The 72,089-nt window shown below is 40.7% G+C and overlaps 1 protein-coding gene across 2 annotated transcripts; it reads left to right on the plus strand.

The window, feature by feature from the left end:
- Positions 1-9,108: 9,108 nt before the first annotated feature.
- CYLD (CYLD lysine 63 deubiquitinase) lies at positions 9,109-37,006 on the plus strand. 2 transcript variants are annotated; one of them, XM_042437860.1, is made up of 17 exons: positions 9,109-9,234; positions 13,578-14,244; positions 14,561-14,863; positions 16,115-16,220; positions 20,208-20,303; positions 21,183-21,299; positions 23,750-24,129; positions 25,241-25,406; positions 26,039-26,180; positions 27,697-27,819; positions 28,887-28,978; positions 29,421-29,487; positions 30,292-30,424; positions 30,563-30,671; positions 31,296-31,414; positions 31,581-31,797; positions 32,206-37,006. In XM_042437860.1, the coding sequence occupies exons 2-17, from the start codon at positions 13,741-13,743 to the stop codon at positions 32,388-32,390; spliced, it is 2,859 nt and encodes a 952-aa protein (XP_042293794.1). In that variant the 5' UTR covers positions 9,109-9,234; positions 13,578-13,740; the 3' UTR covers positions 32,391-37,006. The 2 variants fall into 2 exon arrangements, with proteins under 2 accessions (XP_042293794.1, XP_042293795.1); XM_042437861.1 differs by having other exon boundaries at positions 14,561-14,728.
- The last annotated feature ends 35,083 nt before the right edge of the window (positions 37,007-72,089 follow it).

Raw genomic sequence — 72,089 nt, forward strand, 5'->3', positions numbered from 1 at the left:
TGATAGCCCTGTTTAAATATTTGAAGGGATGTCATATTGAGGAGGGAGCAAGATTGTGTTCTGCTGCTCCAGAGGCTAGAACCCGGAACAATGGATGCAAGCCACAAGAAAAGAGATTCCACCTCAACGTTGGGAGGGACTTCCTGACAGTAAGGGCTGTTTGACAGTGGAACAAACTCCCTCGGAGTGTAGTGGAGTCTCCTTCCTTAGAGGTCTTCAAACAGAGGCTGGATGGCTATCTGTCTGGGATGTTTTGATTCAGATTTCCTGCATGGCAGGGGGTTGGATTGGATGGCCCTTATGGTCTCTTCCAACTCTACGATTCTATTATTCTAGGATTTTGTAAGATATATTGGAATGGCTATGTACCTTCGTTACATAAGATCAATTAAATGGAAACATCATATTGTTGGACTTCATCTCTCACCATTCTTAGCCAACACAGCCAAAAGTGAGAAATCCTGGGGCTGGAATCCTGTTGGGGTCATATGTACTGTATGTATAACCTACTGTAAGAAAAATATAACAAAACCCAAATCCACAACCAGCAATACTGGGTTTTTGCATCAACTCCAAAGCACAAACTACATCATGCCAGGTTTCAAAGCTTCATTGGCTTCTTCACCAGGCAAAGATGCTGAAAATTATCTAGGAGAAAAATATTGATGATATTAGAGTCACAGGCCTACATCCTGTCTGAGATGTTGCCCAGTATGATAATATTGAGGGATTTTAACCATTGGACATGTGAGGACTACAGACAAAGAGCAATAAAAGACAGATGATACAATTTCAACTCTCATTAGCAGCAGAAAAGTAACTTCTCTAGAAATGCAGGTGTACCTGTCCTGTGAAAATTGGTTTCCTCTGTTTTACAAAGCTTGGAGCCTTGTCTGTGTTGATGTCATTGACTTCGCTCAGCTCTGCTTTGTTTAGGTATTTTCACTGTCTTTGCTGTTTCTTTTTATTGTGTTTTAAAATGTTTTTCTACTTTTCCCGCATATTGATGATGAGGCAGCACAGAAATGCCATAAAGACAAAAGAAAAACTTGAACCACAAATACCACTTCATTAAACATTTCTACACTGGGATCCCAGCTTGTGCATTTTCCCTGAGATGAAAGCTTCACTTGGTTCAATGGGCCTTCCATTACAATATTTATGCATAGCACTGCAGGCCAAGACTACCTAAATCCAGACAGAAGCCCAAATTGAAACTGGGATTTATTTGTTGTTCTTTCCTTTGACTTTGTTGTCAGAGATTTGCGTTTGATTATGCTTTCTGTTAGCCACTCGAAGAAAGCACCAATGGCACCCCATGTGAAGCTTATCCTCAATCTGCCAATGGATTCGTAACCAAGGAGGGATATTTCTTGGCTGTAATTCCCAAGGAACAAAGCCCCCTTGATGGTGCCAAAGTAAAAGGAAATGAAGTAGTAAAGAATCTTCTCCCTTCTGCTTTTCACTGTGCTCAGCAATTTGAAGGCTCAATAGCTCACTTATTGCCTGATAAGCAGGTCACCGTTGAAATAAGCTCTACGGCTCCGTGAGCAGCTGGTTCTTCAACTATAAATAACATTTTCAAACTGCTTCCTATCAAGACCCATAAAAAACTGCAGCAGAAAACGTCCCGACGATCACATCTGCAATGGAGCCAATCGGTTAAAGAAAAACTGGCTTAAAATACGGACCAGTGTAATAGTGGAATGATGATAAAAGGAGGACAGATGTACTGACTGAATTCCTGAAGATTCTCCTTCTTTGATGGGTTTTCAACACATTCAGATTGCACTAAAAACTACATGTGAATGTGTCTGTTTTCCTCAGTCATTAGACTTAATGTTTTTTATTTGAGCAACATTACTATGCAGTTGTGACTGATGCTTAATGTATCATGCTTTATAACATTACCAGGGGCTGCCTATTGAAACATCATCTTTGTACCACCACCAGGCCACACCAGTTGTGACCTTACAAAGAACTTTCCCTTGGTCTCAAGTTTTGACCCTGAACTCCTGGACTCTGTGATAATTCTGATCTAGCAACCTTAGCCGGTGGTGCTGGTGATGGTGAAAGGATTATAAGTTAACAGTAGGGTGGCCAAATATGTAGCATGCCATTCCCTGAAATTTCATGGACCAAACTGGAGACTTATAAGATATTACAGGAAACGTCCTTCTGATGTCACAGTAGCAAGGCAGGCAAGGGTTCAGGAGGAGGACAGAGCTCGTAAAACCTAGCTAACCAGGTAACATGCCATTCCAAGCCTGGTTTTTGGATGGCTAGCCAAGTGGCACAATGCAGCCACTGTCAAGAAATTAGTCATGTCAGTCTATTTCATCATGAGATGATGGTAGAGTGCCCACATGTCAGGGTTTGGCCCCTTTTTTCCAATCCTCTGGGTGGCTGGTGGGAGGAATTTCAGGGTGAGAGAACTAGCTTGAAAAGTGTGTGTGTGTATTCCTCATTTATTGAGCTTGGTGTTTTTAATTTGAATACCATAGCATACCATGCAGTTATGGTTGATGCTTAATGTATCATACCTAATGACATCACCAGGAACTACCCCTTGCAATATCACTAGATCTGGCTTCCTGTGACATCATAACGGAGAAACACATTCCTAGGCCTTAGATTTTGGTCCTGGGTTCTCAGGGCCTGAGTTTGTCCTGATCTAGAAACCCCAGCACAGTGTGGGGATGAATCACTCAGCAGTGATAGTGTCAGGACTTACGTAATAACAAAGTTCACATAACACTGGTCCTCTATTCCATGCCTTGCTCCAAATGCACAATGGACCTACATGTATACATCCACTGGCTCACCTGCCAGCTGTGTGTGTGTGTGTGGGGGGGGCTTTTGCCTCCCAGTAGGTGGTTTCTGGACTAATTACCAGCATCACAGCATCCTCATACCAAACAGAGGCAAATCTCTCTGTCTTTCTGTCTCACAAACTTCTGGTTTAGCTGCACAAACATGATCTTGCTATTCTAGAGAAGGATGCTGGGCTGGGGTTTGGCCAGGAGTACCAGCATTTCTTAATGCTCTTGAGATTGTTCTAACACTGCTTCCTGATTAGCTCATCAAATCTCACAAGAGCTGGACAGAAGACAAATACACACACAGGGCGGAAGGAAGGGGAATAAGAACATCCTGATGTTATAAGTTAGACTTACCTGACAGGTGCATCCACACTGTAGAAATAATGCAGTTTGATACCACTTTAAGTGCTGTAGCTCCATCCTATGGAATCCTGGGATGTGTAGTTTTACAAGATCTTTAACCTTCTCTGCCACAGAGTGCTGGTGCCTCACAAAACTACAGCTCTCAGGATTCTGTAGGATAGAGCCATGGCAGTTATGGTGGTGTCTAACTGCATTATTTCTATAGCGTAGATGCACCCTTAGGACATTGTAAGTGCTTCATATTCTCATTTGCATGTGGCACTATTGTGACAACTGCATATGATCCTGCAAGCCACCTTAAAGGTCCATGAGCCATCTGGAGCAACAGAAGTCTGTTCTGTTGGCAAGTGGGACAGTGCAGGATGACACAACAAACTTCTTTCTGCCAGTGAATGAGGCTGTGATGAAGAGCTGCAACAGGTCCTCATAGGGGTTTGTGCCTCTGATCACAGCATTATTCACTGCACTGTGAATAATGATGCACCTGTAGGGGGCTGGCCATGTCACACTGAAGTGTTATATTTGCTAGCAGAATACATCTCCACTAATCCAAAGAGCTGAATGGTTTTTAAGATGAGTTTCAGGGGTTGGATGGGGAGTTAAAGCATAGCTATGACACCATGACTATGTGTCTCAGGTAGGATCTTGGCTAATTTCTGTAATTATTATTCTGCCTAATCTACAGCAGAAGTGAGAACTGTGCAACTCTCCAGATGTTGTTATGCTGCAACACCTAGCAGCCCCAGTCAACATAGCCAATGGTGAGGAATCTTGGGAGTTGCAGTTCAAAAGCCATCTGGACCAATTAAACCAGTTCTGTTCTCATCCTTGATATATCGTTTATTTTTTATTTCCCCCTCAAAATAACCAGGATCACAGTTTGGGCAAGGTTCTTTCAGGCTTCCATGCCCCAGTAGCATGTGCCACTCCACTGTCCCAGTCTTTAACTCCCATCCCACATTAGATGAAGTAAGCTACCTTCACAAACAGCCACAGATAAGTAGATACCTGAACTATCTATGAAAAATGTGACTTGCCAATAAACAATGCTGAAATGCATTTAATAAAAGATGCTGCATTCTTTCTTAATTACAGGGAGAGAGAAAATATGGCATTGTGGTGCTACCTTGAACTATCCTTACATGAAGGCTGCTTTTAGCTGCAGCAAATAAAGCACATAAAAGGGAATAACACCAGATCAACAGATGGATTAGAGAGCATATTTTGACAAGGTTTGCATGACTTCTCATATGGTCCATCTTGGATCTCTGGCTCAGATATACTATATAATTGAAGTTCTTCCTTCAATACCATTGGCTGGCTAGTGATGGGAGCTATAGTCCAACCATTCTGGTTGCACCCCAACCCACCTGGAAGCCACTAGGTCAAGGAAGCCTGAGCTGAGTCTTTTAACAAAGGCAGATATCACAGCTATGGAAGTCTCCTTTGTCATATCTTGACTTGCAACTTTCTGTAGCATAGGTTTTATTTCTTTGAGAAGCTCCCTCCTTTTATTTTTCTCCTAGTGGCTCAGAATTACTCTCTTTTTTCTTCTACTGCTGCATCTTCTTGAGCCTCTTTCTTCTCAATATCCCGGCCATTTGAATTCTTTACTGCCCCACATGTTTCTTCTTTATTACTTGGTAATATGCCATAGGCTTTCCACTCATCCACACAGTCCTGGAGCTGTACTGGTGTATCACCCAGATCTGCATCATCTTCTAGACACAGTTGGGAAGTGGTGTCCAGACGGTCCCCGTCATCCTTTGTGGCATGTATTATGGCTGTGACTTCAATGCTATCACTGTCCCTGACATCTGGAATGTCGTTGGATAAGATGTCATGTACCATTACCTGTTCTAGACCTTGAGCATTCCATTTGGTTCCAGAAAAGTGCAGTATGTTTTCCATAGAACTGCTGAGAAAACAAATTCATAATTAGGCCAAGACTGGCATAAAAACTGTTGCCTGAGGCAAAAGACAAGGTGGCATCCTCCTCCCTCCCTCATTATACTTTCATATGGATTGACAACTCTACCATATTTAAACACTGGCAGTGGGATAGGGTCCAAAACACACTGCAGAAATAATCCAGGGGCTTAGCGCACAGCAAAATAAAGCAACTCACCGCTCCTGAATTCAAGCCAAATTCAGGCTTTCCCCTGGCGTTATTGTGTGGCTTTTGACCCCAAAACTGCCATCCGGGTACAGTCTGGCTCCAATACTAGTCCCTGAACTCGCTTCAATGACCATTTTTCAAAGTCGGGAGCTTTCTGACTTTGAAAAATGGCTGCCGAAGCAAGTTCAAGGACCAGTATTGGAGCCAGGTTGTACCTGGATGGCAGTTTTGAGAGCATTGGGGCCACAGCATGTGGTTGCCACAACCCCGATCCAGCGCACAAAGGGGCAACGTGATGCCACCCCTTTAGGGCCATCCGTTTCCGGCCACAGTCCAACACTCAAACACTATGCCATGCTGGATCTATGAAGACTGTATAGCCTCCAACATTTCACAGATGCAAACTGAGTCACGTGTGGCCATGTAATTTCATAGTGTGGGCAAGATGGCAACAGGGCTTAAAGAGGAACAGAGAGAAGATACCTCCTTGTCCTAAAACAGCAAACGCAGCAGAAGAACATATCCTGAAACCATCTCCAGCACTTAGATGCTGACCTTTTTTCTGAGCTTTTCAGGCTGTATCCAGCATCTCGTGGGAATGACATCCGAGTCCTTGGTTCCAGCATTTTGCAGTCAAGTCAACAAGCCACAATTTTTCATACAAACTTTTCTGAAGTCAAGAAACCCCCAACTTCCCTTCTGGTTTGGATGGAGATTCTTGCCAGCATCAAGGCTCTATGATTCCATGCTCATCAAGGCTCTGTGACCAATGATTAGACAAGCCCAGTCATTGAGCGTTGCCATTGTGACACCCGTCAGCCAATCCTTCTCCCCCATCCTTCCAAATAATTTGCATACTAGCACCACATTGGTTGAGAGAGGCAAGCAAGAGAAGTGGAACAAACCTATTAATGTACCATATTGGAAGTAACAATGGTCCAAAACACATTGATGGATGGCCATCTGACAGGGATGTTTTGATTGTGATTTCCTGCAGGGCAGGGGGTTGGACTGGATGGCCCTTGGGGTCTCTTCCAACTTTATAAGTCTATGAAATAATCCAGTATGAAACCACTTTAACTGCCCTAATTCAGGGCTCACTACTCCATTATATTTAATGTGACTTGAGCATCCATGGATTTTAGTATTTGTTATTTGGGCTCACCATGGTCCAAAACACACTGCAGAAATCATCCAGTTTGAGACCGCTTTAACTGCCATGGCTCAGTGCTTGGGAATCCTGTTGGAACTGTAGCTTTGTGAGACATTTAGCCTTCTCACACATAGCTCTGGTGCCACAATAAACTACAATTCCCAGGATTCCCTAGCACTGAGCCAGGGCAGGTAAAGCGGTCTCAAACTGGATTATTTCTGCAGTGTGTTTTGGACCATTGTTACCTCTAGCCATGGGGTACAATTTCTCCACATCTGGTGTAAATTGTAATGAGTAGTGTTTTAGCATTAGGCTCTGTGCACACTGGCCTTAAAAGCCAGGCTGAGGGCAAAGTTGGGGCACAGCGTGCACAAGATGCACGCCCCGGCTCCGACCCCAGGGTGGCGTGACACCGCATGTCGCACCATACAGCGCATAGTGCCACAGCGCTCATCCGACACTGCGTCCACATGACACAGGGCCAAAGTGTGCTGCCATGGATACTGTGCCCTTTGCAGGGCACAAAAAGGACCCACTTTTTGCGCAACCTGCAAAGGCCAGATTGTGGCTGTGGCGTGCGGTGATCTGGCCACCCCTTCAAGGCTGTCTGCACTATGGCCCCATGTTTTTAAGGGCATTTTAAGAGACCCCCCATTTAAAAAGGAGAATTCTCTCAAAGTTTTATGCTATTCTCTTATCAGTGCTAAGGCTTTTCCCTTCAACAAACTGCAAAGAGAAAACAGGTAAGGAGAAAAAGTGAGGAATAATAAAGCAATGTAATGTAGCAAGAGCCAGCGCGGGATAATGATTTGAGCAACAGATCAGGGTTCGAATTCACATCCATAAATAAATATCAGGGGAAGTTCATTTCCTAATTGTAACCACAGCAAAGCAAAGCTTGCTGTTCCACTATATATATATATATATATATATATATATGAACATAAATTAAAATCTACTTTAATAAACTATACAGTGAAGACCATTCTTTTTTTAATGCATTAAATTTAATTAAATTAAACTATTCATGGTCAGATCTTGCATAGATGTTTAAATTCAGTAAAAAAGTCATATATATATATATATATATATATATATATATATATATTTTTATATTATTATTTTTAATATTGTCATGGCCAGCCAAGAGCAGGTCTCGGAGGAGGAGGATGGGGTTCCTCCGCCAGCCCTGATCTCCCAGCCTCAGAAGAGGCTCAGCCAGGGCCTCAATCTGCCAATTGGTGCAACAGCCTAGTGGTGACTCTGGGGAGGCACAAGGCTGAAAGTGCTGGCAGACACAGATCCCAGAGAATTGCTGCGAGGCAATTAGCTAACCAGCCTCACCTGGTACAGGGGAGGGCGTCCCCTGTTTAGGAAGCAGAGAGATGCCAACTCAATGCCAGAGTTTATTGCATGATCTTTTAGTGTGATTGCTACTGACACTGGCTTTGTGTATCCTGACTCTTTGTTGCCTTGACTTTGGAACGGACTGGACTCTCATTACTTTCTGGCTGCCCTGACCCTGGACTGGATTGACTACGGTGATCTCTGTGTTTCTGACATCGGCTTTTGGCTTGTTCTCTCTCTCACTCCTGGCAAGGTTTGTGGACTGTTTCAGCTGCTTGCTTTGCTAATTACCATCCTTATCAGCAGTGTTTGTGTGTGCTGGCTGCAGTCCAGGACAAATACACACACACACACACACATATATTGAAGACTATTTTTAATATATATATGACTATATATATATATATATATGGCTATTTTTAATATATATGTATATATATATAAGACTATTTTAACATATATATGACTATTTTTAACATTAATATATATATATATATGTATGTATATTGAAGGCTGTATATATATATATATATATATATGACTATTTTTAATATATATATATATATATATATGACTATTTTTATATAGAAAATTTATATATTGAAGGCTATTTTTAATATATATATATATATATATATGGCTATTTTAACACACACACAACAACAATATATATAGATATATATATTAGAATATAAATTAAATCTTTTTTAATAAGCAAACTATACAGTGAAGACTACTCTTTTTAATGCATTTTATCTTGTGGAGAATCTGACCATGACAGCTATTCAAATCAGATTCTATTGGCAGCTATTCCCCCACAATCAGCCCAGACAGTTCTCTATTCCAAGCGACAACGAAATGTTTATCAACACAACTGTCATAGCCCTTCCACCAATCGCTAACAGGGGCCTGGGACAAATCGACCAATCATAATCCAGAATCCGCTTTATTCCCCGCCCTTTCCATAACAACTAATGGGGGAAATAAAGCTCACTCAACGAATCACCTTCCAGTTTCGGGAGAAAAGCCCGCCTTTTTCGTTATCCTCTGACCAATCAGAAGCCAGCACCGTCAGCCAATGGGATACCTTGGTTGCTTTCCCCCTCTTCTTCTTCTTCTGCGGAGAGCTGCTGCAACCAAGCTTGGTTGTGTGTGTGGAAATTCCCTTCAGCTTCGAAAGGGAGGGGGGAAAGGGCGGGGATATTGGGGAGCAACCAATGGGAAAGAAGAATGAGTATCACGGCGTCGCGCTATTGGGTACGTGGGTGATCAAGGGGCGGTGCGGAGGGAGATTGGCGTGCGGAGCAAGGTAGGATGCGTGCCTCTCAGAGAGGCTGCCTCGGAGGAGATGAAGCGTCGTCGTCGTCGTCGGAGCGGGGCTTCGGCGGCCGAAGGAGGGGATGGCGACCCCTGAGGCGACGCTGGTCCCGGTGAGTGGCGGTTGCAGCCGCTGCGGAGCCCTTTTCCTCCCTCTATAAGGCTGCGTTCGCGCTGCAGAGATAATAACCCATCTTGAGACCGCTTTGACTGCCTTTGCCTCAATGCTAGGGAATGATGGGAAATGTAGTTCCGCGAGACATTCAGCCTCCTCTGCCATAGCGCCACAATGAACTACAACTCCCACAGTTCCCAGGGCAGTTAAAGCGATCTCAAAGCGGATTATTTCTGCAGTGTGTCACCTTTTGCTTTTTACTCCCAAACCCCCCAGTTTTGTCCTTCCTTCAGATCAAATCCAAGGATTGAATGTAATCTGCATTTACTACCTTTAGAGGAAGAGCAATATGGAAGCATTGGGGAAGGAAGAAGAATCAATGCATAGATTAGAGATACATTATTATTAATGTTGTTGTTGTTATTATTTATTAGCCCTAATGGTTATCAGTATCATTACAGTGTTATAATATTATAATATTATAATTCCTTTGTGGAATTACGATGACAATATGAAAGGAAAACAGCAAGAAGAGGAAAGACATCGATAATAATTGTATGTGTTTTCCTTTTAAATGGCTGGTTTAGTTCACATCAAACGGTTCGATGTGAATCAGACTTAGACAAAGTAGTAAAGAACGAGTAACGGATGTGATTTTATTACATGTTGAACGTGGGATATCATGTCTACAAGAAGCTTTTAAATACCGTTCTACGTAGGTGATAATATTAATTACGATCTAATTAAAACACTATGCATTATAACGGCCCATTCGTTTCCAGTGACTTCAGCAGGGTCTGCGGTGGCTTATTGGCTGATTTAATTAATTAACGGGAATATTAAGAACCTAATAAGAACGCTTGAGCTAATATTAAAAGCACTTCGATGTTGTAGAAGTACAATAAGGAGGAGGAGGAGGAGGATGGAAGAGTTGCATATACTCTAGGTAAAGGTTTATGGATACAACTCAGTTGGAGAGTCACTAGGATTTAATGAGTGCAAACTATTGAAGGTAGGAAGTCAGTGTTGATGTAAGGATATATTCAAAATACCATAATCTGAATAATAATAATAATTATTATTATTATATGGTTTATTTATATTTCCCACCTCTCCCAACGGATCGAGGCAGGATCACAGTATGAATAAAAGGACAAACGCAGTAAAACACAGCATAAATGACATCAAAACACAATGGAATACGTCAATCCCTGACCCTCCCACCAGATGATTAAAATGCAACAATTAAGATAATAACATCAGTGGCTTAGTATAGTGATTTTAATGATAACAAAAATAATAAAGATGTAAAGATATAGTAAATTAATGAGTGTTTTGAAAACACAGCTTTTTTCTGGGGGGGAGGGAGGATCACAATTTCACAAATGAGATAGTATTCTAGAATAGTCGGCCCTCCGCATTTGTGGCTTTGACTTTAGCGGATTTGGTTATTTGCGGTTTCGATCAATATGTTCTCTCTAGGAATCTCTAGGTCCTCCGGCGCAACTCTGTGATCAACTCCTGGCAGATTTTGACCATAGAGGAGCTGGAGATTCCTAGAGAGGTCTTCTCTCAGGTAAAAATAATAGTGTTTTTTTTTAATTTGTAGTATTTCCACATCCACAGAGCTCCTTCACCCCTAACCCCAGAGTATTGTTTGGAGGCGTTTACTATAGTTGTTAACTTTTCCAAAATATGCCAATATCCTCTCACATTAAGAAGGAAGAGAAAGAGAGAAGAGCAGCCCAACATACTAGGTCAGCCCTCCCTCCTTTTGTAACATTGACCACATCTCCTCAAAGCAAGAAAAGACCAAAAAATGGGGGGGGGGATCCATAGTTGAGTGATAGAACCCATGTTTTCTGTGCAGAAGGCAGTCCAATCCTTGGTATCTCTATGTTCAATCCATGGCTAGAGCCACTGGTAGTTTATAGGTAAAAGTGAGCTAGATGGACCAATGATCTAACATGATAAAAGATGGCTTTCTTTGTTTTGAGTGAGACAAAAGAAAGGTGTAAAGGTATATACATAACATGGGTACCATTTGCTTTCAGATCTTTCTCTTCCTTTTGCCTCAAGAACTGAAGGGCTACTTTGTTTCTTGGAAGCTAATAAGCAGAACTTAGAAGTGATGGTTTTTCCTCTTGTTTTGTGCCCATAATCCATTTTTCGGTGTTGTACTTCCATTGTATCCTTATCGACCATGAGAAGTACATGTTGATGGATTTATCTACCTTTGCTTTTTAAGAGTTGTCTGAGTAAAGTGTTATTATTGAATGCTGTTGTGTGCTTCTAGGACAGAGATGGGCAGCTTCTAACAGTTAGGAGAGGGGCAAGTTTTTATGACCAACTGTGGGCTGTATCAGGCCTGGAAGGATGGTGGGGGGGGGGGGGGGGTAAAATGAAACAGGTTTTGGGGAGTGAGTTTTATGGAGATTGAAGGGACCTTGCATCCTGTTCTTGGTGCAAACTATTGCTCCTGGAGGCCCGGTTTTCCATTAAAAATTATCGTTATTGGTAGGTTGTGGGTTGCGAAAATTGTGTCCAGAAATCACTATGGCTGCTCCTTATCTAGGACAGGCATGAGCAACATACAGCCCAGGGGACGCATGCGGCCCGCCAAAGGATTTTGGGTGGCCTGCAAGTGTGTGGAACAACTTCAAGGCTCCTCTGCTGCCCGGCCATCTCCTGAAGAGAAGGCCAGGTAGTAGAGGAGGAGGATGGGCAAATGCTTGCCAAGCAAGGCCCCTCTACTGCTTGGCTTTCTCCTGAGGATGGGTGAACACTTTCAATGCTCCTCCGCTGCTCAGCGGAAAGTGCCAGGCAGAGGAGGAGGAGGATGAATATTTAATTAAAACCTATTTGCAGCCTGAATAAATTAACGTATTTAATTGGCCCCTTCCTGCTGCCAAGTTGTACAGGTCTGATCTAGGAGGAAGAGCAATTGAATCACCTCTTTCATATATCAGCTGATTTAGTAGTTGTTTTTGTACAAAATAGTCGCTTGAAGACCTCCAGTTTTGGAAGAAGCAAGTTATAAAAATTGACTTTCTGGATCAGACAGAAAAATCTTGTAACATTGAGTTTCCAAAGATGCCTCCAGAACACCATGTTAAAGGCATAAGAAGAAGAACCAGTCACTCTTCTTTGTCCTTCATGTCTAGCACTAAGGCCAATACTACCCACCATGTGACAAATGGTTTATATTTGACAAGTCATCCTGTCAGTGTTGGCATTCTGATGTGTGTACCTGTGTGATGCCTGTTTCTAAGCATGTGTTTGCCTCAGGCGCATGATACATTTTACAGCGTAAACCTCTGAACATGTATAAAACCTCTTGGTAGATCTGTTACCTTTGAATTCATTATTTGACAGTTCTTACTCCACAAATCCTGCCCAACTATGGGGAAATTGTTTTACTACTGCTTCCAGAATCCTCTGCTGGGCAAAGCCATTTGCCATGCCCAAATGTTTCCAAGAAAACGCAAAACCACACAAGTGTCTTCCCTTTTGCAGCAGATAGCTGCATAGACAGTTTTATGGAGTCCTAAATCTTCATTCAGTGGCCTTTTGCACTGCAGAAGAAAGATTTAACAGGCAATAAAAAGTGCTCAAGGAAGGCCGCTTTGGAAAGTCTCCCAGTATTTAGAAGTAAGTGGTGGAGTGCCAGAAGCAGGGAGGCTGAAAATGCCTCACAGATATCTGGCCCTTTATCTACCTATGGTTAAAGCCATCTGCCAAATGAGGACCTTGTAGCTACTCCACCGCCTGATACCTTTTAAACTACCAGTGAATTTGCCTTTCACTTAGACCTCATTACAAGTCTTACTGAGTTACTGATGAAAGGCAGAAGACTAGCAATTTAAGAAAAACGCAGTCCATCTCATCTTTGCCATTCCTTCTGCCTTCTTGTATCTTTGACCTTCCATATACATTGAACCACACTGTTTGGAGATGGGCTGAGTAACTTGCACAAGAAGACCAGGTTTTGTTTCTTTTGTATAAGGAAGGAGAGCTGTTCTGTTCTACAGTAACAGATCAAAAATAGCTGTTCAAAGTGTAAATAAAGATGACACTGTTTTGGTATAATAGTCATTTTTTAAAAACACAGTCGTAGTTATGAGGAGTACACAATATAGCAGTTTTATTGTGCAGCCAAAATCTTTAGCATGGCCTTTCAGGCTACCTCAGAGCATTCTCTTTCTTGCCAGCTGGTTGCTGTAATAGGTCTATAAAAAACAGTGATGTTTGCTTTCAAAAGAGGTTTCTTTTCTTGTGCTTTGCTTTTATTATGGGGCCATTCAGCCTCCAGTGATACCATCTTTTATTTTTGTGCTCCAGGTCATCTGCTCTGGATTTAGCTCAGGAGGACATGGATGAAGACTCATTAACTCATTCTTGGAGCTGAGGCCTTGTAGTGGAATCCGATAATTCCTTTGCAGTTATTATGAAAACTTGGCTATTCTGAATATTCCTCTTTGTGTTCGTGCAAGTTTGAACCACAATGAGTTCGTGGAGTCAAGAAAAAGCCAGCTCTCCCTATTGGGAAGACCGTATATTTTACTTGCTTCTCCAAGAATGCAGCATTATAGACAAACAGACTCAAAAGTTATTGAAAGTACCCAAGGGTAGCATTGGTCAGTTTGTACAAGACCGGTCTTCAGGAGGACATACCAGAAGCAACCCTTCGTCCAAAAGCAAAAAGTTACAAATAGGAATCAAGATTTTGGAGCAGCCCCATGCGGTTCTGCTTGTGGACGAGAAAGAAGTTGTTGAAATTGATGAGAAACGAGCGGAACTGCTTTTGGCAGTTACTAATTGTGAGGAAAGATACAGTATATTTAAAAGCAAGGCTAGACTGAGTAAGGGCCTCCACATTGAAGTTGGCTCAGCTGTGAAAGTACAGCTGAGGTCAGGAGATGAAAAATATCCTGGAGTTGTTCGCTTTAGAGGACCCTTGATACAAGAGAGATCACTGTCAGGCATATTCTTTGGAGTGGAGCTTTTGGTAAGTTTTCTTTATTTGTGCAAAAAACAGATTTTGTGTATGATTGCATAAATATTCTGAAAGGATGAAAAAGACCTTTCATTTGTTTAAATTATATCTCACTTTTCCTTATACGTGTCTTAAGATGGTACATATGGCTCCATTTGTGCTTCTAAACCACCTGTGGGATGGATTGGGTTTAGAGACCTTGCCAAAGCTCACCAAGTAAACTTCATCCCTGGGCAGTGTTTTCAACTTGTTCTCTCCTGTAAGTTCAGCATTCCATTTACTCTTATAACAGTACTTAACCAATGATACATTTCTTCTGCGTATCTAGGAAGAAGGTCGTGGTCAGGGATTTACAGATGGACAGTACCAAGGCAAACAGCTGTTCAGATGTGACGAGGACTGTGGAGTGTTTGTTGCACTGGACAAACTAGAGCTGATGGAAGATGATGACAATGAACTGGAAAATGACTATGCAGCTCCAGTTGACTCAATGCAGGTAGACCTTCCTCCTTTGGAGCTCAACTCCAGGGTTTCTGTGAAGATAGGGAAGAATATAGAGTATGGGACAGTTATATTCTGTGATGTCTTACCAGGAAACGAGAGTTTAGGATACGTTGTTGGAGTGGACATGGTAAGAAATTCAACTGATTCTTATAACTTTTTGCATGTGTGTTTAAATTTAGAGGTACATGCAATATTGGTGGGATGGATATCTGCAACCAACTTGTGATTCTTTTTGCCATATACAATTGCCACCCAGCAGCTTTGTTTAGCATTAGACAAAAACTGAACTAGTTGGGTTTGGAAAGAACCACTTGCCAGATTATCTCAAGTGAGAGAGAGAATCTCTTTCAAGAAATCGGACAATGCAGCTTTACAGAAGATTTAATTCTTCTTTTGTTGAGCCATTTGAGTATAAATACTTGTCAATTTTTTATTAGTCTTTATTGGTTGATTACATTTTACCCCACTAGTAATTTTTGTGGCCTTATTTATAGGACCCCTTTAAAACTTACTTGAAACTGACCGGGCACAATATTTCATATTGATTTGTTCTGCTGACCAGCCAGCTTTATAATGACTCAAGGTTGGTTTTGCTGATCCTTTTCAGTTCTTTGGAATGATCATCTTGACATTTTTTTTGCTTGCTAGGAGGGTATAAGGTTGGGTGTTTTTTTTTAAGTGAATTGATATTCTGGCTCGAAGGATACACTCTCCTAAAATACATTAGTAGCATATGCTGTTCTTCATTTTCCCTCTGCTTGTGTTTTGAAATCAGATGGGGCTTATTGAGACTTAAAATAAAAAGCAAATGAAGTAGTATTGTTGCTCTTGGGATATTAGTAGGCATTCAACATGGCAAAAAACCCCTATTTTGCATTTTGAGTATATATGGATATATTTTTACTTTTGCTATTCCATAAAGAAACAGGCATGTCTTTTCAGTATTGGAAGCTGCCTCTTAATAACAGAGTGGTAAAGAATCCAACAAAGCATGAAAGCCATTCATATATCTGTTGTGAATAGCTTTAGTTGTGGAACTTCTGTGTTGCTGACAAACTTTGCTTGGCTTTCCTCCCATCACTTGGGCAGTTTTTTAAATGTTGCAGTCTCCAGTGTACAAATGTCTGTGGCTCATCTGAAAACAAACAATATTGCAGAATACATTTCATTTCTTGAAATGTGGAAGGCAGAATAATGTCACAAGTGTCATACCTGAAATGCCATTGCAGAGGGAGTCTTGGCATTTCTTGTGAAAGCTTGTGTAATCTGTCTGGTTTGCATGTAGCCAAGACCTTGATTGAACCTTGCAGATGCTTTCTTGAAGTCTTCATGCACACCTTTTGGGCAACACATAACAGTGTTTTAAAATGGTTTTTAGGATAATCCAATTGGAAATTGGGATGGAAGATACAACGGACAACAGCTGTGTAGTTTTGCAAGTGTTGAAAGCACACTTCTCTTGCATATCAATGATGTTATCCCAGGTATGCCTTTTGTATATTATGTATACATGCATACACACATGTGTACATATTAAACCCTAATAGTTAGGCATCTAATGCTAGTTTTATTGTTGATAAGGCATATATTATTATATTTCAGTTGGTAAATGTATTTGCTGGTCAGTAGGCTCACTCATCTATTGTGTGGGATTGCATTGCCTTCTGTCTCATTCTATTGACTTGCATCTCCTTTGGGTTCCTGGAAATGTTATTCAAAGTCCTTAGGCTTCATGGTTCCATGTGTACAATTTCTTTCTTTCCCAACTCACCATAACCTGCCATTGACAGCATGGTGCTGTTTTACAGAAATGCTGGTCTTGTTGGACCTTTTTGTTTGTGTTAAAAAATGGAGATTAAAGGCACCATAATGAGGCACTGGGTTTTCTGCGATGAGGAATTGTATTGCTGTATTATGGCAGTGTGTGGGATAAGAAAGAGGAAGAGCATAGAGTGCAGAAAAGGGAGAGGCATTTCTGATTTCCACTTAATGGCCATGTTACTGCTTAATTACATGCCTGGCTAAGAATATTATAAAAGCACATAATGAGAATCAACACATATTGCTTCTGACTATTTAATACTTGGTTAATAAGGAGGGCATTGTGCACTGAATTGTTTTCTTACACTTTCTTCAAAAGGAATATGTTCAAATGATGCCTGCATATGTTGTGGCAAAGGAATTGGCATTTGTAAATAGTGTTCAGAACCACAGGCAAGCTGTTCTTTCTTCATTGGTGCTGGAGTGCAATTTTTCCTATTCACGAGCTAACAACACAGACACCTATATACTGCATGTGTGACTAGATTATGGGAGCTGTCAGTAGCCTTGTACCGAGGCAGTTGTTCTCCTTGGGTAGCAGGACAATGGTCAGTCACCTACCGTAGTTAAGATCAGCTGGCGCAGCCTCCATTAGACTGTGGTGGAACACAGGAAATACTGGATTGCTGTCACTGGTCTCAAAATGTAATGGTTTCATTTCTTTTCAGATATATTATGTAAATCCAGGGAAAGAGGAGGTTGGGCTCCTAGGTGTGGAGTGTTTTCTTCAAACTCTAGAAAGTATAGGGAGAGGTGGTGGAGAAGGGTTGGAAATGCCACTAATACCCTTCTTCCTAAGATGAGATTTACTTGAGTGAGTCACTGACATATGCAAGAGCAGCTTTGCTGGATCGGGCTGATCTGGTTCTGCATTATCTTCCCTGTTGTCAGTCTGATGGGGAAGTCCATAAACAGGAAAGGGGAGCCATTGTACCTTCCCACTTGTGCTTCTGAACTGAGTGCTTTTGGGAGGCCTGCCATCACTGTGATGATGGGTAACCATTGATAGTCTTACCTTCTATTGTGTGAGGGACAGAAATGTGGCAGGAGCTGTGATGTATATTGTCTTTGGAGAACATAAGAGAAAATGTTAACTTAAAAACAGAAATTAAAGAAAACCTGTAACTTCAAAATATATTCTGTGATGAAAAGAGGCCCTAATTGTAAGACTGATGCTATGGAGTGTTAGGTGTTTTAAGCATAATTGCCATCTTGTAAGAGCTTGAGGCAATGCTCTGCTGCTGCCTTTAAAACATGCTAATATGGTTTCCTTGAAAGATCAGTCTTTCTTGGCTGGCTGGCTGAAGATAAGCTAATGTACTCCAGCGAAAGTAACTGAAGTGTGTTAATAGTGTTATTTCCAAGGGACAGCTTGGTTAAAGTGTAATTGAACAGCAATATTCTGATTATGAAACATAAAGACACATTTTCATTTGAACTCTTTAACGGATATCTTGCTTGGTTAAAAATCCTCAGATGTTATGCAGAGAAAATAGCAATTTTCTGTGTACGTGATAATATGCTATTTTAGTGAGAAGCCCTGTTTAGTAAAAAGCAGGGAAAGATGCAGCATTTTTTATTGAAATAAGCACTTTTCTTCTCCAACACTTAAATCTACTTTTTTGTCCAGGATCCATCAGAAAATATTTGTGTTGGAGACTAAAAAGGGGGAATCTCTTTTTGTGTGAGATGTTTCCATTTGCTAGGCAACTTGAAAAGCCGAGGCTGAGAAGTTTGATAAGTATATGCTACTCTACAAACCATGCAGGAAGCGACTGACATAAATTTAGAGGCAATACTTGTTTTTTTTAAAGACTGCCCTTTGAAGCATATGCTGTCATTGATTCTAGGGAAGGGGAAACTTTTCTTTTCCACACCATCTTTTTTATGCAACTTCACTGTAAGAATAAATTCAAGTAAAATTCAAGTAAAATGCTGTGAAACCTGAAAGGAATGTGAGGCCAGAAACATACTCTATATCAGTGATGGTGAACCTTTTCGAGGCCGAGTGCCCAAATTGCGACCCAAAACCCACTTATTTATTGCAAAGTGCCATGTCCCTCTGGCTTTCTAGTAACAAACTCTGGCAGACTCTGTGCTGGGATGATGGCACATGTGCCCCACAGAGAGGGCTCTGAGTGCCACCTCTGGCACGCGTGCCATAGGTTCGTCATCACTGCTCTATATGATTGATCCTCTAAGGGCAAGGTAGTATGCTAACTGATGCAATTTTTATTATTTAAGGGCTTTTTACATCTTCCAAGAGAGTTTGTTTCTCTTAGTATGGTTTTAAATTATGACATTGTTTTTGCAACTGAGCAATTGGTTGACTGGCCGAACCCAAAGGGTGCTCAACAACGGCTCCTTTTCATCCTGGAGAGAAGTGACCTTTGGGGTCCCACAAGGCTCTGTCCTGGGCCCAGTGCTATTCAACATCTTTATCAATGACTTGGATGACAGAATTGGGGGCATACTTATCAAATTTGCAGACAACACCAAATTAGGAGGAATAGCTAATACTCCAGAGGACAGGATCAAAATTCAAAATGACCTGAATAGACTAGAAAGCTGGGCCAAAGCTAACAAAATGAAATTCAACATGGAGAAATGTAAAGTACTGCAGTTAGGGCAGAAAAATGAAATGCACAGATATAGGATGGGGGACACCTGGCTGAATGAAACTACATGTGAAAGGGATCTGGGAGTCCAAGTAGATCACAAGTTGAACATAAGTCAACAGTGTGATGCAGCAGCAAAAAAGGCCAATGCAATTATAGGCTGCATCAATAAAAGTATAGTGCAGTGATGGTGAACCTTTTAGAGGCTGAGTGCCGAAACTGTAACCCAAAACCCACTTATTTATTGAAAAGTGCCGTGTCCCTCTGGCTTTCTAGTAACAAACTCTGGCAAACTCTGTGCTGGGGCGACGGCACATGTACCCACACAGAGGGCTCCGAGTGCCACCTCTGGCACGCGTGCCATAGGTTCACCATAACTGGTATAGTGTCTAGATCAAGAGAAGTAATAGTGCCACTATATTCTGCTTTGGTCAGGCCCCACCTGGAATATTGTTTCTAGTTCTGGGCACCACAATTCAAAAGGACGTTGAGAAAGTGGAGCGTGTCCAAAGGAGGGTGACTAAAATGGTGAAGGGTCTGGAAACCATGTCCTATGAGAAATGACTTTAGGAGCTGGGGATGTTTAGCCTGGAGAAGAGAAGGTTAAGAGGTGAAAATGATAGCCTTGTTTAAATATTTGAAGGGATGTCATTTTGAGGAGGGAGCAAGCTTGTTTTCTGCTGCTCCAGAGAACAGGATCTGGAACAGTGGATGCAAGCTATAGGAAAAGAGATTCCACCTCAACATTAGGAGGAACTTCCTGACAGTAAGGGCTGTTCCTTCCTTGGAGTGTAGTGGAGTCTCCTTCCTTGGAAGTCTTTAAACAGAGGCTGGATGGCCATCTGTCGGGGATGCATGGCAGGGGGTTGGACTGGATGGCCCTTGTGGTCTCTTCCAACTCTACGATTCTATGATTCATGTGTACTATGCTAGTATGTGTCTGACAGTTACCTCTGTTTTGACTAAATTGATACTTCAAAATGAATACGTGAATATTTCTGTATTGTAAATAACAATTCTGTTTTACTTTAGAGGCTGTGTCTCAGGAAAGGAGACCTCCTAAACTTGGCTTTACCTCGCGAAGCGGCTGTGATAAAGGGTTCAATCACAGTAAGCCAAAGTCTACAGGTATTTTCACTTAGCTATTTTAGTGGGACATCAGATGTTAGTTACCTTCAAACATAATTTGCTAGAAAGACAGGATGCAAATGTAAACTAATATGTTTAACCATTAAATAATTATTGTGCAAAAACTCTAGAAATTAATAGAGTTGTTCAGAACTGCAGTTTAAAAACTGCTTTCTAATCTCAAACAGCTAAAAGTCTTTTAAGGTGCTACAAGCCTGATATTTATAATGGTCTGGGATTTCATTCATCAAACTCACAAAGTGTTGTGATTTGGCAAGTATATGGTGTCTAATCTACCATCTGCTGTTACAGTAATATATTCCTTGGACTTTGTGATGTTACAAGAGTGTTGTCCTTGCTGCAATACATAAACATGGGGGGAGGAATTGCTGGCTATCTCTTCCAAGGAAATTCCTTCAGCTAATAATTCTAAATACATATTTTTGTAGTAATCTTGAGCTTGTGGCAGGGAACTGAATCCTGATGTGGGGAGAAAGTTTCAAAGCTTTGGTTGATTGATGCACTTTTGTTTTATGCAAAGTACTGTCTGAGTAAGGGTTAAAGGTCTGTGTAGATTGTACCATATTGCAGTGATTGGACCAGGTCTGTAAGGTCTTTTGTAGGCTCTGCTATTACTTTGTAAGCTTAGCAGAAAGACCTGTTTTGAAGCAGTTGAGGCCTTCCAGTTATGTTGGCTGGGAATGATAGAAGTTCTGCTCCAAGAGATCTGGAGAGCACCAGGCTAGGGAAGGGTTGCCTTAAAGGATTATAAATCTTTCTGTTAATGTAACTAGGCATGTGTATGTGTCTACGTATATATCTTTTCTATATATCTTAATCATATATATATATTCTTTTGTGCTCTGGCTTGTGTCTTAGGTGCACTCTCTGACCCTGGAAATAGAAACAGATCAGAATTTTTCTACACCTTAAATGGATCTTCAGTTGATTCTCAACCACAGACAAAATCAAAAAACACATGGTATATTGATGAAGGTAATAAAAGACTAGACTTCACTACATTTCAGTATAGGCCGAACATCTGTTTGTGGCAATGAAAAGATTCTGCAATCAAATCATTTGAAAATATTAATTGCCTTGCAGTTAAAAAGAAATCTGACTTACTAGCATGGCCTTGTAGAAGAATGACGGTTTTCATGCTTAATGTTGTTTTAGGTGCTGCCTCAAATGAGGGATGTTTTATCCTGCCTAGGGTTATTTATGTGATGCTAGCTGCTTAATTATTCCCCACAGTGGAATTATTCTACTGTCTGTTTTAAACAGCTGAACCCAGTGCCATATTCTGAGCTACTATGAAAATTGTCCTCTGCTTCAGTAGCAATTTGTTGTGGGGGCAGAGCGGAGACATCTGTAGCCCTCTTGGTCTCAAAGAACTAGTTTTCTGGTTCCTTGGATGCGGGCCGGTATTGAATATATAACTCAAGGCATTTCACTTAGTACATCTTGCACAGTCACTAAGTCAGTCATAATAGAGGAGTCCTGAGGTAACATTCTGTGAAAGTTTGAGCTCACTCTCTCTATTAGAGCAGCTAGATTGCAGGCGCAGGATGCAAGATGCTTATAAATAGTAACTTACAAATACACAAGCTTGTGACTTCATCTACTCAGCTTTGACTCATGATTTATTTATGAATCGTCAGGTAATAACTTGGTGACTTTGTCCTCTGAAGCCTTTCAGTGACAGGGCCTCGTTTTTGGAAATAGTTGAATTCTAGCAAACTACTGTTGGGGGGTACAAACTTTCTTCCTTGCACCTAAGTCGTGACTCAAATTTCTGTATTTTAGAGCTGTGATATTCAGTACTTCCAGTCCTAAGAACAAATATATTTGTAACTTTAAAAATGAAATCTACTTTAATTTCTTTAATGTATATCTCTCCTGCCCACAACCACTGTACTCTCCTCCAGAACATATTGTGCTGAACATACTGCTAAGAGACATGTTAGATTTTGAGTGGCCCCTTCTTTATAGGGACCTTTATGAATTGTTGAAGGGGTTAAAGAGGAAGATACTCTGTGCATTCTTATTATTTATCTTAAAGTCGTAAAACGTTTCAACCCATACATCAGTTTAAGCTGGTACCTCTTTTCCCCCCATCTTGGATAATAACTGGTGAGTTAAATAATAATAAATAAAGTGTTTATTTCTATCCCGCTCCTTCCTGCGATCAGGGCGGCTTACAACAAGATAAAAACAACAATACATAAAGCATTAAAATACATATATATCAAAGCCCTCCATACAACAATAAAAATAACAGGCAAAAAAAGCCCCATAGCCCAACCTCTTGGCCACGGAAGAGGAGGGAGGCCCACAGGATCTTAATCGGGGAATGTCTGTTGGAACAGGAAGGTTTTCAGGTCCTTCCTGAATTGGGCCAGGGTGGTAGTAGTCGAGCGGAGCTCAGTGGTCTGATGAGTCTCTGTTTTGTAAACTACTGATAAAAAAATACTTCAGACATTTGAACAGGAGTTAAATGTTGAATAGGAGTTAAAAAAAGACCTACTGGGGCCTTCCACACTACACAATTATAGGGCTGTATTCTATTTTAACTCCTATGGCAGCAACCAGTGGAAATCTGGGATTTGCAGTTTAGGGAGGGCACCATAGCATTTAGAGTAGACTGTAGTACTATAATTCTGTAGTATAAAGTAGACTATAGTGTGCTCACTGTGGTGGTGTTCAAACTTTCTGTCACCTTGAACTCCTTTTCACACCATCTTGTCTGCTAAACATCCCCTCTACCATTTGAAATGCATTTGGTACAGAGGATTCTGGAGAATGTTGTAGGGCACAGGGACAGTTTATGGAAAGGAGTGGCCAAGCCTATATGGTGCTGCTTGGGCTCCAAAAATACCCCCAATACTTTATTGATAGCACTGGGTAGATTCTTTAGGGAATCATGTCTGTCATCATGATCTTCTCATTGAGGAACACCAACTTTTGGAACACAATTTGTAAACTTATCTGTTATCTTAAGTCTAACTTCGATGGAGATTTTCTGATCTTTGTCCTTCCTCATAGTTCACTCCCTTTAATCAGAATACAAATACAGAAATTTATAGGGCAAGCACATGATTTTCGGCACAACCTTATGCATGTTTACTTGAAAATAGCTTTCACTGTGTCCAGTGGGACTTACTCAAAATTAAAGTGTGCATACAATTGCAACCTCAGTTCTTTGATCAGAAAGAAAATGCCTGTCCTTTATAAACTGTTCTTGCTTTGTTCTGTCTGAGCAAGTGCCAATATGCTTTTTAAGTAGGTCATTCTTTCATAATAGAATCAGTCCAAGAGAGAAATTCCATGCATATTTTAATACTTTTTTGTGGAAAGCATACAGCTTTAGCTCAAGCACTAATGAAAGTTACTTGAATTCCTCTCATTTCATTATTTACTTTGTTTTGTTTATTTTATTTCTCCAGTTGCTGAAGACTCTGCAAAATCACTTAATGACTCCTCTTCGGGGTTCGGCCATTCTTCGCCACCTCTGCAGCCTCCCCCAGCAAATACTTTATCAGCTGAAAACAGATTTCATTCCCTGCCTTTCAGTCTGACAAAAATGTCCAGCAGCAACAATGCTATAGGACACAGCCCACTTTCTTTATCTGTTCAATCAGTTATTGGCGAGGGTAATGTTGGGCCAACCCAGGAGAGCCCACCATCAGTGGTAGCACCTATCAATATGCATGGGCTTGAAGCAGGTTCCTTGGCAGAAGTGAAGGAGAACCCGCCTTTCTATGGTGTAATCCGTTGGATTGGGCAGCCACCGGGGGTGAATGAAGTCTTAGCAGGACTTGAACTGGTAATTATAGCTATTTGTTTAAAGTAAAGTTTATTAGTGTTACATTAAAACTTACAGCAACAACCGCAAAAAGAAAAAACTTGAACAAACTAGCACATAAACTCACACATCTATATACATTCACAATAACATAGATACATATACGTACATACATACCCATTAACATACTACCAGTCTCCTTACAAACATTGTAAAACACAACTTCCTAGTGTAATAGTTACCAATTGTAATCCGTAGCAAAAACTGACTTTGAATAAATGTCACATACCAAATTAAATCGTCTCTCAGTCCTATTATTAGAGAAACAAAAGAAAAAAATCAAAAATTGAAAAATACATATTAAAAAATCCCATCTCCATATACTGCCATTATTCAGCGGGTGACGTAGATAAACTCCCCTTTCTTCCTAACCATTTGTTAAACTCAGGGTTAGATTTTTATATAATTTTAGCAAAAATAAAATAAAAGTAAAAAGATAAATCGAATGTATTATACATTATACACTATGTTCCTTTCGTCCTCAGGAAGTTGTTCACTTCAATTACAGCTAATTTTGAAAGTGCGTATTACTCCATCTATAAGATAGGCTGAGAGGTTTCTGATTTGAGGGAACCCAAGTTTCCATGGAATGTGGTCTAAAAGCCATTAATAAGGATGCTGTTGAGTATACTTGCGATGTATGTTTAATATAACAGGACTGTGGGGCACCCCTCCACATACACACACCTCATATTCCGAATTAAAAGAGTGTTGAATTGTGAAGGTTCATTTATTTTTAGGATTGTGCTTGCCAGTGTTTCCTATTTTTCCTTCTCTTCAAACATGTTCAAATATTCCTTCCATCCCTAAATAGGGATGGGTATGCCATGCAGCCCTGCTAGGCCTTGGTGCTGTGCAGCCTCCTTTTGTCATGGCTGAGCTCAGTATGAAACCCTCATAATGTCTGTATGACTGGATAACTCTCACAAGATTGCATTTACCCCTTTCCTTCATGGCAGATGCACTGCTGCATATGTCAACCAAATAGTGTAATAATAACTACCAAGACAGTAGTCTTGTATTTATTAGTTATTCATTTAGTGAGACATGTTCTCCTGTTTAACTTTTCCAGGAAGAAGAATGTGCAGGATGTACCGATGGAACATTTAAAGGAACTCGATACTTTACCTGCGCACCCAAGAAGGCTCTTTTTGTTAAGCTGAAGAGCTGCAGACCAGATTCCAGATTCGCTTCATTGCAGCCTGTCTCTAACCAGATTGAACGCTGCAACTCTTTAGGTACTGTTTCTGTCTTTTAGACACATCATAAAAGTTATTTCTGTATATGTTTAATAAATGTTCGGTGGATAATGAATCAATAGAATGGATTTCCTACTCATTTTATTTGTCAGGAAGAGATAAGATCTATAATACACTATTTTACAGCATAAGTCTAATAGCAACGGTAATAGGTTTAAGTATTAAAAAATTCACCTGGTTAAAATTGTTAATAAGAAATTCATGGACCTACAGGTCAGATGTTTTAACAAAACAATTTGCTTATGGATTTTAAGCAAGACTGTAATGGAAATGGAGTGTTTTGCTTCTGTTTTTCACAAAGTTCATCCTATGAAATGATATAAATAGTATGTTTCACTTTACCAAAATTTGGAAGAGCCTGTATTATGGTGCCATCCAGTTTTTTTAAATTGTTACTATTTGTTTACAGCATTTTATCTGTAAAATAACTCCAGGTGTAAGCCTAAATAGCAATCTCTTGCTCTCTCTCTCTCTGAGTTTGTGTGTGTTGATATATAAAATCTGAGTAGCTTTGCTTTTTAATTTATCCTTCATATCCTTACAACACTTGGAGCAATAGTAGAGTTCAGACACTTATGCATCATATTTTCTTCTTCATTATTATTGCTAAGCTTTTGGAGGTTACCTAAGTGAAGTGGTTGAAGAAAACACACCTCCAAAAATGGAAAAAGAAGGCTTGGAGACAATGATTGGAAAGAAGAAAGGAATTCAGGGTCATTACAACTCATGCTACTTAGATTCCACCTTATTCTGGTAAGGATTTAAAGCTGCATTTTGAACTTCAAATTGAGGGGAAATGACAAATGTACAAAAGGAGGAAGAATAATTAATAGGAAGCACAAAATAATGACATTGGTCTCACAGGTTCATATTTTTTATTTTAATCTCTGTGTAGTGCTTAGGTCTTTAATTGAGTTCACAATAGCAATAATAGGTTCCAGTGTAGTGTGCCCTTGCCATGAAATTAATGGCTCCCGCTAAAATTGTTCAGAATTGTAAATGTGAGTTAATGATTGAGGGAAGCAGCTGTGTGATGTCCATGTGGATTCTAAAAGACTTTAGCTGCTTCGATTGGGGGACTAGGAGATACTTCCCTACCTCTCTGGGGCTGGATGAGTAGATGAGAAGAAAGAACTGGTGACAAGAAAGAGTGATAAGGGAAGGTCTGAAGGGATCAGGTGAGTTCCACTCTACCAGCTCTGATTTGGCCTCATACATGCTCAAAACTTTGGCTAAGATCTGCATAATCAGACATAGTGACAATGATGGAGCTCTGTTGTCATAGCTACTTCTGCCAGTGCCTCTTCATCCTACCCCTCAAGGCAGGCAGTGTCCCAGTCAAAGGGTTTCTAAGGCCCGTTACAGACGGGCCTATAGTACGGACTGGGTCTGTACTAGGGTTAGAAAGGGGCGTCACCTCCGGACGCCACTAACCCTAATACGGACTGAGTCCGTACAAAATGGTGGTGCCCGTTCCTCATGGGGGCCGCCATTGCTACGTCACCACTGTGCCGTCTCCAAACGAGGCGGCGCGGTTGTGACGTACTGGCGCCGTGCCAGGGCGCATAGAGTGCCCTTTCTGCAATGCCAGAAGGAGCTCCAAAATGGAGCTCCTTCCGGGATTTGCGTCACTGGCGCAACCTTTAGACGGTTACACCAGCGACACAAGGCAGAAAGGGGCCGAGCGGCCCCTTTCTGCTTGTCCCCGCCGCCGTTGGGTGTCCTTGGGGCATCATGCCCCAAGGACACCCCTTTCCAGGCAGCGGGGAAGCGGCCTGAAAAGCGGCGGATTGGGGCCCCAGAGGCTGCCGCTCTGGCAGCTGAGGCCCCAATCCGGTGGGGAAAGGAGCGCCTACAGGCTGCCCCAAAGGGGCGGTCTGTAACGCGCCTAAGAAACTGCAGATCAGGACACTGGGGAAAGTATACTGTAGCACTCTCCCAGTCACAGGGTACATTGAGAATGCAACCCTTTTGGTTCTTGCCAGAGCTGCTTGGGAGAATGCTACAGTCATCATTCCCCAGCAGCTGTAACTGCAGTGTGTAATATACATGTTGCTCTTGGCAACACTGGGACTAATCTTTAGCAAAATTCACATTTTGTGGCTGACAGTAAGGAATGCGTCCTAGCCTCTGCTTTCTCAGAAGCAATGGATTATAGTGAGGGTACAGGAGTTCTGTGGGCTTGATGATAATCCCAGCCTTAAACTATTTCCTCCCTGCTTCATTTTACTGTGTTTCCAGAATGAAATTAATGTCTTTCCCTTTTCAGCCTATTTGCATTCAGCTCTGTTTTGGACACAGTCTTGCTTCGACCAAAAGAGAAAAATGATGTAGAATATTATAGTGAAACTCAAGCGCTCCTGCGGACAGAAATAGTTAATCCTCTCAGAATGTAAGTATAGGCACAGGCACATCAATGAATCTGCTTGTTTTCAGATTACCTTCCATTTTTTTCTGCCAGTTTTCACTGTGTACTGTGCAGCTCATTGTAGCTGTATCTATGTTAGCAGTTTTGGATGTGTGTTAGTTCATACAAGGACATGATGAGGGTTAAGAATTATAGCTTGCACTGTAGAACATGAGCCAATATCCTCTGCAAAGCAAACAGTTCCTTGAGATCAGGTGAAGAGTCAGGAGCCCTGGTGGCACAATAGTTAACTGTTGGTACTGTAGCCACAACATTGTGAGTTCGATCCCAGGGCTCCAAGGTTGATTCAGCCTTCCATCCTTTTGTAGGTCAGTAAAATTAGTACCTAGCTTGTTGGAGGCAATTGGCATACAGATTGTAAAACACTTACTGAGTTCACTATGAAGTGGTATAGAAATGTAGAGCTATGCTATTGCTAAGAGTTACTGCTGCGTTACATTTGGGCGGTCTGCCTTGATGGGCTACCACATTTCTCAGCTCAGTTGTTTGCTGCATACTGGTTTTTTTGATTTGACTCTAGTTGCTCCTTTTTGGCTAGTATCAACAAGATGTGCTATTCCTAAGGCAAGGCTGAGGACAGCTTCTTCTGGGGTGAATGCAAAAGAGGCTCCTGATTTCGTTTCCCAGTAGAGGATTTGGAAACATGTTTTTGAGACTATTAATACGTTAGTGATTATATTATATTAGTGATTCTGTTTGATTCTATTTAATAGATTAGTGGCTTCAGAAGTTTGTATTAAATGTGTCTCACCCTGAATTGAGAACTACGATACTTCTCTGAAACTTTACATCTCAAATATGAGAGCCTATTCTGGTGTTAACCATGCATTTAAAATTTTTTTGTCCACATACATTTCCTGTGAAGATCATAGGGGATGAATATAGGTGTTGTACTTCTTTTGCTTGCTATATTTGCATGAGTTTGAAATCATATTCCTAAAAAGTGTGTGTGTGTGCGTGTGTGCGTACGTACATGCACAGACGCACACAGTGTCTCCCTTTCTCTCAGTCTGCTCATTTTTATGTTCTAGATATGGATATGTGTGTGCAACAAAAATAATGAAGCTGAGGAAAATATTGGAGAAAGTTGAAGCAGCCTCAGGATTCACCTCTGAAGAAAAAGGTAACTTGAACTCTTTACTGTTGACAATGAGAACAAAGGGAAGGGAGATGTGTATTAAATTACAAATAGAAGTTCTGAAAGGATGATACTCAGAGGGGATGACATAGATCTTGAATTGAGTAGTGGCCACAATTGCTAGTTGTTTTGCTTGGGGAGGGAATTGAAATACCAGAATTTCTAAACAGATTTCAAAGATTTGGGACACTGTCCTGCTAACTGAATTCACTTTTTTCCTGAACTTATTATTGAATATAAACAGATAGATGTGGACAAAACATTGGTGCCATTTCAGCCCTTCAGAGCTCATAACAATGCCTTGGGATAGCATATAATTCCCCCATAAGAGTGTAGGTCACCTGACTGTTCATGGTACATAGGGAAGACATGAACTAGTTTATTTGGCTCTGCTTGGATACCCTGTTTAACATTTATTCTTTCACAGATCCAGAAGAATTTTTGAATATTTTGTTTCATCATATTTTGAGAGTAGAACCACTATTAAAAATAAGGTAAGTCTTTTCCTCTGCTTCCATAATATAAATTTTGTAATGTAATTTTCCGCTTTGTGGCTTATGACATTAATGGGATGTACCTTGTTAAATGGCATGGATGGAACTTGGTTAATTTCACTTTTCTCCACATGAGACCAAATTGTAGCTCATGTTGTTTTGGATGTCCTTCACTGGGTTATGCTTCTCTTTCTTTTTCATCTCCTCTGTGAAAATGTTCCGTTCCTCTGCTCCCCAGAAAACATTTTAATAATGATGGAACAATAGGTATAGACTCTGATTATGTAGTATCTTTTGTAAAATCTGGATAACAACCATAAATGTTCTGTTTAGAAGTATGAGAATCAACATTACTGTCTTCTTTTTTGCCTAGTATGAATATGTATAAAGAGGCTGTCTGGAAATTACTTGAAATCTGGTAATCTTCCTTATTAGAACTTCGTGGCTAGCTTGACTAGCTTTAATCAACTTATTTTGATGGTCACATTTTGTACCAGGGATGGTCTCTGTGCTCTCCAGATGTTTGACCTGCATTGCCAGTTGTATGGGAATATCAGAGATGGTCAAAACGAAATAAAATAAAATAAATGGAGGGCCACAGGTGCCCATCTCTGCTTTAAACCCTTATCTGAGATTTATTTGATTGCTTCACAAGCTTGTTGGTTACCACATATATTTGGAGCTTTAGAAATATAGAACTGTTACTATATGGATGCAATAATAGTAAAGCATTTTCTTTTAATGAGTGTTAGTCCTAATTATGGTTGACTATGTTTTTTCCCCCAATGTACACTGTCTTCTTAGATCAGCAGGTCAAAAGGTTCAAGACTGCTACTTCTATCAGATTTTTATGGACAAGAATGAGAAAGTTGGAGTGCCTACAATACAGCAGTTATTGGAATGGTCTTTCATCAACAGCAACTTGAAATTTGCCGAGGTTTGGTGCATATTCTTGTTTTCCACAGCTTTTATCAGTTGTGACTCAACAGCGTATTAAGCTGGATGCTGATGAAACTACAGATGGATCTGCGATTTGACTGAAACACAAACAAATTTTCTTGTTGGCTTTTGCTAGGCACCCTCATGTCTCATCATTCAGATGCCTCGATTTGGAAAAGACTTCAAAATGTTCAACAAAATCTTTCCTTCCTTGGAATTAAATATCACAGATCTGTTAGAAGACAGTGAGTATAAAATATTCTTCACGATGATGTGGCAGGATTGTTTCTAGAGCTGCTGATGCTCTCCCTGTCAGCCAAGTATTATAGAAAACAGAACTCATTTTATCCATTAGATTTTCAGTAGCTATGTTGTGTTGTGAAGAGATACTACTTTAACTGTTGAACACTCTGATTTCCAACCCCCCCCCCCTTCCCCCCCCAAAAAACCTAGGGAAATGAGTCCTCACATTCAACTGTAAAGGTGGTAAAGACATATACTCTCTTGGGATGGTCTATTTTAAGCTGGGTGGGATACTCCATTTACAATTTTAGAAGAAGGGGTGTAGATCAGTCTATTTAACTGATTCATTTGCTTAAAAATGTATTACAGATGAATGGCTTTCTCATTTGTAACAGAAGAATCAGGATTTCTCCCAGTCCTGGTGGAATAATATCTCATAAACTATATCACACCACATTTTGTTCTTTTCACATGAAAGCATCGCTTGCTTTTAAGATTTTTGCTGTTTTACTGTGTTTTGATTAGCTTAATAAGAGTTAGATTTATGTTGTGTTGTGAAGGGATGCTACTTTGACTGTTTGTGCACAATCTTGATAAATGGACATTTTTTCTCTTACAAAATACAGCTCCTAGACAGTGCCGCATATGTGGAGGACTTGCAATGTATGAATGTCGAGAGTGCTATGAAGATACAGAAATTTCTGCAGGCAAAATCAAGCAGTTTTGCAAAACTTGCAATACCCAAGTAAGTTCCTCTAAGTGTTGCTGGAATGATGTCTAGTCTACTTCTTGCTCAATGTTGGGGATCTTGTGTCACATGCTCTCTTATAAGATGAAAGGTGCCTTTAGAAGACAGAAGGATTTCTCTGATCTTATCAAAAGTTTATTCTAACACTTCTCATCACTTGTAGGTTCATCTTCATCCCCGAAGACAGAGTCATAAATTTAATCCGGTGTCTCTTCCAAAAGATCTGCCAGACTGGGACTGGAGACATGGCTGCATACCTTGTCAGAAGATGGAGTTGTTTGCTGTTCTTTGTATAGAGACAAGCCACTATGTGGCATTTGTTAAATATGGTAAAGGGGACTCTGCCTGGCTCTTCTTTGACAGCATGGCTGACCGGGATGGTATGTCTTTTCATTGACTTTTTCTCGATTTTTCCTCATGTGTTGAGACATCTTAACTGCTAGAATAACACTTAAATAGGATTACATATTACTTGCTTTATTTAATGTCTTTGTATTATATTTTGGTAGCAAGAGCAGCAAAGCACACTGCTGTTAGCAGCATGTAGCTGTTAGCAACATGTAGTCCCAGTGTTTTTACCCTTGATCATACAAGAGCAGAAAACAAACATTGGGAGCTGGCTGTTAACTAAATACTCAGATGTAAAATTGAGCCTGTCCAAGAAGCTAATAGGGATTAAACTGTGTAACAAAGTCCTTTGTGCATTGAAAGAAACATAGCAGCAAGTGACTAATTCTTCCTCCTGGGTTCATTTTTCCCCTGTCTTCTTTTCTTCTCTTTCCTAAAAGGAGGCCAGAATGGCTTTAACATCCCTCAAGTGACTCCATGCCCAGAAGTTGGCGAGTACCTGAAAATGTCTGTTGATGAGCTGCATTCATTGGACTCGAGAAGAATTCAAGGCTGTGCACGAAGACTGCTTTGCGATGCTTATATGTGCATGTATCAGAGCCCAACCATGAGCCTTTACAAATGAAAAACAGTGGTTTGGGAAGGAAGAAGTTTCCCAGTGACTTGATTGAAACCCAAGAAAGTTCAGGTGGGCTGTCGGCTCACTTGCATATGCATCTGTTGCCGGCAATGGATGCTTCAGAGGTGTGACAAGCAAATGTCTGCAATGAAAGAAGAAAACTTTTTAAAGAAGGAAAAAAACAACATCCCTAAAATGCGGTGTTTTGTTGCTAAAATACTTAATAAGCATTTTGCACTCTAGGGAGTGTGTGTGTGTGTGTGTGTTTTAAATAAAAGGTGTAAAGGATGCTATTAAAATGTTTAGGCTACATTTCAGATGAGTTGTGCACATGGAACAAAATTTTGTGCGTGTCAAAATTGCCATGTCAAATGTTCTGCAGAGGCTTCATTCAAGGAACCACAAAGCCTAGGATGGAGGGATTGTATTAGAGAGAGTCTCTATGTTTGTGCATATGTTTTTGTTTTTTTTTTTGCAGCGCTGTACAGGTTGTACAGTTAGGATACTGGATTATGACCTGATTCTTACTATTGAGACTTTTGTTTGCTTCTTTTGGCCCCAGTATAAATTATAACAGGAAAGGAACAAAATGGCTCCAGTGTATTGAGTAAGCATGTAAACACATAAGCTGTTTGATCACTCTGCTGTGCTCCCATGGACCAAGAATGTGCAGTGTTCTCTTCATTGCTGATGGTTTCCTTTAGAAAACAACAAGGCATTAGCCGATACAAAATTTTTTCTCTTGTAGGATGTCTGTTTGGAATGATTCCTATACACAGAAGTTGGTCATTGTACTGCACCATCCATGCAACTTGCTCAAAGCCTGTTCCATGAGCTGGATGAGCAGGTTGTCTAAATAACTCATTTTAATACAGCATGGATGTTCCCTTGTTAAGTAATTCCAAAAACTATCTGTGATTACAAAATAGTAATCTTATGTTTTTGAGCTTAACTTTAATGGGAGGGCCTTTTTGATTATTTTAATTATTTGATTTTCTCCCATGTTTGGAGACTCCTCAGCAGAATTTCTGCATGCCTTCTTTCATCATCATGTTAGGTTGTTTGTCCCAAGAAGTTCCCCATTTACTCAGAGGTTCTGATTTGAATGTAGCTTTATTATTTATGTGAATCAAAAGGCTATTCTGTGTGTGAGAAGAAAAGGAGGTGGCAAGGTTCATTCACACTGGAATAATAACAAGGAGTATTAAATTCTCTTTTGTATGCTGTTACATAAGTGCATGTGTATGCATATGTGTACACAGTTCTGAGACACACAAAGAATCAAGCCTTGTAATGGATGTGTGTCTTTAGGATATATCCAATTTAAAGGAATTTTACTGCCATAGCTTTACCTACCACTGAGAAGATGTTTTTGGACATGGTGGTGCATTGTATTTGTATTGGTTTGCTGCTCCCCCAGCTGCTGTCATTCAGATATATTGGGACTATAACTCCCAGAATCCTTCAGCCAGCTAGTTTCTTTGGAACGCATCAGGTTGAGGAAGGCTGGCATAGTCCTCATATCTTTCTTGCTCTTGTAGGGCTTTCAGGTCTGGCTCAACCTTTGACAACCTGGTGCAAAATTGAATTGAGGGGACAGCATTCTACACAACTCAAGTTGTTGGCATAAATGTGTCCTACAGACACCCATATATAATATTCCCAGGTTCAAAACAGGCAGTGGAAACATTATCATTGTATTTCTCACTTTTTGTCTCAGGGAATATTATTGAAATCAAATCTAAAGCCCATAATATAGAAGCTGATACTGTACTTAGGATTTTATTGTATTAATATATTTTGTGGAAGATTCCTTAAAAATGTATCATCTCTAAAGATTAACTTGTCCCGGTGTATGGTCAAATCATTTGACTTGCTGCTCAGTACATATGAAAAATTACTTGGTTATTTGAAGTATCCTTTGAAACATTGAATATTTTTATGAACTGTAAGTCTAATAGTATTTTTTTTTCCCTGTGGGGAAATATCTATTATAGTTGCCTTTCGTATATTCCTAAAATAAGGGCAGCTAAAGGCATATCCGATCAGAACCAAAAGGTCAATTTTGTAAGGAGAAATGGACTGCAGGTTAATGGGGTAATTCTTTGTTTTGTTTTGTTTGGAGTGGATGTTGGGTAGGTTATGGGAGTAGTCTGGGGATCAGCTTGTTCTAAAGAGACTGATGGAGAGAGTGATAGTAGGACACTGACATGATTTTTTAAAAGTGAGTTCTAACTAGGGTGGCTAGGTTGAATTCTTCCAAAAAAAAAAACTTGAAGGGAAAGAGACATGAACAGGATGTGGGGATATAAGCTGGAGATTGTCTTTCAGGATCCCAGGAAAAAATACAGAAGAGGTTGTATGTCCCCTGGTATCACAGTGCTAGAGGTGGAAGGATGAAGACTGATAATAGTCTTTGAATGAGGACAGATAAATGAGGGACCCCCAGCTACAGGACTTACAGAAAGATGTACAAAAAAGGGCCCTTGAGTTGAGGTATTTCTAAATATATTATTTTTATATCAGAAACAGTGCACCATTTCTCCCGTTTGGGTTGATGTTGATAATGTCTGTGAACTATTGGTTTTTTAAAAACATTAAGTTTGCTTTCCTAGTAGGTATGCGTGTGTTATGTTTGTATCTCAGGTTTTTTATAACATATCACTGAGACACTAAAACATCTTGCAGAACTACCCTTTTAATAGTGAAAGGAGAGGAAATGAGAATGTCTTGGTTAGATGGCAGAAGATTAAGAAAGAAATAATGTGAATACTGCAGGGAAACGTGAGCAGCTCTGTACATCTGGAGTAACTCTTCAAATTACTTGTCAAGGGTATTTACTGGAGGAGCAAAGAAGGTAGTTACCATTTGTCTAGTTCAGTGGTTCCCAAACGTTGGTCTTCCAGATGTTTTGGACATCACCTTCCAAAAGCCCAAGCCAGTTTGGCCAACAGTCAGGAATTCTGGGAACTGAAGTCCAAAACATCTAGAGAAGCAAAGTTTGGGAATCACTTGTAGTTCTCCACTAACAAGCTCATACTCAGCATCTTTTAGATTCTGGGAATACCTCTCTGGTTTCATTTGGTTTGTAAAATTGCATGCATTCTCCCCTTATGCTTCTGTGGGTCTTGTGGCTTGTTGGCCTCAGGAGGCACACTGTGCTTATGATCTGAGAAAGTATGTAAACCCTTCCACAGAATCATATGGGAGAGGCCAAAAATGCAGGAAGACCCATGTGATTGTTCCAAACCATCTGATTTTGCCACTCACTTGCATTGCTTGGTAAGGTAGAGAATTTTGTTTTGGGGCAGTGGCTATTCTTCTCTGTGAAGCTGCCTTGAAATCTACACATGTGTTATCAGTTCTACATATCTTATTCGTTTGTGGCCTAAAGGGGAAAATGAAAATATAACTTGGACAGGCAGTTAATGGCAGATCACTAGGAGATATTTCTTACTTGTCAAAACAATTACAATTTAAGTGCTGACTTACAAGCCAGCACCAGAGACATTGGGGGATGGTTCTTAGACTGGATTTCTTCTTTATTTGAATATGACATAATTTATTTCCTGTCACTCCTAAATATTTAGTACAAGCACAAAACTTGAATTATGGCAAAGCAAAGATCAAATTGAACTATTGAACAATATTGAACAAGTGGCAAAGTAGATTCATAAACCCAATGAGGTTTTCTGTTGGCTGAGTTCTTTGGTCAGTTCTTTGTTTCAAATATTTGAGGAAGAATTCTGATCTGCAAAATGACAGAAGTATTCTATTGCTTGATACTAATCAAGGACTGTTTTATAAATCTTAGCCACTGTGAGGAACAAGACAATATTTATTTTGAGGGAGGAGGACTAAACATCTTCCATTAGAAAATGTCAGCTCTGAAGTGGTGGGCAAACACTTGTTATGCAGTGACTTTTGATCTCTGCTGGTCATTTCCTCAAACTGTCACTTAGCATTACATTTAAAACAACCCAGTAATTATGCATGTAATGGTCTCTCCCTTTTGTGAGATAAAAGGAGGAAAGAAACTGGTATCAACTTTACTGCATCTCTTGCCTCCTTTTCTCAGTCTCCTCTTTTGTTTCACTCATTGCCCTTTTCCCATTCTGATACAGTGCTTGTAAAGTTGTGTTACTGTACAAAGTGAATGTTGAACAGTCACTGCATATAGGGAAGGGAGTTTCGACAGATACGAAATCATTTTGTTTTGGCTTGTGTTCCATTTTTCATGAAGAATTTGGTACAATAAGAGGACATGGAAACACTAGTGTGATATACATGAGGCAAAAGAATTGTGGTTGAATGAATGTGAAGGCTGAATTTGGATTTTTACCTTTTACTTAGGCTGCCTCTTTTGAGGTTTGCATTTTATTTATTCTGCCATTGTAACAAAGTGTGTTTTGCATTGGCTTGCACAATTCCTGATGTTTTTGTTAAAAAAAGAATAAACATCCTGTGGTTGAGTGTAGTTGTCTCCTTAACAGATTGTCTCTCTACTGCAAGTTTAGGGAAATGTTTGGCTTGCTGTAATATAAAGCCTTAATTTCCCAAAGAGGAAGAAACTGTATCATATACTATTTCTGTATTAATATTTATTAAACCTGTTATTTTTATGGCTATCTTATTTCTTTGAGGATCGTGAAAGGCATGGAAGATTTCAAGGGGAAGCAGCAATTAACATGTCAAGAATTGTCTCTTTGTTCTTTACCTTTTTGGAAGAATTATACCAGGAATATGGCATACATATCTAGGAAGAGATGTTACGAAGCTGTACACCATCACTTTGAGACTTAGTAGACATGACTACTTGTTGCAAAAAGTCTTGAGCAGGTTGTATTTTGAAATTCACGGCATTGCACAACATTTGTGTATTAGGGGTCCTGTTTTGAACAACTTCGGCCTAAATTCTATTTTAGTCCTTTCATTCAAGCATGTTGCCCTTATAATGTATTCGGTCAAAAGTTTGTTTTGGACCTACAAGATTCATAAATAAAAAACAATTCTTGAAGGAACAGGAGACAAGCCCAGGTCTCCCAAAATCTGCCAAGGCCTACTTAAAAATATTCTTGGCCCTATGCTAGCTACACATAGTTTGTGATCTTTTTGGTGCAACATTGGTGCTTGTATTCTTGACAGAAGTTCACTCCCACATGAGGTGTGGCATGTATATATCTTGAGGTATGGAATTTATATATCCTGATCAATGTACATTGTATATAAACACGTTCAGTTGTAGACCTCCATTATCAAGCTCTAGGGTAAAAAAGTTAAAACCATTACAGTATTCCATTCATTTCTCCATTTCTTACTTTGGAAGGTCAAAAGGCAAACCATGTACAGTATCAGCTAGTTCTGGTTGAAATGTGTGCCTCAGGTGCCATCTTGTGGCAGAAAGTCACAACTGCTAGCTTATTCCCCTTTCAAATGCTCTGTGAAAACATTTGAGAAGCAGCTAGATTGTGTTAGTGTGTTCACATTACTTTAAAGAAGTTACATTATCTAGCAAAGTAGTTATTTCTGATAATTTTAAAACAATGTTTTAAAAGTTTAACTTTCCATTTGAACATGCTTTTTGTGATAACGTGGTACTTCATAGAGGTAGTACACTGGGCCTTTGGCATCTGCTGGGGTTTGGTTCCAGGGTCAACAAAATCCGTGGATGCTCAAGTCCCATTAAATACAGTGGCAGAGTGAAATGGTGTCCCTTATATAAAATGGCAAAGTTGAGGTTTGTTTTTTCGAATTTCTGTATTTTAAAAATATTATCAAGCGACAGATACTTGAATCCATGGTTAATAAGTCCATGGATATGGAGGGCTGACTGCATACAATTTTATTTTATTGTTATCCCGACTTTCTCCCAAAGGGGAGCCCAACGCAGCTAACAACATATATAACAACATATACGTAAGACCTTACCACACCTTATCTATGTAACAACAACGTGTAGTAATACAGATAGGTGCTTCTTAAGCAATGTGAAGTGCAGATTGCTTATTTCTCTCCCAATGTGCCAGGGACTAGTATATATTTGTGGCCATTGGCTGCCATTGGAGTTTATCACACAGGAGGAATTTCTTTTAATTTCGAATGAAAAAGGAGACAAAACACATTCACGTGAATTTGCTAGTTCAGCGAATTTACATGAATTTGAATTACATTCAAACTGACTTCCCATTGCCTGAAAAGAGCTTGCCACTGCCTGAAATTGCATGTGATCACCTCTCACGCAATAACATGATTGTGTTTGGATTGCCATTGGATTATACTTCCAATTTCCCTTGTCTGATAATGTCTATTATTTCTTTCCTGTGAGGTCTCTGAGGACCAGCAGCAGTGGCTCATGGGTTGCGCTTGTTCAGGAAGAATAATGCATCCAAGTACATGAAGGAATGGAGAGACGTTCGGATGTGTTCACTTGAAAGATTCAGAACCATTCACAATGTCATTAGGGCTTCTCTCCCTGTTTCCTCTACATATGGTGTCTTTCTGTTTGTATTATCCGCAATCTTAGAAAGAACCACAAGGGCCGCCTAGTAGTCTGATTCTCTCCCATGCAGGGATACACAATTACAGCACTAGTGAAAGATGCCTCTGTTTAAAGACTTTCAAAGAAGGAAGCACTAACAGTCTTTGAGGCAGTCTGTTCCACCGTTGAACAGTTCCTATAGTAAACACATTTTCCTAATGTTTAGGTGGAATATATTTTTCTTGTAATTTGAATCCAATTGCAGTTCAAAATTCTAAACTCATTAGAGAGATGTAAATACAGTCAGTAGCTTTTGCTGGGCTGGGGCCCCACATTTTTATCTCTGATAGGACACACAAAGTAAGAAATCGTAAACAGAAGTAGCCATATGTCCACTTCTGCTTTGTGTTGGTTTCAAGAGGCGTTTTGAAGCTGTAAAGAGAGTTATGGCTAGTAATACAGTGGGCCCTTGGTATCCACTGGGGTTTGCTTCAAGAACCCCCCCATGGATTCCAGGATCTGTGGATGCTCAAGTCCCATTAAATACAAATACTTCCAAGCTGTGGATGGTTGAATCCGAGGATAAGGAATCCATGGATATGGAGAGCCAATTGACCCTGAAGGGCAAAAACAGCCTTGCAGGCCATATGTAATCCATGACCTATACTTTGTCTGATCTGGACCATTTTTTTTAAGTGAAGCAGGCTTTTCAGTATTAAATTGGTGAATGGTGGGAAGCTGAATTGGTGGCTCATTGGTTCTATTGTCATAACAAAGTTCTGTTTAATTTGTTTTAATCTTTTACACCACTGATAGTTACCAAAGCCATAGGTTGGTGCTTTTACTAGGGTTTAGAACCAACTAGTTAAGAATAATTAGTTCGCAGGGGTTAGGGACAGAGGACCACCATCAAAGTGGAAAAACAGTGATCTCTATATTCAATCAATATTCCTCTCTGTGGCTAAGGAACCCAAGCAAAGCACTGCTTCCATCCTGCCATTGCAGGACATTGTAGTCCCAGATGTGGCTGCCGAGGAGGAACATGGCTGCAATGGGGTAACCAGCGCCAGGCAAGGCCCCAGGGATGGAAAGAACGCAGGAATATTCAGTGTTGCTTTATTCATTTAGGACTTACTAAACTTTCTGAACTTTGCTTTACATTTTCTAGTCTACATGTGTTGTCTGCAATTTTTTGCAGTAGGCTGCAAAAATCCAAAAAATCTTAGGATTAAGAGCTAGGACTTGGCAAAAAAAAAAAAGAGTATAGCTGGGAGTGGAAGCACCTTGTATTGGGAGCCAATCTGATTCCAGTGGAGACGCTCATGCTACATGGTGGAGGCCACAATGGACAAGGTGCTCCTCTACACTGCCACCAAATGATCTTCACTAGGCTGAAGTGCAGTTAGTAGTCCACCAGCACCACACAGAGTAAACAGATGGGTTCCATCAATACAGAAAAGCAGAGGGCACAGTTGCTCCATGCTAACCTTGGAGAGGATTCTCTTGCCTTCTTTATAAGGTTCTTGAGGTGTACAACTCTAGTTGCGTGTATGGTTGGGCTGTCCCTGCCAAGCTTGTTTGACCCTGCCTTGTTTCCTTGCCGTTCCCATTTTGATTTGTTGCTGGAGGCCACATTAAGTGAAGGCAGGGTTGGTATTCTTTTCCTATTGAAGGAATTATTCAAATCCACAATTGGCTTAAAGCCCAACTATTCAATATAGTGTGCAACATCAAAAGGATGAAGGGGGGGTTGCCTTCTTTTTCTAACTGGCCTATTTTGCACAAACTGTTCAAAAGCAGAATGATAGCTTGTCTTAGATCTCTTCAAACAAAAGATTCTAAACTCAAGGCAATTTTCTGAAGCAATGGCATTTGAAAGAGCAAATATTTTGACCCCCTGCCTATGTGTTTTATATTCATATTCACATACAGGAATGACCAGATAGATATCTGTCTGCCTGTCTGTCTATCTCAGTATTCAGCATTCAACAACAAGCTTTCAATGTACAACTAATACAGGGATGGGCACAATGTGGCTGAAAACATGCTAGCATTAAAGCCATTAACGGATGGAAGATCATTCTACAGAAAGCCAAGTGTGCAATGGGCCATGACCCAGACAATGGATTTCTACAGAAGATCATAGTTCATTGGCATATTAGTACAAGGGGAAGTAACCTGGTCCCAAACTGTACAGGATATTACATGTTAATGTCAATACTTGAAATGTAGCTTGGTACCAAGTGCTGGCAACTCTTGCTAATCTTTTACCTGGTGTACATGTATATAACATGTAATTGTTGGAAAATTTCAGCACTCTCTGTTCCCCGCATCAGATAGATAGGATTTTCCTGCATGCAAACCATGCTGTCTCCTCTCATAAAAACATCCCATTTGGTCCTTCTGAATCACAGGGACAGTAAATACCTTTGTAAATTGGTAAGCAAACCATGTGATTCAGGTCACTTCTTTTAGGACGTTTCTCACACAAAAGAGATCTCCCTACTTATTGGTGAGATAAAAATTTCTTCTTATACCTGAATTATTCATTAGCTAGGTTAGGATGTAGCCTCTATGCTTATGTAGTCAAGCCATTAGTAAATGTTTGTTTTAAACTGAAAGCTACTTGTGTTGTCTTTGAGCCAGTCTCAGTTCTTAAAGAAGCATTGGCGGGTTACGGCGGTCTCCCGCCGCCGCCGCTTGCAGTGTCCGGGAGCCATAGTGGCCAAACCGCAAGGCTCCTGGACGCTCCGAGGAAGGAGCACGGAAATCATGCTCCTTCCTGGTCCGCGGAAGAGACGCTGCAAGGTGCTAGTCGCACACTCGCGGTGTCACTTCCGCCACGCGACGTGTGGATGCAGAGCGTCCGTTATGTCAAAATAGAGGTGGCCGTGTGGAACGGCCACCGCCATTTTTGTAAGCACAGAGCGTGTACTAGGGTTAGGGGGTTGCGGAAGCGCCGCCCCTTCCTAACCCTAGTACACGCTCGTCGCGTACTATATGGTGGTTTGTAACCCGCCATAGTTAGGCAAGGACACATTTCTGCTACTCTGCTGATTTAAAGCTAAACCTTAACAGGCTTGGCTTTGATATTTTTGATATTTTTCGTTTCCTTAACAATGGCTGAAGCCTTAGGAAACTTGAATCCCCAACAGTAATAACCTAGTTATTACATATAATAACTTACAATGTAATGCATCTGTAATAATCAAGTCATAATCTAGATAGTACAATCTATGGAAGCTGCATGGCGACATTAATGTAATGCAATGTAAGGTTACCAGTCACTGAATCTTGGGTGCCAAACTATACATGTCAAGAAAATAGGCAGGGCAACATATTAACCTAGCCTGGTATTTAAGATCTAGTCACAGTAGTATAGTAGTATAGTACTATGATATAGTAGAATGGATGCTGGAATAAGACTCCAGGAGACCAGAATCTGAATCCCTGTTCAGCCGTGGAAGTCCACCAAGTAACTTGGGCAAGTCACACTCCCACAGCCTTAGGGGACATCAACGGCGAACAACCTCAAAATGAATATTTCCAGGAAAACCTTTGAATAAGGTTGGCATGTCAGACTTGACTTGGAGGCATATACCAGAAACAAGAATGTCACTGGGGCTCCTTGACCCCCTAATGACAGTAATGGATCTGGGAGCATATCCTTTCCATTCAGAAGATGCCATGGCCAGCCTCTAGGTAAGTGAGTCCCCAGCAACCACAATGATGAACTCTGCCAGAAACTTGGAGGATCACTGAGCTTCAGTGTAGCTCAGTGCTTGAGAGCACTCTTTGTGAGCTGAAGGACCTGAGTTCATAGGAACATTGGAAGAGTCATGCTGTAACAGATCAAGAGCCAACCTAGTCCATGTCTTGGTCACACAGTGGACAAAAAGAAGACAACGGAAAGCCAACAAATAGGGTATGAATGAAATAATACCCTCCTGCTCATGTTCGTCAGCAACTGATTGGTAAATTTCCTCAACCACTGAAAGAAGGATTAGGGTTTGTTTCTAAAATCATAAAGTTGGAAGAGACCACAAGGGCCATCCAGTCCAACCCCCTGCCATGCAGGAACTCTCATTCAAAACATAGCCGAGAGATGACAGATTCTAGTCAGAATGTGCAGTTCTGTCTGAAGTGGACATACGATCTGACCTTGGTTGCTCCCAGGTGAGGTTTCCACATGGTGTGTGTGTGTATCTAGATCCAGAGTGGCCAAAGGGTGACCTGCAGGCTGCTTATGGCCCCTGAAAACTGCCTGAAAATAACATTAAATCCTTTTTTTTTTTTATGGAGGCTTTGTGGGACTGGTAAGAGGGCTTCAGGGGGCATCAAAACCTTACCAATCCAACAAATTCTCCATTAAAAAAAGATTTAATGTGATTTTCAGGCATTTTTTTTGCCCTCAAACCATGCAGAAGCCACCCAAAGTTCTTACTGCATGGCAATTAAATGTTAATAAATAGAGAAGGCAGGAACATGGTATTCCAATCTCTGGCAAAGTAGTTGAATTAGTCTCTTGCAGAATAAAAAGGGGGAAAGGAAGGGGAGGAGAAAAAAGGAACGTGAAAGCACCTTTAAGACTAACTGGTTTTTATTTTAGCATGAGCTTTTGTGGGTTTATATCTTTTCGTGGGTTCTTATAGGTATGATCACAATCCTTTTTCTTTCTTTCTCCCCTCTCTTCCTTCTTTTTAATCTCTGGAGAAAGGTCCTTCCTAGACTCACCTTTTCAATGCTGAGGACTGAAACTGGGAACTTCTGGAGTCTCTCAATGTGGCTTTTCCCCAGTATGTCCAGTGGCACCTTGGAGCCAGCTGTATAAAAGACAATGTGTGCTAGCTGTTTGGATTCCATATCTGTTGCAAAGGATCCTCCATGCTGTTTTGATCTCAAGCCGATGGAAGCAATTTGCAAAGGTAATCCTATTCCCAGCCCTCAATTACAATAAATCAGTATATAAGTGGCACATAATGTAGCATTTCAATGTATAATGAGATGGGCAGGAACAGCTATTAATAAATGCAGAGTAATTTGCACAAAGGTGAACAGACTTTTCCCTCCCTCTCTTTCTTTCAAGCCAGATGATGATTTCGCAGTGATAGCGAAACCAAGCATCTGTTAGACACATAAATGATTTCCATGATCATATAGATCTTACTCATAATATGCTTCTGCGGGCCTCTTATTTTTTTTCCCTCATTAAAATGTTCATCATTTTCTTTCACAAAGTGTTTTCTTTATGGATGGGATATATATATATATATATATATATATATATATATATATAATACCAGACATGAGAGAAAACTTCTATGCACCATTTGGAAGTGATACAAGCTGTTTTGTCCCAGTATAGCATAGTGGTTTGAGTGTTGGACTATGATTCTGGGGACCAGGATTCGATTCCCAGCTCACCCATGAAACCCATTGGGTGACCCTGGTCAAGTCACATGCTCTCAGCCTCAGGGGAGGCAATGGCAAACCTCCTCTGAACAAATCTTGCCAAGATGATCCCATGATAAATTCACCTTAGGGTCAACATAAATTGGAAACGACTTTAAGGCACACAACACACACACACAATCTATTCTACCATTTCAGGACTGTACCATTTAATCCTGCTGCACATACATGTCAAGCTGTGATGGCATTTCCTGCCAGAATGCATCATGTGCATAGAAATGCACACATTTGCCTAGCAGAAGGGAGAAGCAAGCCACCCTTCTCACTACAAGGTAGGCGAAACTCTGTGATAAATAGATCCGTGCATACTTCTTCAGCCTCATTCCTCACTTGCCAAGTCGGATGCTGTTTTCATTAGGTCATGTTACCCGTCCGTGTCATTTTATACCAAGGTGCTGTATATCACAACTTGGAGGTGGAGGTGCTTGTAGTCAAACACGAATGAGCTTGTAATGGTCCATCTGCTTTGATTTTATTTAGTGATCCCTCAAGGGCTGGGAGCTGGAGTGAGAATAACAATGCTCCAGCCCATCTGCTATTGTAGAATCAGCTCCAGTTTGAATTATCACATGTTCTGAGTGGCTGGCATATGTTGCCACATAAAGCTACAAGGAAGTGTTGCTCTCCAGCTGTTGTGTTGACATACTTTTCAGCCAGCCATTAACTTCAGTTCAATAACCAGCGTGGCAGGGGTTGGGAGGAGAGGAGAGAAGAGGAGGGAATCTACTTCTGAAAGTTGGTTATTATTTTTTACAGCTCTAACAAGAAGGGTGCATGGGTGCATGATGAGAAATTTCATGGCCTAATAATCACATTGTTTCGATCATTGTGGAGTGATGATGCTGAAGGTACAAATCAGTGACAGTATTGGATTGCTTGGTTTCTCCAGCTGCAGGTGTGGCACTGTTTATGGTGTCTTTAATACTAATCCAAATGGATAAAATATACTGAGACTCTGGGGTATTTTCTGTTGTTGCTGCTGCTGCTATTGTCTGTCTTCAATTGAATTTTGATTTATGGTGACCCTCTCATAGGGCTTTCTTGGCAAGAGTTATTCACAGGAGTTTCATCTGAGTCTGAGAGAGTGTGACTTGCCAAAAGCCATCTAGTGTGTTTCCATGATCAAGTAGGGCTTGAAGCCCAAGTCTCATGGAATCCTAGCCCAACATTCAAACCACAATACTACAGATAGGACTCTTCTGAGGGGGTATTTTCTAACCCTCATGGGAATGTATTGAGTCAGGGTTAGCAGAACAGTTCCATTTATACATTTTGTACTTCCTATATCAGGGGTAGGCAACCTTTTTGAGCCGGGGGCCGAGTTGCTGTCCCTCAGATAACTGGGGGGCCAAAGCCAATAAATAAATAATTAAATAATTTTTTTAAAATTTAAATAAATAAATAAATCGGGACAAATGTAGGACAACATTTTCAAATTCCACAGCGAATTTTTGTGCCATTTCTTCTTCAACTGAGCCAATCTACCCATTCAGAATACGCAACTTCTGCTTCTTGGCATCATGACTCACTGACAAACTGGCATGGGACAATTTTGTGACCCCATTATGTTGGCTAGGACAAGATGTGTGTTGTTTGCTGTCATATTGTTTCCGGCTTATGGTGACCCCAAGGCAATGCTACCACAGGGGTTCTTGACAAGTTTCTTCAGAAGGGGTTTGTCATTGCCATCCTGGGAGGCTGAGGGAGTGAGAGTTGCCCAGTGGGTTGCATCCGACAAAGTTTTAGAATTGTTGGTACAGATTTTGTCCCAACTGTTTCTTATCTGAAACACAAGGACAATGTTTACAGCTCTTCACATGACAAATGTCACAAATTTCCTCCCATGTAGGTCTACTTCTGAGTCAATTCCACAACCAAACATGTCTCTGGGGTACTAAAAATTTCCCAACTCAGTAAATGAGGACTAAGAGTTAGCTACATCTAAAGCACCTCTTCATAGAGTTTCCATCAAATATTAAACAAAAATCAGGTTCACTCACGCTGTTGCATTTCAGATTTCTATGAACTTTATCACACTAGGCTTGTAAGGTGCCACAATCCCATGAGTCTATCAAATGCAAACATACTGGGTTGATGACAATTATTATCACACAACTCTTCAAAAGTGTGATGATGCTGACTCTGTCCTAGCTTCTGCCTTCTTCACACTGGAGTCCATAGCATTGCTTCCCTGCCCTAACCCCTTCCCAGCATACCTTTTGGTCTGCATGCATTGTTAGCACAATTTTATGATCATAGCATTGCATTCAGTAAAAGTAAATAAATATAGAAAATAAATTAGAAAAAGAAAAAACCCTGGTCTCCAGATTTGTAGTCCAGCACACAAACCGCTACACCATTCTATACTGGTTTCCATATGCATATGGGTATACTGCACAAAACTATTTGGTGTGCCCCCCCCCCACTCAGTGGTTAGAGAACAACAATAATTATTCATCCTTACATGTGTAGATACAAGGATTCACATCCCTAGATCAGAAACAGACTGCCATTCATCTCACCCATTCACCATAACTATTGGTATTTTACTTATAACATAATCAAGTTGATCTGTAGCTTTAGGTTTTAATAATTTTAAGTACCGTGCAGAGAAAGGTTTTTGCACAACTGGACAAGATCAGAGGTCGGGAAAGTTGCTTTTGGGATGACAGCTCTCCAAATTCCCCCTGCCAGCATGATCACAGCTGGCTGGGGGATTTTGGGAGTTGTAGTCCCCAAAGTAATCCTCCAAGCCCTGATCTTATGATTTCCCTTCAGTTGTTTCTTCATCTCCACTACTAATAAGATGCGTCTCTGCCAATTGCTCATCATGAAACGTATCAGTTTTTGCCTCTGTTGGCGTGTAAGAGTCATGTTGGCATGTAAGAGCCATGGCTCTTACTATCAGCTGCCACAATGCCGAATTCTTAAATATGACTTCTGCTTGTATTTGTATTGCAGCACAATAGAGATGACTTTGCGTTGACATGGTGCAATTTGAGAGGTTTATGTTTCTTATTGTGTCTCCAAGACCTTCAGGGACCAGCTGTCTTTGGGTCTGCTACAGGACTCTGATCTCCTGGATAGCATATGAATTGTTGATTAGATTCTCTTTGATTCCGTTGAGTACCATGAATAATAGGGCAAGAAATGCTGTCAGCATTTTGACTTTAACTATAACTGTTACAATTAATTATGGCTTTAATTACCATAGATGTCTGGCAGCAGTGAATATAACACTTCATAGTTAACAGATGACCCTGCAGCTGTATTGCAAAAGTATGATACGGGGCCCCAGGATAGAGAGAGGGAGTTATTAATAAATGGCTTCCATTGTTTGACGTCCTTATTTATACAAATTAGCAGGCACTACATAATCAACTTAAACTGTATAATTTATAATAATTGATTTCATTTTGACTGACCACCAGTCAGTCTCTGGAAGAAAAATGGCCCTATTAGGATAAGTTTAATCCTAAACATAGCTAATGAATCCTATTACTTTAAGGTCATATTTGAAGCTTTTGTTAATTGTCAGAACCATTTTAAATTGATTAGAGTTAAATTAAATCAATGTAATGTTTAGAAAAAACAATATTTCTAATGGATGAGGCTGGGCTGACCTCGAATAAACATATTTATCAACCGATTTCAGCGAATGAGAAGGCTAACAGCTGGGCTCATAATTCACAATTGTCTATAATATGGGAAATGTCACTATCTCGGCAATTAATTATGTCAGGTTATAAATCTGTTGCTTACCGTTAACCATTTGCCAGTTGGGAAGGTTGACAGGCCTTGGAGCAAATGGATGATATGTTGTGACCCACCCCTCACCCAAACTTTACTTAAGAGAAATTAAAAACATTTTTTTTTAAAAAAATGAAATTTCCCAAACTTCATAATTTGTTTTCCAGGAATACCCCTCCCCCCCCGACAAAAAACAAACTAGCAATTCATATATTGTGGACTTCCATGGGTCTGTGAAACATGCAAGGCTAGCCCTTCCATTAGGTGGAATAAAATGGCAAATACTAGCCTAGATTCAACTGGTAGTTCGAAGTGAAGTAGGTCCATCAGATCAATGGCATTTACATAAGAGTTGACACAACCAACAATGGATTCAATGAGCCTATTCTAGTTGGGACTATCAATAGGATTCAGTTTGATGGGAGCAATAGGTAAGGGGTTGGAAGAAAGATCTATATGTGCTATGGGGCCTGCTCTCTAAAGGAACTTGGTATACATAGAAGTGGTCAATGAAGCCAATGTTAGATGCAGCTGCCAGTCTGGATGCCTCCTGTATGTTAAATGAGGAAGGGGGTACCATCTCATACCATTCAATGTTTCACAGATTAAAACAGGGATACACGTGGCCAAGTAAATCAGAGTGTGGGCAAGATTAAAAAAGTGATGAATGAGGAAGAACAGCAGCTTGCTTTAGCTTGACTTCTACTGGGAAGGACAGTTTCTTCCCCCATTTCTCTCTCCTAAATTGTGAGTTAATGGTGTAAACTTGACTGTTAACAGACTGCCAAAATAAAGCCTTCGGGTTCTTTGGGTATGCTATTTAAATGATCATGGGTCCTAAGATCTGGAAGCTGCACCAAAGCTGCACTCCAGTGCTTGGATGGAGTGTGGCTTTTGGGCGCGCCTCCGGACTCTTAGGACCCATGCATCATTTAAATAGCATACCTCCAAAGAGACCCGGAAAAGCTTTATTTTGGCAGTCTGTAACAGGCCTATGTGTGCATTTGGAGCTCAGTGTGCAGCAACTGAAGAAACCTGTGTGGTGTAGTGGTTTGAGTGTTGGACTATGAATCTGGCAGTTAGGGTTCGATTCCTTACCCTAGCATAAAAACCCATATGGTGACCTGGGAAAGTCACAGTGTCTCAGTCTCAGAGGATGGCAATGACAGACCTCCTCTGAAGAATCTTGCCAAGAGAACCCTAGGACATTTTAAACCCTTAGGGTTGCCATACGTAAAAAATGACTTGGAAGCACACAACAACAACAACTAGAAGAGCAAGTCAAGGCTTGTAAGTTTCATTAAGCTCCCTCCTTCCCCTCTGAATAATTGCCACACTGGGATGGATCCAAAGATCACAACTCAGAAGGTGCACTGACCCAATGAATTAACCTCTTTCTTGGAGAGCAAACTCTGAACCAATAAATGGCCTTGTGTTTACAAGAGGCACTGAACCATGTCATCTATAAGTGGTCATCCCATGGTGTGGATGTCATAAGGTCAGTGAATCTGATTTTTTCCCCTTCTGTGGTATGCCAGGATAAAAGCAGGAGGGCTTCACAGTCTTGGCTGTATCATAGGGTAAAGCTCTTTTGACCTACACCTTGTATAAATCCTGATCACTGGCCATGTTGGATGGGGCTGATGGAGACTGCAGACCAAAGAGTCAAAGATTCCTGATCCCTGTGAAGTGTGGATCTTCTTTTATTTAATTCTTCCATACAGTAATAATTGCTTTTGTGACTTTTCTGACTGGTGGGTGGGTCAAATTGCTAGTTTGGGGATTTTCCCCCCAAGATTTTTTTTTTTTCATATTAGACAATCTTTTTGGTGAAAAATGCATTTATGCAAAAATCATTTATTTGTGCATTTTCTGCAAATACATAATTTTCTGTACAAAAATATTTTGCACAAAAAACAAGGGGTTCGGGGGGGGCAGGAATACTCCAAACCAGGTTCTTTGCATAGTATTGGAAACTAAATAATCTCACAATGTGGTTGATAGTTTACTCAGTGGGGTATCTTGATGTGTCAAAGCATCACATCTCATTGGGTACATCTACACTGTAGAAACGATGCAACTCGACATCACTTTAAGAGCTGTTGCTTCATCCTAAATAATCCTAGGGTTTGTAGTGTTACAATGTTTTTAGTCTTCTTTGCCAAAGAGAAGGGTGCCTCATCAAACTACAAACCCCAGTTTATCACACTTGAAACAACCATGGGAATGCAGTGTAGTTGGGAGGTACTGACTGTTTTTGCCCATCGAGGAGAAAGAACACTTGAGCAATGGATGGATTAGAGATCAGCTACTGGACAGACACAGCGTCATTGGATAAGGGACAGCCACAGATGTGGCTGCATGCATGTATGTGTTGTGTGTCTTCAATCTTGGCCATGAAACCCACTGGGCAAGCCACATTCTCTCAGCCTCAGGGAAGGTGATGGCAAACAACCTCTGAGCAAATCTTGCCAAGAAAACCTTATGATAGGTTCGCCTTAGGGTTGACATAAGTTGGAAATGACTTGAAGGCACACAACAACAAATAGAATAGGTTATGTTCAAAAAGTAACTTTCCAAATTCTGGCTTGTGTGTGTGTGTGAGAGAGAGAGAGAGAGAGAGAAAGAATATCACTCACACCCACAACTAAGCCAGGGCCTGTCCGTTAAATTTTGTTTAATGAATAAAAGTTTGTTTCCCCTCCACTCTAAGGGAAAATTGCTCCTCTCAACTGCTTTTCAAAACGTAATAACTTTACCTGCACGCCAGTGACTCAGACCCTGACTGGCCTCTCTGAATTATTACCGTGAGATGAAACATTTCTTTAAACAAAACCGAGTCCTTTAATATCTCCCCATCTCTGTTATTAGATGGACAAATGAATTTCGCTTTGAACATAACATGCGGCATTGTCTGAAAATTGCCGGTATGAACTGAAGTTGGCAGGTATTTTCTGGCTCTCCTCGTCACTGATTGTCATTTATTATATGTTGCACCTTTATCTGTCAAACGTCTCGGGCGCGTGATATTGATTTGTGTCTGCTCGCAAAGCAAAGGTCACTTTGATCAACATACTACAAAACCAGAAAAAGTAGGGTTCTGACATTTCATTACCTGGGGGGAGGCTGTGGGGGGAGAAGGGGGGAAAAAAAGAAACACCCAGAGGCCTAAAATAAATAAGAATATGTTTGGGAATCGAACACTTTAATATTATGGTGTGGAGTCACTATAATTTACAAAAGCACCACTCTACAGAGGTTAAAGAGGTATGTGGGAAAAGGGGGCAAGAAGACGTGGGGCAGGGTGACATGTAGGGCCATTGGACAAGACGGTTGCTGTAATATTGTATCTGTGATCTTAAAGAGGAGAGGTGTTTGCTGAAAATAAAAATACACTTGTTTTTGGGAGGTGAGTTATAGTGTACTTTTTCCTTTCCTTCCCAAAGAGAACAAAGTCTTCTGGGAATTTCACCAAGACCTCTCAATGGGACCCATATTGATTAACTGATTGATTTGATTTGTATCCCACCATTTATTTATGGGATTTATATCCTGCCTTTATCCCAAAATGGGATTCAAGTTGGAATTTTCCCAAACTGGACTCATAGGGGTTTACAGTATAGGTTAAAGCAAAGCTTCTAGAACAGCATTAAACCATCAGTCTAATTAAAACACTACCTGTACAACATCAACTTAAAAGACATGAAATTCACATTGCATGCTTAAAAAAACCCACCCAGGATATCCTAATATCCTGGGCAGAATGGGGTTGGATTGGATGACCCTTGTGGTCTCTTCCAACTCGGTGATTCTGTGACTATATAAAAGAGCCAAGGATGGACTGACTGAACTTCTCATGTGAAGGAGTCAGTTTCACATCTGATCAAGTTATATTGATCAGACAACTTTAATTTATATATTCAAAGGGGGACAGGGAGGTGGTATTTCATCCTCTGCCTCAGGCAGCAAAATATTTTGGGATGGCCTTGGATTGACTGAAGTACACCAAAGTGTTGTACAGCTTTTGCCTGTGATCACCTGTGCTGCATGCTGTATTGTCTGACTACAGCATATGGCTGTGCTTATAATGTCAATAATAGGAGATTGAATAAAGCAATTCTTTTCGGAAGTCATCTCATATTACTGTCATAGGTCTGCCTTAGTCTCTTTGTTTTTCTGCTTCTCTGTAGAATATGTCCCCCTTCCTTGTCCTTATGAATGATCTTAACCACATTTTCAGGAGGAAAGGTGGGTTTTTAATGTTATTATAAGAGGTTCTTTCTGTTCTCACACTTCACGTTTTTGTAAATCAAAAGAACCAAGTTGATTAAAAACCCTGCACCTTAGGGTTCTAAACTTGCAGGCCAGAATCTTGTTGTGCACTACATGAGCAACTGTGCTTTTTCAAAGTTTGATCAGGGTAGCAAAGAAGACCTGGCAAGGTGTGTTGGTTTGAGTGTTGGACTAAGGCTGGATATTCTTTCATTAGGGCTTTTGCCACAAGTGTCTGAAGACATTTTTGTAACCCAGGGCATATTTACATTGTAGAATTAGTGTAGTTTATCACTACTTCAAGTGCTGTGGCTTCATCTTATGGAATCCTGGAATGTGTTGTTTTAAAAGAACTTTAGGCTTCTTTGCCAAAGAGTGCTGGTGCCTCACAAAACTGCAGATCCCAGGATTCTGTATGATTGAACCATGGCTAAAGTTAAAGTGAGGGTCAAACTGCATTATTTCTTCAGTGCAGATACATCCCAAGAAAAGAAAATAGCATAGTCTTTTTGTTATGTGTGTAGCCCATACTACTCTGTGTCCTTGCCCAGTTTATGCTTTTGAGGATAATCTCTTTTTTTCTTGACCCAAAGGTGCATGGAGGCAGAATAACTTTGTGGTTACAAATGAAACCCATTCATTTTACTTATAATCCACAGGTGTTTTGCTTTATCTCATTTGATACAATGCCTCTTTCTCTCCCCCCGCCCCGTAATTGCTGAACAGACAATTCTGTTAGAAATTATGGGAAGTATTAATTTTGGAAGTCAGCATGGAAAGAGCAATAATCATTTTTAAAAGGAGCAAAAGGATTTGATATATTGTGCCACGATATGAATGACATCACAAAAGTTCCCTTTGGTTTCTGATGCTTCCTAGAAGATGAGCATCTGAATCTCTTTAAAAACAGACAGCTTGCTATTAATTATCCTGATCTCCAATCAATCATTTATGACACTTTGGTGGAAAGAGGAGGGTGAAGTACATCTCTCTAGGTTGGGATGATGGATTGTGACACTGTAATTTTATGCTTAAAGAACTTGATTTTAATTGGGATGGCTGATCATGAAGTCCACCATTTATATGTCATAGAGCTAGAAGAGACCCTAAGGGCCATCCAGTCCAATGTTCTGCCATGCAGGAAAACACAATCAAAGCATTTCTGACTGATGGCCATCCATCCTCTGCTTAAAAACTTCCAAAGTCGGGGACTCCAGCACTCTCCACGGCAGTATATTTCACTGTCAATAACATTCCTGGCAGTAAGAGTTGTAAAGACATTCTTCATAATGTTGAGGTGGAATCTCTTTTCTTGTAGCTTGAATCCATTGCTCCCTATCTTAGTCTCTGGAGCAACAGAAAACAAGCTTGCTCCATCCTCAATTTGACATCCCTTCAAATCTTTAAACAGAGCTCTCATGCCATCTCTTAACTTTCTCTTCTCCAGACTAAACATATAGAGCTCCTTAAGTCGCTCCTCATGGACATGGTTTCCTGACCTTTCTCCATTTTGGTCACACTCCATGTTTTATTTCCTATGCTGCTTGAATCAAGCCTATCTGAAGGATTGTATCTTTCTATATGAGCCAGTCCAAGTTCTAAGACCTTGGGGGGAGGCACTTATATCAGTTCCATTTCGTTCATAGGTATGACTGAGGGGGAAATGGGAGATAGATTTCTCTGTGGTTGCTCCTGGATTCTGGGATACCATTCCTAGGCTGGTATGACTGGTTCCCTCCTTGCTGTCCTTTCATCGACAAGTGAAGACCTTCCTATTCCAGTGGTCATTTTGGACCTGATAGTTTTCCATGTAAAGGGTTTTCTGTTTTAATTCGCTATTACAGTACCATCTTTATTCTATGACTTGAGTTGTCTTGAGTCCCAATCTTGGGGGAGGAAGTAGGGTGATTTGTATTGCAGAAGGGGACTGGTGCTGACAGATTGTGGCTTGTTCCAGGGTGATCAGTAGATTTGTTACTTATGGGAGTACCAAATCGACTATTATTTTTATGGCCACTCTTCCCACAGTTGATCCAGGTGGTGCAGGAGCCAACTTGGTGCTACACCAAAAGAGGTTCAGCACTTGGAGAGCTCCCATACAAACCAGAGTGGTTTTTGTAGAAGTTGGTATACAGTGGGCCCCCCACATTCACTGGGGTTAGGGACACAGGACCCCTGTGAACGTGGAAAAAACACAAATAATAAAACACTGTTTTTTTTTTAACAAAGAGAACACCTTGCAGGGAATCTCTAGGTCCTCCAGCACAACTCTGTGCTCAATATCTGCCAGACACTGATCACAGAATTGCACTACAAATGCCTAGAGAAATAGTTTCTTTAGGTATCTCTAGGTCCCCCAGCATGACGGAGTTGCTCTGGAGGACTTAGTATTTCTTAGACAGACCACATTAATCAAATTTGTGAATAATCAGATCCACAAAAGTCAAAGCTGTGAATTTGAAGAGCTGATTGTACAATCAAGTAGATTCTTTGTTGCTGCAGGAAGAGGTCCACTAGCTGACGCAGATTAAACCATCTAGTGAGTCTGTGGCAGAGGCAGAGTTGAAAGGAAAGCCTGGATCATAATGCCATATCTTTTAACACTCAGCTGGAATACCCTTCCATGCACTCAGGGCTGTGTAGCGGATGCACCCTTATTTCAATTGTGTGATTTGTTTTAATATTGTAACAGTTTGCTCCCATTTTAATGCTCACTTTTTGTATGTCTTTTAATTGCATTGTTCTTTTAAAGCCACTTTGAGTCCCAATTTTATCTCAATAAGTCCCAAGAGATTTGGAGGGGGAAACACTGAATGAGAAAGTCTTCTATAATTATGTTTTTCTGTCAGGACCTCTCTTGGCATACAGAGCCATGTTTGAAGGCTCTATTTTAACCGCCTCCTTAACTAGTCTGAACCCAAAGTTTCCAAACCTTACAAAAGCTACAACCGCTCCTCCTCCCCCCTGTATTTTGCATGTGACATTAATGCAGCTGGGCCTTACGTCAATCATATTGTATTAACTCCCCAACTCACAAACAAAGACACAGAAGACAATTACAGGTTCAATAATATCACCAGCTCTGCCAAGACCTGCCAATTGTTCTTTATGGCTTAGGAAACAAAGATTTGCCCTAAAGATCCACACTGAGAAAATGAGCCTTTGAAAATGTATTTGAGAGAAAGCATGTGTAAGTGTGTGAGTGTGTGTTTGTGGAGGAATAGTGACTGTTTTAGCAGAAAATGCAACTTCAGTAGCAAAATAAATATGAACTGTTTTGTCTAACAGACGCACACCGAAAACCAAAACATCAGTGAAGCTCACTGCAGAGTCTTTATGCAAAGATGATTCTGTCTTTTAGTTTAGCCAACCTCACCATAAAGAGAAAATAAAGTAAGAATTTTACAGTGGTCGATATAACTCTAGACGATATCACATTAATAGGATTGATAATAATGGGAGAATTAGGGTCTAAGTTTGCATTTGTTGATTATTGCAACGCTTTAAAAATAAATCCCTGCAGGTTGCTTTTCAAATTGTTTTCCCCTTAAGAAAGCCATATATATATATATGAAATGCATCGGGCTAATTTGAAAAAAAAATGTTTTACATACCCGGAGTCCCCATTTCTCCTTTCATGGGATGTTTGCAGTTCTTTCTGTTTCAGTCTAAAAATGCCCCATGTCCACAGAAGTATTTTGTGGGTGCATTGCAAAGGTATTCCACAATCCTCCACCACCCTGAGTCAAAAAAGGCATTTTCATAGGAGGTTTGAATGTTTGTTTTGAGTAACTGTGGCCCCTTATTGATTGAAAGAAAAAAGTAGTTGATTCTTTGTTACAAACCACCGTGTCTAAAAGATGGCGACTAAAATACTGAAGGGTCTGGAAACCATGCCCTATGAGGAATGACTTTGGGAGCTGGGGATGTTTAGCCAGGAGAAGAAAAGGTTAAGATATGATAGCCCTATTTAAATATTTGAAGGGATGTCATATTGAGGAGGGAGCAAGCTTGTTTTCTGCTGCTCCAGAGAACAGGATCCAGAACAATCGATGCAAGCTAAAGGAAAAGAGATTCCACCTCAACATTAGGAAGAACTTCCTGGCAGTAAGGGCTTTTGGACAGTGGAACAAACTCCCTCAGACTGTAGTAGAGTCTCCTTCCTTGGAGGTCTTTAAACAGAGGCTGGGTGGCCATCTGTCGGGGATGCTTTGATTGAGATTTCCTGCATGGCAGAATGGGGTTGGACTGGATGGCCCTTGTGGTCTCTTCCAACTCTGCAATTCTGTGATTCTATGAGGGGTGGCTGAAATGTAGGGCTTTTCCAGACTGCTCCAAAGCCTTGAGATTCGGTCAAAATTGTGCCTGTATTTGGGGGGATTTTTAAAAATATTCATATGATATACCTCCTATCTGACCTAAATATCCTAAAGATACCAGATTCCATTTGATCTTGGAAGCTAAGCAGGGTCAACCCACATTAGTACTTGGACAAAATGAATCCAATGAATCCCAGGTGCTGTAAGCTCTATTGCAGAGGAAGGTACTGGCAAAACTACCTCTGAGTATTCCTTGCCTCAGAAAACCCTAGGAAATTCATGGAGTTGACATAAGTTGAAAGATGAGTGGAAGGCACATGCATACTTCTCGTTCCAATTTATTTCCTCTGAATTTCCTGGACTAACTACAACCTTTTAAACTAAGGGCAGGGTGGGTGGTTTTTTGGGTGTTTTTTTTTTTTGTTCCAGAAATTTCTGACATTATTGTCATTGGGTGCCTTCAAGTCGTCTCAAACTTATGGCAACCCTATCATGAATTATTTTTGGCAAGCTTCTTCAGGGGGGATTTGCCTTTGCCATCCTCTGAGGCTGAGAGAATGTGCCATGCCCAAGGTCATGCCGTGAGTTTACATGGATGAGTCTGGATTTGAGCCCTGGTCTCTGGAGTCATAGTCCAACTCTCAAACCACTACATTATGCTGGGTTTCTGATACAGACAGCAATGAATTCTCACTTCTGTATAGATTGTCTATATCCATCCATTCTTTTTGTGGCTCCAATCCCTCCAGACTGAGAGACTGTCCTTTTTTGCCCCCTCCTTTAACCAGTGAATTGTCAGGAGAGGCAATTTACCTTGTAAATAGGTTGCAGGGCCCTTGCATTGTTTAACATTTGAAACAACAGCCATAAAAACAAAAATTGGAAGAGGACCTCAGCCATGTGTGGGTTTTGCGGGTTTGCTTTTGGCATTTTTGGTAGCCCATTAAGTCTTTGGAGGTCTTAAGGGTAAAAAATTGGCCCTTTGACCTGCTGCAGTTGCCCACCCATCTTATGGTCTGGAAGCATCATGTGCATTGATTGCACCACATGATTATTAATAATAATACTATCCAGAGTCATATACTTTGGTTATGAGTCAGGTACTTTGATTTCAGTGCCACGGCTGAGGTGTGTCTGATCTGCAATGTATGGATACACTTTTATTCGCTCTGCTTCCTTCCCTTCTGGAAAACATGTGATTTCATGTGCAGTCCCATCTCTTCCCCCACCCCATTTCCCTGCATGTATTAAACAAATTGCACAGCTGAATAGCTTTTCTTAAAAACTGGACATTCACCAAAAAGTTTGGCAGCAGAGACAATTAAGCTTTCTTCTTTTAACAATGGACTGACTGACTGGCACATTTGAAATGCAAGCGATTTTTTCTCCCCTTTCTGCTTTGTTCCTCTCTTTCGCCCTTTGAGCTGATAAACATGAACAATAGGAAACAGCTGGGACAGGGAAACGTTGGAGTTTTGGATTTCCAAATCCAGCAAGAAATATGCGTGCCAGATCACTTCTTCTGCCTTGGGGGTAGTCGTCAATTGGCTTGTTTGTTGTGCGGAGAGTGGGGTTTTTTTTGGGGGGGGGGGGGGGGGGGGAAGGAAGAAATACGATCCATATTTTTAATCAAACTTTACATATTTATTAATGTGCAGCTGTCCCTTTGTTGTGTGCAATTGTTACACCCTCCACACCCATCGGATGTGGCATGCGTTCTGTCCGTCAGGCAAATGTGGCTCTGTGGCTGAGATTCCATCTATATAAGAATCTCAGAATGGATACAAACGAAGCATATGATGGCAAAATTGCTCATTCTGTATTATTAGAGTTGTGTGATGTAGCCGCCATCTGAAACCCACTTTCGGCTGCAGAAGAAGAAGTTCTCCTCCATATCTCTCAAACGATACTTGGGTTCTTTTTTCCAGGCCATTTGCGGTACCTGGGATATTGCCAACCTAGGCTCAGTTTCTGCCCCCTTTACCACTTTCTCTAAACTAGACAAGTACTAATATATATATGAAAAAAATACAGGCCACTCTTTCAAAGAAGGTCCAAGAAAGCAAAACCATATGACGACAGCAACCAGTTAAATTTAATCTCGCTCCATTTATTCCGACAGAACTTTCCACCATGCGACTTCTGCCGGCAGTAGCAAAGGTTTCTGGCTGTTCATTAGTTGTGGGGTTTGGCCTTGTCAATTTCCATTGACTGTCGACTAAAAGGCTCACTTTATCATCATTTGTCTGCCAGGGAGACACTCTTTTATTCCGCCTTGATTCCTCTCGGGCCGCAGCTGTCATAACTTCATTGGCTTTACAAGGGCGAGGCCTGGTTTCATGAGCCCCCGCGGTAATTGCCTAATAGCCTTGGTCTGCCTTTTTAATATTTGTTATGTTACATGGAAAGCCATTGACATGGAAGCAGAGGGAGGGAAGGAATGGTTGCTTTGCACATCTTAAGTGTGGCTGACTAATGCAATGCATGCAAGAAGAGAGTCTTTCAGGGGAGAAGGGATATATAGCAAAAGGGTACACCAGACTTTTTCCACCTGCTGCTTTTGACCTGGGATAATTTCTCTTGTCCACATCTGTGGCAAATCTTCTGGGATTCTTTGCCATCTCAAAGAATGGCTGGGGGGTAATGGCTAGTTAGAAGTTGTTACAGAGGAAAGGTATCAGGATCATGGATGGCAAAACATACACCCTGCAATATTTGACAAAGGAAAACTGGGACGTGTGGCCAAGCAAACAATAGATTGTAGTCAAGAGAGCAAAAGTTATTAGGGAGGAAGAACATATTAATCTGGGAGATGCTGAAGCAGTTTGCTGTTGTTTGAGCCTCCTGGGCTGCATGGACACTGCAGAATTAATGCAATTTGATATCGCTTTAACTGCTATAGTTCAATACTATAGAATTCTGGGATTTGTAGTTTTGTGAGATATTTAGTCCTCTCTGTCAGACTGCTCTGGTGTTACGACAAACTACAAATCGCAGGATTCCACTGCATTGAGCCATGGCAGTTAAAGCAGTATCAAACTGCATGAATTTTGCAGTTTGACAGCTGCTCTGGAAAGGGCAAGATTAAGCTGACTCCTCTCCACCAGCAAACTATGAAAGTGACTATACTCCATTGCCCATGCCTCAGCAATTCATATACAGTCAGTCCTCCATATCCACAGATTCTACATCCGTAGATTCAACCCCCACAGCTTGAAAATATATATTTTTAAAAATTCCAACAAGCAAACCTTGATTTTGCCATTTTATATAAGGGAGATCAATTTACTACACCATTGCATATCATGGGACTTGAGCATCCATGGATTTTGGTATCCATGCGGGGAGGTCCTGGAACCAAACCCCAGCAGATACCAAAGGGCCCACTGTATCAATGTCTCTGATAGCGGGGGTGATCTCTAGCCATCCTCAGTAGTAGATATTGATTAGAAACTATTTAATAGACTTGCTCTTCAGTTTTGACTTTTAGCTTCTGATTCTCATTTCTGCTTTTTCTTCTCACATGGCTGCCCACAGCCATGGCCAGATGCTTGCACATAGTGTCTTATATTCCTGTATGTCTTGCACACAAAGGAAAGATGGGTCTTTAAGGTTCCTGTATATCATCAGTTACAATAAAAGAAAGCTATGATTCCCCCAGCATATCTTACCTCCTGTGAAAATGGCTGCAGACTTCATACAGTGGACTCCACATGCTATGGTTTAAGCCACTTTACCATGAAAACTCTTCACTTTTTAAATTCTTTCTTTCTTCTTTTAAAAAAAAAGTATGCCAGGCACCAGACCTCATCTGATCTTGGAAGCTAAGCAGGGTTAGCCCTGGTTAGTACTTGGATGGGAAACTGCCAACGAATACTGGGTGCTACCTATACTTCATGGGAAGGGACTGGCACAACCACATCTGAATATTGCTTCCCTAAGAAAACCCTATGAAAAATGTATGGAGTCATCATAAATTGACAGGCGTCTTGAAGGCAGACATACACACACACAGCAACTGTAGAGCGTGCCATCATAGCCAGAATGGGTATGTCAGCAGACAGCTTTGAAAAGGTGAGCCTTATTAACATATATATAAAAAATATATTGGTCTACACAGAATCCTCTTTTCTGGGAACTGTTTAAAGGGGGGAAATTTACAGACAGATGATACATTAGAAAAAAATTCTCTATTAAAATAAGGCTATGGTCTGAAGGGAAACCCACAATAAAGATGTAACGGTGACTGGATCCTTGCATTCAAAGGGGGGGAATTTGTTTTAGCTGGAGATGGGAGAGAAATTGATTTTCTGGAATGCAATTGGGGCCAAATAAAAACTCCAATAGGATCTCTGTGTAAACGTGTGTGTGTGTGTGTGTGTGTGTGTGTGTGTGTGTTGAGCTTGTTGTGCAGTTCTGAAAGCAAAAACAAAACGTGAAAAAAATCACATAATTTTCTCAGTGGAAAAAAAATTTGATTTGAAGACTGTGGATAAAAATGCATCAATTTTGAAAAATGTACATGGATTTTGATGTGGAAAAAGGTCAAAACTGTTGGCATCTGCCAAATATTATCTGTTGGCACCTTCCCAACATCAATTTCCAAATGACTGTATGCGAATTTTCATGAAATAACCATATGCATCTGAGGAAGCAGATTTTAGTTTACGAAAGTTCATGCTGCCAACTTCTTTCTTTCAGTTTCTTAAAGGTGTTACAAGATCCCTTTCATGAAATGTGTTTGATCTAAAAAATGGTACAGTACTAAGCACTTGAAAAAGGATTGGTTAATTAAGAAACACAGGCGTATTTGTGTATGGATAAAGGTGAGTTTTACTCAATGGACTAGAACCTGGTCCCTCTCAAGGTTTAGGACAGAACATCTATCAACCCCATCAGCCAATGGTGAGGAGGCATCATGGAAATGAAATTCCAAAGTATCTGGAAGACACTAGATAAGGTTGTTGTTGCTGTTGTATGCCTTCAAGTCATTTCCAATACAGTGCAAACCTAAGGTGAACCTGTCATGTGGTTTTCTTGGCAAGATTTGTTTAGAGAAGGTTTGCCATTGCCTTCCCTGGAGGCTGAGAGTGTGTGACTTGCCCAAGATCACCCAGTGGGTTTCATGGCTGAGCAGGGAATCGAACCCTGGCCTCCAGAGTTGCAGTTTAGCACTGGCCAAGAAACAATAAAAGCACAGACTTTTTTTAAAAAAGGAACTTTGGTTCTTCTGCCATATTGGTGTTTTGGGGAGTCTTTAGGCCTCCTAATATTTTGAAGGTCAGCTCCTTGACACCTCAACTAAACTGGCCAAGTGTAAGGGCTTATGGAGCATGGGAGGAATCCAAAATAGTTTGAAGGACATTACTATACCCTACAACATTTCACAGATGAAAATCAGGATGTGTGGCCATTATTAAAGAGGAAGGTCAGACAAGCTAGAAGAGGCTGCAGCAGTTTGCTTTTGCCCAAGCCTACAGGGAAGAATAAGATTCTGCCCCCTCCTGAGTTGACTATGGCCCTGTGCACACTGGCAGTTGGGGCTGGTTTAGGCGCGGAGTCAGGGCATAGCGTCTACACAACACATGCCCTGGCTCCACTCCAGGGCGGTGTAATGCTGTGTGCTGCACCGCATGGTGTGCAGCATCATGGTGCTTCTCCAGCACTGTGTCTGCATGATGCAATGCTGAAACACCATAAAGCTGTGGCATCATGGCTATCACGCCCTTTCCAGGGTGCAAAAAAGCTGCCTTTTGTTGCTCCTTTTTGAGCCCTGGAAAGGCCAGATCAGAGTCACGTGATGTAGTTGCTGTGGCCGCGATCTGGCTGTAAAGGGGGCAGCTGGAGGCTGTGTGTACAGTCCCTGAGTGCAAACTACTTTTGGACTTTGAATTCAATTGGCGGTAACTGAAGAAGGCTGAAAAAAAAATGGGACCTCAGAAGATTAACTGGGACTGTCTCTGCCAAACTTGGAATGCAAGGGATTAATAAACCCTTGCATTTCTTTTTTTAAAACTATTTTATTAAATTTGATCGTCTCACATACAAAACATGAATTCTTTAATAAACTCTTGCATTTCTCATGAGAGAGCAGTTCATATCTCGCTTTCCCATCTTGGGCTTACTATTCAGGCCAATGATGTGGTCCAAAACATATGAAGTGGCAAGTGTTCCCATCCATGGTGACATTGGATACAGAGCTTTTAATAGAGAGGGGGATATTGTGGTTTTTATTTTATCATGTTTTAAATGACATTTAATGCAGCTTTTAAAACTTGTTTTATGTTTTTAAATTAGTTTAATTGTGTTTTTAAAACTGCATTGTGATTTAAAATGTTGTGCACCACCCTGCATCCCACACCAGGGGAAAGACAGGACATAAAGTAAAATACATAGGAATATCTGCTTTTGGTACATGAGTAGATCTTGTAATTTCCTTCAGCAACTTGAGAAGAAGATGCATATAGCACTTATAACAAGGTGTTGGTGACAGGCAATTTCATTGCTGGCTTAAAAGACATATGGCAGAGCAATGACAAATTCCTCACCTGGTGGATAACTTTTAACTATAGAAACTTAGGTGGATAGATAAAAGTCCAGACATGTACGGGAGATATTCAGCCTCCCTGTTTCTGACATTCCAGCCCTAAAAAGCCACTTCCAAACACTGGGAGACCATCTGGAGCGGCCATCCATAAACAGAAGTTTTACTATCTTTATGACTCTGATCAGCAATGCAAAGTGCTCCTGATTTGGGACTGCATGAAACCACCTCCAAATTTCCATGAGTATCTTGCAAGGAAAGGAAGCTGGTGACATGATTTTGCTTTTTCTTTGGAAATGTTTGGATATGGTCAATAATAGTACTTGTTGGCGGGGGTGGTGGTGGTGGTGGTGTCTGGTAACTCTAATCCCCAAAAATAACATTCTCAAACTCTGTCGGTAAGGGAAGATGGGTTGCTATTGAAGGAGTACAATTGGCATGCAGTGTTTTTAAGTCTTGGCCAAATGGGTCTATTTAGGCCATGGCCAAACATTCTAGGATTGGCTTAATGAATAGAAAGGTTCCATTTAAGAAAGGTAGTTGTTGTTGTGTGCCTTCAAGTTGTTTCTAACTTATGGTGGCCCTAAGGCAACACTATCATGGGGGTTTCTAGGCAAGTTTCTTCAGAGGGGGTTTGCCATTGTAATCCTCAGAGGCTGAGAGAATATGACATGCCCAAGGTCACCCAGTGGGTTATCATGGCAGAGCTGGGATTCGAAACCTGGTCTCCAGAGTCATAGACCAACACTCAAACCATTACATCATGCTGGCTTGGCTATGCCAAAAAGTACCCTGTAAAAACAACTCTTCCTATTCGGCAGGATCCTCTGTAACATTATTGAGGACTGCTATGGGGGTTCAGTGGGCAGGTAGCCAAGTTGGCCACACAACAAAATGTAACAATACCCCAAATCCACAGATCCAAAATCTCATTCCACCTGCCCAGTTGTACATGCCAAAACCTGGATGCATTCTGATGCCTTTTCTTCATATAATACAGAGTTTTCTTAACACAAGTTGAACTTATTTTATTTTTAACAGAAGGGGAATCCAAACTGTGGAACTGCCTGCCTTTCTCTTTGTCCCCAGCACCCCATCAATTTTAAATCGTTTGTGTGCGAAGCTGGGATGAAGTCCTAAATCTGCTTCATTATCGACACTAAAAAAAGAGAATGCAAAGCCAACTAACTAGATGCACAAAGTGAAAGTTTGACTGGTTATTATGTTCATCATAAGGTGAACACTCTCATCTCCCACTTTGATTAGCATACAAAGCAAAGGCAGAGATGAGCCTTGCCACCAAGTTTTTATTGCATTTTAAATCTTTGTTCGGCAATGCAAAGGGGCACTGAATGAAGATTTAGGACTCCATAAAACTGCCTTGCAGTCTCTGTCTGTGGCTATCTTTGTTTTGGGGGGGGGGGAGGAAGCCAGTTGTGTTGTTGCAAAGATACAAATTTTTACTGTGTTGTGTAGGTTTCAGTTTTGTCTCTAACAGAATATTTTTAGGCATATGACGAATGATATATTCCCTTCCCCTCCGAGCAATATTAGTATCATACTTTTTGTGTGGATAGACACACAGTTTACTCCTGCATTTCTTTATAGAACTTTGCAAGTGCTTGCTAATAATTCATGAAAAATGAATTTGTTACTTCAATTTGTAACATGGTTTTCATGAATTATTTTAAAATGTAGAAATGTGTTCAAGGGTAGCTGTGCTGTCTGAACAGCAAAATACAACAATATATAAAATCCACAAAACATCAATGCCTTTATTGGTTAGTCAAAAATTATGCAAACTTTCAAAGCTCCACTGGTTTCTTCATCAGGCAAATTTTAAAAACAACCATCCAGGAGGATTTTAAAAAAAGAAATAGTTATTGCAATTGTTAAATGCTGGTGGCATTATTTTACACAATAGTCACAATTTTTCATTTGTTAAATTCATTGCTGGTTCATTTTACCACTCTTAAATTCTTTTTAAGCTTAAACATAGGGATAGCTGTGTTGACCATGGTAGGGCAAATACCAAAATCCATATTGTGGACTTTGGAGACATATAATGTTAAGCCAACCAAAGAGGCACAAAATTCTCTGTGTAAGTTTTTGAAACAAAACAGTTCCTCATCAGGTAAAAATGATTTACTTTTGTTTTGCTTTTCAAAAAAGAATGCAACAGTGGAGGAGTCAGAACAGCAATGGATCATCTGCATGTTGTTGTAGGCAATTTGAAAAGAAGGGTATGTAGAATAGGGATGGGAAGAATATCTGACAATATTACAAAAATTGTAATGTTTCTTGAGCACTGTGCAGAATAAGTCCTAAACTGAAAATGATCTTTAAAAACTATAGTTTTCAAAGACTTTTTTGTGGTTGGAGGAAAATTGTTAACATTACTCATTGCTTCTTTTGAGAATGGAAGTACTTCCTACTGGGGAGGGCATCGTGATTCTGCCTGTTCTCTTCTCTCCCCTCAGATGAGTCAAATGAGTGGAAACTACTGTTGCACTTTGAATTCACTTTGCAGCCATTGGAGGAACCTGAGGACAAAGGGAGAACGTGGGAGCAGGGCAGAGAAAGTGGGGCATATTAAAAATAGTTGGAAAAGTGGGACAGTAGAGGATTGCCCCTGCCAAACAAGGACTATTGGAGGATATCCGGCTTGCTTACTACACCTGCCTTATTGGTGCCATCCAGCCTCTATTTAAAAACCACCACATTCTAAGGTAGTGTTTTCTACTGTCAAACAGCTCTTACGACCTGGGCATTCGTCCTAATGTTGGAGTGGAATCTCTTTTCCTGTAGTTTGTATCCATCACTCCAGGTCCTATTCTCTGGTGCTGCAGAAAACAAACTTGTTCCATGTACAATATGACATTTTTTCAAATATTTAAACAGGGCTATCATATCACCTCTTGACCTTCTCTTCCCCAGGCTAAACATATCCAGGTCCCTAAGGTGCTCCTCATAGGACATACTTTCCAGACCTTTCACCATTTTGGGAGTTTATTGCATGCTGTTTAAAGTGACTTACTCCATTTGCATTTAATTTTGAAGCCGGATTTTATTGCGCATGCTGGGGGCCAGGGATGTGCAACCAGGCTGCAGCCCGGGTCCCACCTGCAGTTATCCAGCATCTTTTCAAAAATGGCAAACTCCTAGTTTTGAAAAGATGCCAGGTGAGTGCGGATGGGACCCAGGGTGCAGCCTGGTTGCACTCGCCTGGCACAAGCATGTGCAATAGAATCTGGCTTCAGCATTAAACTCAAATGGGGTAAGTCACTTTAAACAGCGTGTGATAAACTCCTTGGTCACCATCCTCTAGACATGTTCCAGTTTGTCAAGATCCTTTTTGAATTGTGATGCCCAGAACTGGATTCAGTATTCCAGGTGGATGATGTTCCCCTAATGTCAATGTCAAAGTTAGATGACATTGGTTCACATAACTGCATGGGATGCCATCTTGTCTTTTGCCTTCAATAGAAAAATCATATTGGACCAACCTCTGTAGGTTCAGATGTAGTCAAGATAGATGTACTATCAGGATTGAAGCAAGAACAGTATGCTGTTGCTTACTTAGTCCCAAAAGAAGAAAACAACCTCAGAGGAAAAAAAATCTAATCTTTGTATACCAAATAAATATTAAGATGTCCTTTAAACATGTGTTCTGCATCCCTTGGGAGGAAAAAAAACCCATAGAAATACTTCTTTGCATATATGTGTTGAGTGAGCGAGACATACCTATGACTGCACATCAGTTGTCAGCAGCTTTCAAGGTTATATAGATAGGGATAAGGTGTTTATTCCTAATCTGCATATTGTTGTATTGAGGATGCAAAGGCGGTCTGTTTTGCCTTAGCCTGAATGACGATAAGGTCTTAAGTCTGCTGAGTTTCTTGTGTTTGTACTTGTATTTATCATATGATTTCTTAAGCTAAGGATGAATATGTAAATTTCCCCCTGCTGCTGCCTTGCCTCCAACATAAGGGGACATTACGCTCATGCTGCCACGATCCCAAGTCCCAAAATTGATTAATATTTGTTTTCAAAATGACATGGCGGTGATGTATGGATCCTTTTACAACTTAAATTAATACTTTAAAGAGATGAATGGTCTCTACAGAGGATGTGAAAGTTCAAGCTGAGGGAATTTGCATATTTATATTACAGCCAACTGATAATAATTGTTGAAACAGAATGTAATGTGGTTCGTTTTTCATTTTAATCTGGTTGTACTCAAACACAGGGACCTCATTAACTTTCCACAACTAATACAGCACTATCAGGCCCAGTAGAACAGGTTTTGCCTTGAATTTATGAATTTCAAAGGCGGCGTCCGTCAGTGTTGTGACCCTTGGGTCGGTCACCGGCCCCAACGCTTGTAGAGTGGGCACATCACAGAAAGCCACACGTTTTTGAAATAGAGCATGAGGGAAGGCTGAAACCAGGACAAGTGTGAGAAAATAGCACATCAGAAAGATGAGGAAGAACACATAAGCTTAGGAGAGGCTGCAGCAGTTTGCTTTTGCCTGAGTCACCATTTGACTAAAATTGTGAAGGGTCTGGAAACCATGCCCTATGAGGAACGACTTATAAGTTTTATTTGCTTATAAGTTTTATTGTTTTTTTTTAAACAATCCCCCCCCCCCCCCCAAAAAAAGCTCCCTTTCAAATCTTGTACTAAATACTGTATTGAATTACTTTTCAAACACTACAGCGGGAAACAGAAATGAATTATTTTGATTAAAAAGTAACTTTTAAAGCTCTAGGGATGCTAAGGTGTGTCCATGGCTCACTCCTCCAGCAACTCTATCTGTCTGTTTTAATTTTATGGTTTGGAGTTATGTTTTTATGATGGGGGGAGGCCTGGGTTTTGGGATATTTTTTTTAATTGCAATTTTAATTTTATGTTGTATAATTTTATGTTGTGTTATTTTACTGTTGTGATCCACTTTGATTCCTTGAGAAAAAGCAGAATATATATAACAAACATCAACAAGTCATTCATTGCAGTCCTGCATTTCCTGATATGGGAGCCAGCACAGTGTGGTGGTTTGAACATTGGGGCTATGACTCTGGAGACTGGGGTTCAAATCCTGGCTCAGCCATGGAAACCCATTGGGTGACCTTGGAAAAGGCACACTCTCTCAGCCTCAGTGGATGGCCATGGCAAACCCCTTCTGAAGAAATTTGCCCATGATAAGCTTGCCTTAGGGTTGCCATAAGTCAGAAAGGACTTGAAGACCTACAACAACAACTTTCTTGAGCTAAGTAAGGATCAACAGGCATGTGCTTATGCAACTCTCTCAAAGCATTTTCTGGTGCGGGAATAAGTATATGAGTAATGTAACTATTGTGCCATCATTTTGCTTTGGATGGGATTTCCATGTTGGCAGCTGAATAGTATTATGGTGGCACCTTATTTATGAGCATCTTGTGCACTGTATTGGTGCCAGGGGAATTGAGGAAATACAGTAGTGCTTTGTGAAATGTGCACATAGACACAGACGTGCGTGTACACACACACACACACACACACACACACACACACACAATATTTACACTGGGATGTGGAGGGTTGTTCTTCTGTCTTGGAGATTGCTTCATTGCGATACACTGGAGAGTAACCATGTGCTCCCAGTCCCTTTCCTGTCTCCGCTGAATCAATCAATAGATACACTTAGAAAGCCTGTTATGGCATGTCGTGCATCATGGATTTTGATCATATCAATCATAATTGAGTCAGATGTAATCCATCTGACTTTCGCTACGCTGGGGTCAGCAGGGGATGCGATGCCTCACTTCACATCAATTACTGCACAGAGCAAGGAGGTTGGTGAGCAATTGCCTTTGATAGTTTCCAGCTATAAATAATTGTATAGCGCCAGTGGTTAAGCTGGCTCTTGGGCACAATACAGTATCATGAATTTTCATTTACTTTCTCCTGGAAGCTGTTAGCCCTACTAGCTCGAAATGGGGAAGGTTATTGTTTGTATCAATCCTTGATGTTATAGGTATTTCATTTTCATGGTTGCCCTTCTTGTCATCACTGCAGTCCAGGTCAAATTAATCCTGAGTTTTAGCTTCAACTATAGAGATAGAGAAAGAGAGAGAGAGAGAGAGAGTTGAATAAAGCAAGTGAACAGACAGGACCTGGTTCCTACAAGGATACCATATAATTGTAATAGATTTAATAGAATGATTGTTAGCAGATCTTTGAGAGTCAGCATGGTATAGTGGTTTGGATGTTGGACTACAACCCAGGAGACCATGGTTCAATTTGCTCTGGAAACCCACTGTATGATCATGGGTGAATCACACACTTTCAGCTCCAGAAAACCCAGTGATCAGTTCACCTTAGGGTTGCCATAAGTTGGAAATGACTTGAAGGCACACAACAACAACAAGCAGGCCTTTATATTAAGAAAGTATCAGAACCTTCAACTCCATTTGCCTTGGCGATGTCTCTTAGAATGTGGAGGATGAACAGCATCCAGTGGCAATTCCAAAATCCCAGGATCTAAGCATGGCATTCAGAGTATGGTGCTGAAGACAAGAGTTGCTTTGGCCCCATACAGACAGGCCAAAATAAAGCTGCTTCAGGTCACTTTGGAGGTATGCTCTTTACATGATGCATGCATCCTAAGAGTCCGGAAGCTGTGCCAAAGCTGCACTCCAGTCTTTATCCTTCTAAGCCAACAAGGCATTTTAATGCAGATAAGTTCATCTGACTACATATTAAAATACAGTATATGCAACATAGCTGTAAATAAACAATATGAAATGAAATTATATTTATATTAGCAGTTTCAGCTTCTGTTTTACAATATCCTACATTAGAGGATGTCTTGTCTTCCTTGGTGGGCAAGTCACAGGGGAAAAAAGGTAGGGAGGGTGACTAAAATAACGGTTGGAAGACATTGCCTCCCTTAAAAGAGCTACAGACCTTTCAGTAACTCCTGGCAAAATTACATCATGTCCCAGGATATATTTCAGCTGTCTGGCTTCCTTACTCTCTCACAAATTTAGAAAGATAATGTTAAGAATAATGAGTCTAATGACAGGCAAAAATAATCTGTTGCTGAGCAGTAGTAGGATGATGGGTCCACTTTCCAGTAGGAATGTCAAACTTTCAAGTGACATTTATTTTGCAGCTGGTTCATTTCAGGTAAGGACCAAAGAACAAGAGAAGGAAGAAATAGTGACTAAGTGACATTTCTAACTTATGAAATCTCCCCACCCTCTCTCCTGCTCTTTAGGACAGCTTGCCATATTTCCTGTGCTCAACATCTTCACTTTTGGATTTTAACACCAACCTCAGACAACTGTACCATGCCTCATTTAACATGTGGCCCATACTATTTGTCAAAGCCAAGCTCACTCATGGAACAAAGGAAATAATAACTGCTTCTGTAGATCAGTGGCCACAGATTCTCAAATTAGTCAGCTGTTATAATACTCATTTTGCTGCCTGGTGCAAAGATCCTGATAATCCTGATCTTCTGAGTTTTGCACACAGAAATGAACTCGGCTGGCAGTTGGAGATTACTTCAACAAAGGTAACAGAATGGCACTATTCACTTCATTTGAGGTCAGCAGACTACTTTATAGGCTTCAATAGGCTAGGTAAAGTGGCAAACTAGACCTTGGGGTGGGCACAGTCTGACCTTGGAGCAACACAAGAGCCCTAAGCCTGTTTTGGTGACCTTTGAGTGAAGGTGTAATTGTGTGTGTGTGTGTGGGGGGGGGAATTTTGAAGCCATGAGGCAGTGTCTTCTTGGTGCAATAAATATGTGAACACCTCATTTTAAATATTTATTCATTATTCTAAAAGAAGATATCCCATAATCCATTTTACCCAATTTTTTTCAGGGGGGGGGGTTTCCAACCCCCTTCTGCCATGTAGGAAGTCTCAATCAAAGCATCTCTGACAGATGGCCATCCAGCCTCTGTTTAAAGACCTCCAATGAAGGAGACTCCATCACACTCTGAGGAAGGAGTGTGTTCCACTGTCAAACAGCCCTTACTCTCAGGAAGTTCCTCCTAATGTTGAGGTGGAATTTCTTTTCCTGGAGCTTGCATCCATTGTTCCAGGTCCTGTTCTCTGGAGCAGCAGAAAACAAGCTTGTGAATGTGAATGGGCTCTTGGGTTATAAGAAAGAAAACAAAAAAGACACCTTTTATCCACACCTCCATCTTATCTCCCATTCTGAAACTTCTTTTCAACTCAACAAGTCTGGACAGCACTGCCAACTTTCACTGTTATCTCACAGCATTACACTCCAAGCCCCACATGTAGAAATGTAGCATTCTAACACTTTCTAAACTGTCCTTTCTTGTTAGAATTGTCACTTTCTGTGTACGTTTTGGGGGCTGGAGTGTGTGTGTTAGGAAACCCGTCAAAATGTGAAATGCTTTCTTCCCTCTTTGCCATGCAGTCTGGGGAGGTCCGGTCCAGGAACAAGTTTATAATGTGACCTCTCTGTTTCTGTGCCAGCCCCAAATGGATCTTCTACTTACCAGCTGGGCTTGTGCTTTCATTACTGGTGTCTTCATTTTAGTCATCATATTCCATGTGGTTTCAATATCTCTGGAGTTTGTCTCTTGAATAAATCATAATGGATGGCCAGTTTGAATATTGGTCGGTGAGACCCAGCACCATCCCTTTCCATTATTCATCCTCAATCTTCCTTTTTTAAAAACAAATCTCTTTTATTTCCCAACCAGCAAATCTTGCAAGCTGTCATAAGGAACAAATAATCACCTTTCCTCACCCCCCTTTAAAATTCAACAAAGGCCCCCCGAGCTGTGCTCTCTTTGTATAATAGTTAACATTGTCGCTAGTAATCAATTTATTTCACTGGTAG

The sequence above is a fragment of the Sceloporus undulatus genome, chromosome 8, assembly GCF_019175285.1.
Source record: "Sceloporus undulatus isolate JIND9_A2432 ecotype Alabama chromosome 8, SceUnd_v1.1, whole genome shotgun sequence".
NCBI classification, from domain to species: Eukaryota; Metazoa; Chordata; class Lepidosauria; order Squamata; family Phrynosomatidae; genus Sceloporus; species Sceloporus undulatus.

Coding starts and splice junctions, on each gene's coding strand:
- CYLD (XM_042437860.1), top strand. CDS start 13,741: ATGAGTTCGTGGAGTCAAGAAAAAGCCAGCTCTCCCTATTGGGAAGAC. Junction 16,221..20,207: donor TATCAATGATGTTATCCCAG/GTATGCCTTTTG, acceptor GTTTTACTTTAG/AGGCTGTGTCTCAGGAAAGG. Junction 29,488..30,291: donor GAACCACTATTAAAAATAAG/GTAAGTCTTTTC, acceptor CTGTCTTCTTAG/ATCAGCAGGTCAAAAGGTTC.